The sequence below is a fragment of the Miniopterus natalensis genome, chromosome 20 (genome assembly GCF_054644295.1).
Source record: "Miniopterus natalensis isolate mMinNat1 chromosome 20, mMinNat1.hap1, whole genome shotgun sequence".
NCBI lineage: Eukaryota > Metazoa > Chordata > Mammalia > Chiroptera > Miniopteridae > Miniopterus > Miniopterus natalensis.
The window spans coordinates 18,153,031-18,213,978 of record NC_142100.1 but is presented as its reverse complement, the minus strand read 5'-3'; the positions used below and the strand labels follow the sequence as shown (position 1 = coordinate 18,213,978).

Genomic DNA, 60,948 nt, shown 5'->3' with positions numbered 1-60,948 from the left:
CTAATGAGAGTGTCTTTGAATACTTGGGACCCTAGGCCACTCCAGGAGCTAACAAGGTGACTTATGATGGGGACCCTGGGTCAGGCTACTATGTCATTTGACTTCTAGAGGGAGTGGAAACAAAGTAACTAAGGTTAGTCACGTGGTTGCCCTATGCCCACGTGACTGCTGCCTAATAAAAAATGCTGGACACCGAGGTTCAGGTGAGCTTTCCTGGGTGGCAACACTGAATATGTGCTGTCACACAGCATTGCTGCGACAAGGATGCGCGTCCATAAGACTCCACCAGGAAAGGACAACCAGAAGCTCAGGCCTGGTCTCTCCTGGACTTTGCCTGATGTACCTTTGCTGATTTTAACCCATATCCTTTCGCTGTAATAAACCACAAACATGAGTCTAATGGGTTTTCTGAGTTCTGTAAGCCCTGCTAGCAAATCACCAAACCGGAAGGTGCCCTGGGGGGGGGCACAGACACAGGTGGGGCTGTGCCTGGCATGGACCCATTCTCCAGCCTTGCTGGCCATCAGTCCACCCAACAAAACGCAAAATGCAAAACCACAGACAAGTGAGTCCCTGTTCACTTTATTCAAATAATATATATTTTTTCTTTGTCAAATTGAGAGCCGAGGAGGAATCAAAGAAAACCTCATATATTAAATTTTTAAATAGATTCTCTGAATTCAAAAATAAGGGTCAATAGGAGAGGCACAGGTCGCGGGCCTTGGCCCAGCAAACAAAGCCACCAAGGCAGTCCTGCAAAGGAAGGAGGCGGCAAATCCACTTCTTAAAAAAAAGGTCTCAAGGGGAAAAATATAAAAAACCTACGTTTCAGAAGCCGGACTAAGTCCATACTCTACTCTCTACCCCAGAGTGTCCGGAGAGAGAGGGCTTCAGGGAAAGTTCTCAATGATTCGGGCTTTGCAAACATATGCAAATACATTCCTCATCAGCAGTCCCGTTTTGGCGATTAATAGCAAGCAATATGCTTGGATTAGAGGTCCGATTTCCACTTGAATGCAGTTTCTTCCCTTCCTGGCAACAGAGCCACTTGCAGAGATCTGAAAGGCAGGGAGAAAGCCACGTTAGGCCCGGAGTGACGATGCCGGAACAGAGCTTTTATATTATACGTGCGACTGCAGAACGCACGGGCTGGCTACGTGCACTGGCATAAGATGGGAGGTTATCTCCCTGCAGCCCAGACGGCCAGACACAACTGCAATTACATTTCTTGGGTTCCTCCTCACATCTCAATCTGCACCCTACCTGACCTCACAGATACACGTCTCTTATTTATGAAGAGCAGATGGCCATGACTGTCCGGAGGCAAGGGAAGGATTAGCATTGATTCAAGGCCAACCCCATACCAGGAATAAGCGAACGCACCGTGTATACAGTATTTTGTTTAAACAGTAAAGCAAGGGATCTCTCCAGCTTCTGTCAGAACGTGCAGGATTCTACTAATAAATGTGCAGAAAAGAGCAGGGGAAATAGAGTAAGAGAGAAGCTTGGAGAAACCCGTTTCCCACATGAAGGCTCTTAAATAGAACTCCAGGGTCTCAGCATGAGTTAAGGTGGGGACCCTGACAATGACAGGGGCTGAGTGTCTCTGGCCTGAGGCTGGTGCAAAATGGAATTTTTTTTAAATGAAAAAATATCCTGATTATTTAAAAATAGGACAAGGAGACTAAAAATAGAGTCTGGGCTAGAAGCTCTGTTTCCGTTTAAAAGACTAGGGGAGATACCCAAGCAAGTTCGTCCTCAAGTCCCTCAGGTTTCCTTGAGCCTTGTCAGGGGCTGGGGGACATGGGGAGTGAGCTCACTCACTGGATTCTCACCTTTACTGCCCACGTCCATGGTGAGGGTCCAGCACCACCCAGCCCCCCGTCGGCTCCCTTCCTCTCACGACCACCCTCGGAGGCGAACACTGATGAACGTCCATTCTCCAGATGTGGAAAATGGAGGCTGGGATGAGTCAAACCTGAAGCAAGTTCTTAAATCTTTGACTTAAGTTCAAACCCAAGATCGGAACCTGTTCCACTACTGTTCCAAAATATGGATGGATAAATATACGCTTAAAATCGTTCATTAAAATCAACTCTCGGGGAGATGACTTTGGGGGTAATTTTGCCATGTGGTGATTGTTTGCCTTGGGCAAGTCAAAGCCCTTCTCTGGGCCTTGGTTTTCTCTTCCATAAAATGGGACCATCGTGTCACCTGCCTCCCAGGGATGCTGAGGGTTAAACGAGTAACACAGGGGGAGCACTTGGCCCAGTACTATAGAGGTTATTCTTAGACCAGACTGCTGGTGGGTATTATTAGAACATTAATTGCTTTGGGCCAAACCTGATGCTGTTTATAGAAGCTGGACTAGCAGACGGCATTCTAAGCAACAACGGTTCTAGGATCCCCCATCACACTGGTCCTCGGGGCCCCTGCCTAACACCAGACAGACCTTTTCTCTTGCTGGCTCAGCGCTGGTCCCTGCCCCCACCCCTGTCCAGGGCTAGAGACTAAGCCTTGATTCTATAAATAGCTCCCCAGCCCGTCACCATGGAAACCTCCCAGAGGGCTGGGTCAGCCCACCTTGGGGGGCACTCCACCCCAGGGAGGCTCTGAAAGCACAAGCTTTTCACAAAAGTGACTCCTGGGCCCAGAATGGGCGGGAGTCCCCAGTGAAGTCCGCAGGCCTACCTGGAAATCATGAGCTTCCCAAGTGGGAGGAGGTACTGTTCTGGTTCACCTGCAGGAAGACGACACAGAGGAAGGGGTCAGGGCCAGGTGCCGGGCAAGGGGCTCACGGCCCTGAGGTTCAGCCCTCAGCATCACAGCCACACACACTCGCCCAGCCAATATTTACTGCACACCTACTATGTGCCAGGTGCTAGGGACACGTGGACCTGACAGGACCAGTCCCATGCTCAGGTAGCTTATATTCTAAGGCGGGGAGGGACAGTGAAACACACAGGCAAGGTAATGCCAACAGCAGGCAACACACTGCGCCCACAGGAGTGACTGATGTTGGGGTGATTCACACGGTGATTAAAGGCCACTGCGACGTGATGTTTAAGCTGCACTGTGATGAAAAACCACCGTCTGATCTTTGTCCTGGGATCCTAGCACACAGCTCCTAAAACCCTTAGGATCAACAAGCATCTTCTGCATGCTAATGAGATGACCAGTGGCTGGGGGACCCAAGAGAGCTTCAGGGTGGGGGGCTGGTCCCCAGAAAGACCAAGGCACGATTAAGGGGTGGAACTTTCAGCCCCACCCCACCCCCAACCTTTTGGGGAGAGAGAGGCTGGAGATTGAGTTAATAACCAATGGCCAATGATTGAATCAACCATGCCTACTTCATAAAACCTCCACAGAAATCCCTAGCTTCTGGGTTGGTGAGCACCCCAAGGTGCCGGGAGGGTCGTGCTCCCAGAGAGGGCGTGGAAGCTCCGCCCCTTCCCTAATACCTTGCCCTGTGCATCTCTTCCATCTGGTTGTTTCTAAATTGTGTCCTTTATAAGAAACTGATAATGTGGGAAGTAAAGTATTTTCCTGACTCCTGTGAGTTGTTCTAGAGAATTATCCATCCTGAGGGGTGGGGGTCGTGGGAAACCCCCAAATGTGTAGTTGTCTGGGCAGAAATAGGGCATCCTGGGCACCCCACTGCAGCTGGCATCTGAAGTGGGAAAGTCTCATGGGATTGGGTCCTCGACCTGCGGGGCCCAATGCCATCTCTGGGAGTCAGTGTCAGAATCTAACTGAGTTATTCAATACCCAGCTGGTCCAGGGAATCAGAGAATTGGCTGTTAGTGTTTAAAAACACCCTAAGCAAAGATGAAAGTGAGCCCAGCCACGCAAAGATCGGGGTGAAAAAGCATTCCCAGCAGAGGAAACAGCAAAAACCTGGAAGAGGAGGGTGTTTGGAGCCCAGGGAGTGAGGATACATCCTTGTATTAGCTGCAATTCTAATGTGTGAGCTCCTTTGTTCTGCTGGCTTAATATTTTTCTGTTCTTTTGGCTTCAGGATGACCACTTTGGATGGCTACATATGATTCTGTCGAACAATTATGCCATCATTCACTTAACTGTTGCTCTATGGCCATTTCCAATTTTTGCAATATCCTGAATGAAGTCATGTGCACGGGGGGGGCAGTGAGGAAAGGGGGCGGAAAGCAACGTGCAGGGCAGCTCTCCTGAGGGTGGGAGTGCCCACGATGACAGGGCACATGCCACTCCTTCGGATTTTGTTCCTTGCAGAGCAAAACACAGCCCAGGCCAGCTGAGCGTCTTGAGCATGCCCTACACTGCAGGGGACTGCAAACCGGTCCAACTCTTTTTGAAACAAGTTTAGCCTTGTAGTTTGAGAGTCCTAAAGAGATCTGGACCCTTCCACCCACTGACTGTACTCCTTAAAAATGTATTCTAAGGGGATGATTCAATAGAGCCCCCCCCACACACCCTTTGCTCCTCAGAGAGGCAAAATCAGGGTGCTACACACATGACATCAGTCCAGATAGTTCCAAAAAGTGTACGGGATCTTAGGGCAACAGTGAAGTCATTGGTGGCCCACAAAAATAATGTATTCCGAAGAGTACTGTGTAGCAAATGTGAAACCCACTAGACAGAAAACATTAAGAAAGTAAAACAAAGCAGCTCACAGCAAAAATGCACATTCGGGCAGCTAAGAAAGGCAGTATGCAAAAATGAACAGAGTTTCTGATTGTGGCTAATTCTCCTCACCCAGCTTCTGTTTGTTGTTCTTATTACACAGTCTTCTTGGTTAAAACAGATAAGAAACAAGGGCAGACTAATTCTGGCAACATTTTGTTTTCACAGTGGCAAGGGATGGGTCTCTGACTCCCACTAAGGGAGTGTGGACACCTCCCCGAAGAAGGGAGATGTGCACAGCAGCTGTGTCCCCCAGGCAATCAGACTCCTTGAATTTGATAATTAAATTAGGGCCTGGCCCAGGGTGGTCCACCCTTTATTTGCCAAATTACACACAAATTGAAAGTACTACTTTTAGCACCAACACTTCACTTACAAGGGAATGCTTTAGCACCAAAAGGAGGGCCGCTATAGTGTCGGTCAGGGGGAGTGCTTGACATGATCCATGGACTGCCTCCCAGGGACCAGGGACACCGATGCATGAGCCGCACAGCCACGGGGACGTGCATGCGGATGCAGGAGCAGGTGCGTGTCTACTCTGCATATACGCCCACATCACATGACCCTTGTCTCTCATTTTTTAGTAGACTGATGAAAATTTAGAGCTGGGTCATGTTTGGGAACCGCCTGCTGCTTTAAATAAAACTGAATCTAAGGTTAAAGACAGAAAGTTGTCACCAAGTCCCTCCAACTGCTTTCAAGCCAGGAGACCAGTGAAGGGAGGGGCTCAGGCAGAAGGGCGGCTGAGACCTGGCCCCTGCTGGTCAGACACTCAGCCTCAGGCCCGACCCTCACCCCCACCCAATTTTCTGATGGGGAAACCATCACCCAGCAGAGAAGTGAAGTGTCCAAAGGCAGGCTGCAGCTGGATGAACAGAATTCAGAGTTCCCCTTGGGGTTCCTAACCTGAAAATATCCTTTCAGATTGGCTGGTGTTTTATAGTCCCCTTTCAAGACCTACAAAAGAGAAGAGAAATATCATTTTCATGGATATGATCAAAATATAAAGGGCTCTTCCTCAGGCCTGAGTCCCATTTCCAAGTATTTCCTCTAACTTAGTGCCTCTACGGAAGTCAGAACACAACACCCAAAGTAACCCAGAGGAGGGACAGTAGCATGTAAATAAGACCATGGACTTGGGAACCCTTCCTTTGTCCAGAATTAGCCGACTTTTTTTACACTTTCAAAACACCTTGTCAAAGTCATTTTTCTTGACCACCTTAACTAAGGAGAACTGAAGAAGGAATTTAAACTGTCCTCAACTCATACTTGTCTGAGAAATCGACATTAAAACCTTCTGGGGGCAAAAAAGGGACCAATAGTGTATTTATGCCCAGTCTCAATAAAGACTTGTAATTTATAAACAAACAGCTAGGGAAGGAAGGGGAAAAGGGTAAGTAAGAGTAGAGAAATACAGTGAAATTAGTGCACAGATGGGCCTGCGGGTTAGATGCTATAGAGTGTGAGAGACAGTTGGCTTTGAGCTTCCTTGTGGCCCAAGCAAAAACGAAAATACACTCATACAATTCACCACGGCCATAGCTCAGGAATCAAGAGCCTGCCTTCCCAGATAGCTGGGGCTTGCACTCCGCCACAGCCCAAGAGCCCACCCCCATGTGTGCACATGCACTCACCCGGTGTGTGTTGTTGATGACGATGGGGTCGGGGTTGCCATAGTTGGGAGGGTTTGCATATGGGTCATAGCCGAGCCGAGCCAGCATGGGGGCGATCTGGGCCATGTCCCTCACCACATCTCCGGGGATGTGGCCAGTCCACTTGGAGAGTGCTTCCAGGTTCACAGGCTTGATGACCTGGTCTGTGGATCGCTCGATCCTGGGGAGAGAGGACAGGCTGGAGGGTGACCGCGAAGACCCAGGCCTGGGCAGACTCTCTGCTCAGTCACTCTGGGGCAGTAGGAAAGACTGGGGGGACCTGGTCCCCAGGCAGCTCTTCCTCCATCCACTGTGAGACTGTGGATGAGTCATTTGACCTCATCACACCTCCTCCGTACAATGGGGATGATAGCATGAGACGGGAAGTCAGAAGGAAGTACTAGGCAGTGACCACTGCTGGTGCTTAAAAATTCTGCTTCCCTGATGTCTCTGACTTTTTAAATATAACTTTTTTTATGGGACCGAGATGGATATTTTGTTCTTGGGAAATAATTATAAAACACTAATGGTAAGGCTAAGAGTCCCTGTGGTCGCCACTCCCAGTCCATCAGCTCCCTATTGGGCCTCTGTCTTGGCATTTTGGAGCACATCCTTCCAATCCTTTTTCTGTGCTTTAAATAAGAGAGTGGCCAAGAGCTGGCCCAGGAGCCAGACCATCTGGGTTCAAGTGCCAGCTGTACCAACACCAGCTGTGTGGCCTTGAGAGAGCTACTGAACCTCTCTGATCCTCAATTTCCTCATCTATAAATGGAAATGATAGCACCCACCTCACAGGCTGTTCTGGGAAGTAAATGAGTTAATGCAAGTAAATGAGTTAATAATAGAAGAGAATATGGTGCATTGTAAGGTCTCAATAAGTGTTAGCTTCTCTCTCCCCTTCCCTCCCCAACCCCCACACAGAAAATCTATGATTTTGTCTGTAGTTTCTAAAACAAAATTATATGCTGTATGTATTGGTGACTTTTTCTATTCATTGCATTCTTTTTTCCAGCTGTGTAGCATTCCTCCAGAGTTATCTGTCCATTCCCCTAAAGATGGACAGTCGGGTTGTTTTCAGCTTTTTGCTATAACAACGGAACCACCATTGCCTTACGTGAGCTTCCCTGCTCACCCCTGTATCTGGCTTACCCAGCCTCTGAATCACAGAGATCCTGCCGGGTATAGTTCAGGGGCCTGACAGGATGGAGGGTGGAGAACTCCCAGGATAAAGGGCCTGTTTCTAGATTCTTCCATCCCAACTAAGAGATAACTTGGGGGGAAAGAACAGAAACAAAAAGATGTAGCAAAAGGAAGACAGGACAGGGAGTGAGGACTGGGGAGGGTAAAGGGGTGTGGACAGGTGGGAAGAGCATGGATCTGGAGTCTGTAACACCTGGATTTAAATCTCAACTCTAGCCAATATGTCAAAATCTCAAATCTATGGCCCTAACTGGTTTGGCTCAGTGGTTAGAGTGTTGGCCCTTAAACTGAAGGGTCTTGGGTGTGATTCCAGTCAAGGGCACATACCTCGGTTGCAGGCTTGATCCCCAGCCCCAGTTGGGGCACATGCAAGAAGCAACCAATGGATCTGTCTCTCTCACATCGACGTTTCTCTCTCTCTCTCCCCCTTCCACTCTCTCTGGAGCCTGGCAGGAAGCGGCCATGAAAGCAGCAGGGAGGTGGGTCCCGGGAAGGGCCGCCCTTTCACGGGGTTCTCCAGGATGCTCCGCCGGATCAGGATGGAGACACGGAGCTGGCTCCTCTCATCCTGCACTGTTCCAGTGCTCTGGGGCTCAGGAGAGGGCTGGCCTCCCGGACGAGGGAGGCAGAACACAAGGGACGGAAGGAGGGGTCCCAGGTAGGGGGAGCTTCAAATTGAAAGCACACACTCTGGAGTCCAACAGACCTGGGCTCAAATCCAAGCACCACACTTTGCTAGCTGTGTGCCCTTAGGCCAGTCACTTCTCCTCTCTCAGATCCAGTTTCTTCATCTGTAAAAACGAGATAAGTGAAGTTCCTATGTCTTCTAGCTGCTACGGCGATTAAAGGAATCAGGTTTGTTGGGGGCTTAACTCAGGGCTTGCCAGAGAGCAGGCACTTATTGAACGGTCGTGATGGTGAGGATGAGTATTCCAATAAGAGCAGTATCAACACTAAGAATGATAAAAATAAGAGTAGCCCCTAACATGGATCACCCTATTTGACACTCACAGGTATCTATCCATAAGGTAGCTAGATTATAGCCCCACGCTACAGATGAGGGAATGGAAGCACAGAGAGGTTGAGTCACTTGTTCAAGGTCACACAGCTAGGAAGTGGCGGGAGCTGGGATTCAAACCCAGACAGCCTGGTTGCAGAATCTGTGTTCTTAACCTTTACCCCCTGCAGCCCGACTACAAAGCGCATTTGAAGTTTGCTGATTCTACTGGAAAAGAAAACAGCAATTGCCCCACTTTTTTTGGATAATGAAGCTGAGCCTCAGAGAGACACAGTGACTTGCCCAAGGCCACACAGCTCGGAGATGCAGAGCCCATCTTTCCATCAAGTGGCCCGATCTCAGGCCCAGGGATCTGGGCGGACTGTCAGGGGGTCCACTCACTTGGACAGGGAGACGCCACCAGGCTTGCCAATGAGGTCCTCGTGGTGCAGAACGGTGTCGCTCCAGGCGATGCCGAGGAAGTCGAGGATGAGCTTGAGGGAGCGCCGGGGGTGCAGCACCAGCTGCTCGTAGTACACGGGCAGGCACTTGTCCTTGCCCACCTCCAGGCACTGGGCGTACATCACCTCGATGGCCTTGTTCCACTTGCTGAGGCAGTCGCGGTAGCTGCTGAGGTCGAAGCCGGCGATGGTGACCTTGCGAGTGATCATGGAGTGCACGGAGGCCCGGCCGTCCCGCACCATCAGCAGGAACTTGGAGTTGGGGAACAGGCGCGACAGGTAGACGGAGGACTTGAGCGTGAAGGGGTCCTTGTTGCACAGCACGCGGGCCGGCTCGCCGTGCTTGGCGATCACCTCCAGGATGAAGGCCTGCATGGCCGCGTCCAGCACCTCGTCCGTCACGCCGGCCTCGTCCAGCCGCAGCTTCTCCCGGCCTGACTTGGACCAGGCCTGGCGCATGGCCAGCACGCGGGGGATGATGCGGGTCTCCTCGCCGCAGCGCACCTCGGGGTGGGCGTCCAGCATGGCGCGCATCAGCGTGGTGCCGCTGCGGGGCACGCCGCCCACGAAGATGAGCGGCATGGCCTTGCTGTAGCGGTACTCCACGCGGTCCGTGCCCACCATCACCAGGTCCTCCTGCTCCGGCCGCATGGCGCGCCGCGGGCCCCGCCGGCCGTCCAGCACCGCCCGGCACTCCAGCACCTGCTGCCCCAGCTGCAGCGCCAGGACCAGGGCCAGGGCGCAGCTGGCCGCCAGCAGCGCCCTCCGCACCGACAGGCGCATGCTGGGCCTGGGGTGGGGGGCCTGCTTCAGCGACAGGTCAGCAGGGGGCCCACGGGGCTCACATCTAGGGAGAGAGGGAACCGTGGTCAGAGAGGCCTGCGAGCTGCGCCCTTTGCCACGCACACTCCGCCGACGGCAAACGTGCGGATGCTGACAGTCCCTGCAGAGCACTGGCTCCGTGAGCTGGGCACTTCATCTTTCTCAGCTCAGGAGGTCCTCCAACCACCCTAAGGGTAGGTGCTATCACCACCCCAAGGGGCTCTGCCCCTTTGCCAGGAACACCCCTCTCTCTTCTCTACCTGGCTGTTCAGAACTCACCTGCCCACTGTTCAGAACTCAGCACAAGGGCCGCCTCCTCTCCCCTCCCAGGCACTGCTAATGAAGATGATCGGACTTCAGTGGCAACTCTTTAGATGGGATTGTTTGAAAAGCAGGGCCCATCCAGCCCAGCCACCCCCTTCTCTGGTCACCTCAAATGACAGATCTGCCCAACTCCCCAGTTCGCCCTCAAGGCAGGCCCTTCAATTTTGCAACCGATGCCAATACAGAAGATGCAGACTCTGACGCTGGACACAGCCAGCCTCCGTCCACACCAGCCCTTTTCCGCCTTGCCCCTGCTGTGTTTCTGAGACTTCATTTCCTTTCCCATCTCCTTCCAGAATCCAAGTCAGGACTTGAGGTCTCTGGGCATTCAGGGAGTCAGGAAGACCTGGGTTCAAATCCCAGCTCTGCTACTTCCTGTGTGACTGTGTGAGCTTGGGAAACAGACTCTACTTCTCTGAGCCTCATCTGTAAAATAGGTCTAAGAATGTCAACATCAAAGATTAATCATGAACATTAAATAACCCCCTAAGAACTTAGGAATGTGCCCAGTACATAGGAAGCATTCAAATATGAGTGGTTTGTACCATAATGGGTTATTCATTTATTCTAACATTTCATGAGCACCTACTGTGTGCCAGGAATTGGGCTATGGAGCTAAGTAAGCCTCAGCCCCCTAGTCCACGCACACCATGGACCCACACCTGGGAAGGGGTGATGGGCTCTACTGAGTAGGGGAGGGAAGGCTTCCTGCAGGAGGCAGCCCTCATGCTGAGTTCTGAACAATGAGCAGGTGCAGTCTGAGCAGCCAGGTAGAGAAGAGAGGGAACACTGTCCCTGGCAAAGGGAACAGCCAGTGCAAAGTCACAGGCAGGAAAGAACCCACATGCCTGGGAGCTGCCAGCAACTTGGGAAACGCTGAAGAGTCTAGAGGGAAGGGAGCGGGGAGACAGCATTCCTCTTTGGACACCAGATTCGGCCAAAACCACCAAAGGACCTGGTTTGCAGCTGAACCAATCTATTCACAAGAGGCTGGTCTGCCTGGGGCCCTTCAGTCCACTGCAAGTGGAAAATAGACACCAAAGCCAAGGGAACACACAGTCCCGGGGTCGAGACTGCTGAGGCCCTGGCGTTTCCTGACCATGTGCTTTGGGAGAGTCACTTCCTCCACCTAAGCCACAGTTTCCTCTGCTGCAAAGGGATGGGTCTGCTGACCTCAGAGATGCTGGGAGGGCTCTAGAAATGACTGACAAAGCAAAGATGAGTCTACTCCTGAGATCACTGGGCTCTGAATATTGAGAAGTAGCTGGGGAAACCTCTCTCCAGGAACTCGGCTGCTGACAATGTTGGGGGTTCATGGGTACCCTGAATTCAGGATCTGGGATGGGGAAATCTAATTCCAGGGATACTTTCAGGGGTAAGAGGAGGCCGGACGGGACATAAAGCCACTCAGAAATCCCCCCAAGGGGCCCCTCAGCTTCTTCAGGTGCTCACTGAAATTCTCCACTTACACAGGAGACTAGAATTCTGCCCAATTATTAAAATTTCGGTGTCAATACCCTGGGGAACTGTCAGCCACACTTTAGCTTGAATTAGCATAATCACCTTTTTTCCTGACACTAGGTGGGGAATAAGAGAATGGAGCTTTGAGGGAACAGACGGCAATGGGGATGCAGAGAAAGGGAGAAAAGGGGAAAATCTGGGAAAGCTCTTTCGGAAAGGAAAGGTATAGTGCGCATGTTACTATGTGTGTACGTGCATGTGCATACAGCAGTCCCCTTATCCTGAGGGGACTACATTCCAAAACCCCCAGCGGATACCAGAAACCGCGGAAAGTACCAAACCCTATATATACTATGTGTTTTCCTTTACACACATACCTGTGATCAAGTTTAAACTACTTTTGCACCTTGGGGCCGTTATTAAAATAAGGGTTCCGTGAACAGAAGCACTGTGACACCACGACGGTCGATCTCTGAGAACTACGATGACTACTAACAGGCAGGGAGCGCATACAGCATGGAGACGCCGGACAAAGGACTGATTCCATCCCAAGTGGGACCGTGAGAGGTTTCATCACACTACTCAGAACGGCGCATAATTGAAAACTTATGAATTGTTTATTCTGGAACTTTCTAATAATTTTGGGCCATGGGTAAATGAAGTCACAAAAGGTGAAACCACAGGTTGGGGGGCACTACTGTCCTTCCAAGCTTCTTTGGGGTCAGAAGTGATTTGGATACTAAAGGCCAGGGGGAAACCCCCCAGGAGGGACAGACAGAATGAGAAAAACATTAGCAACCCACCAGTTTTGCTTAATACTGACCATTCGTCAACAGCACTTTAAAACACAGCCCCTGAGTTTTGTGTTTTTACACTTATTGAGCACATACTGTGCTAAAGCTTCACCCACGTGGCTTCTAACAGGATCCCCGCTAACCTCTGAGGTGGGAATGCCCCATCCCAGCAGCTCAGCGAGAAGCAGCAACTTGCCCCAGCAAGAGGCCCATCTCTGCCACCAGAGGGAAACAGCTCAAAGCAGGCAGGTCAGACATGAGCAGAAGACAGCAAATTCCTGGAGGGTGGCCTGAGAACCAAAAGCAGGTGACTTGGCAACTGGCAACCCACAAAGCAGAGGCAGCTTCCTGAGTACCCAGAGCTGGGGCCCCAGAGCCAGGAGGGGCCAGTGGGTACAGCCCAGGAACCCGGGCCTGTTCCGTACCCAAGTACCCCACTGGATTCAGTCAAGGGAGGTGTCCCCGCATCCTGGCAGTGAGGGGGGTGGGTAAAAGCCTCAGACTTCAAATCCTACTTCTGCATCTTGCCAGCTGGTGACTGGACAAGGGCAATTGAGGCCCACAAGGGGAAATCACTTCACAGAATCCCATGCTAAATCTGAGTCTCAACTTCCCTCCTCTGGTCCCATTCCAGGAGGTGGGGGTGGTTAAGAAAGCAGCTCTGGAGTTGGATGACTGCCTGTCTACATAGACTGTCACTTCCCTGAGCCTTGGTTTTCCCCTTCTATAAAATGGGCTGCTGGGGGGTTTCAATAAGATAACAGCAAGCACTCAGAAATCTCAGCTATTGTTTTATTTGCACCATGATGCAAATAAACTGGGTGTAGGCTGTTACCACGCTTCTCTGTTCTCTCTCCCTCCCTAGTCCCTGATTCCTTGCTTCTATACAATTTTTTAAAATACCAGCCCAATTAGTACATCTAAACCCAGATGGTGAAGGGCTCCCAGGTGTAACCACAGCAACCAGCCCCCCAGCCTCCAAGCTACAGAATACACAGGCCTGGCACTCCTGGGGCATGGGTGGCCAATAATGGGAGGCCTGCCTCTTGGAACAAATAAAAACAATGAGGGAGAAGGTGCTTGAAGCCCTTCCGGAGGGAGGAGGCGGGAGGGAGGCGAGATGGCTCAGGCCCAGCTGTGCTCAGGCAGCCCTTGAAATGCCAGAGAGCCGGAGTGGCCCGCCAGCCAGGCAGCTCCCACGGCCTGAAGGGCCCTTTCAGGGCCGAGGGACAGGGCTGGCAGAGCCACATGTCCAAAGTGGAGTACTACCCACACAGATATTTGAATTCAGCTCCTGCTCTGTGCTGGCCACATTGCAAGTGTCCAGTATCCATCTGGTGGCCAGTGGCTACTGCATGGGGCAGTGGGGACCTAGAATGGGACAGGCAAATGTGGCCCTCGGGCCAAATCCACCCCTGGGCCTGTTTTAGTATGGCCTACGAGCTAAGAATGGTTTTTAATTTCAAGGGAAAGAAGAGAACAGGAGGAGGGAGGGAGAAAGGGAAGGGAGGGAAGAAAGAGAGGCAGCAACAAAAACTCTATGTGCTGCACAAAACCTGAAATATTTACCATCTACATTTATAGAAAATGTCTGGGGACCCCGGGTCTAGGACAGTCCCACCATTTGCACACATTTCTGTTGGACAGCCCTGATTTGGAAGACAAATGAGAGGCATGCGGAGGGGTCAAGGAGCCCTTTTTCTCATAGAAGAAACATCAGCATTCATTGTGCTCACTGTATATTTAACACCGGGCCAAGTGCTTGCCATGCCCTTCCTGGTTTTATCCCCATAATAGCCCAGTGTTGGGCGGGTGAGGGCCCCAGTTCTCCAATTCACAGGTCACAAAGGCCCAGGGGAGTGCTAGGCGAGCAAGACTTTGCCAAAACGAGAGTGCCAAATCGACCTAACTAACCAGTAAGTATAAACCACAGGGTAAAGAGAAGAAAAGCACAAAGACAAGACGGAAATAGATTCAAAATGCCACCGGGGTGGTGTTCCACTGGTAGGCGATGGTATTTTCCTCCTAAAAACAAACGTTCATGGCATTGTCATCTTTCTACATAATAATAAAATGACTAGTATTTTTTAAAATTATAGTAGGGGCTCCAATCCCAGCTCCAACAACCAATGGCTGTGTGAGCTTAGCAAGTCACTTACCGGCTATGAGCCTCAGTCTCCTCATCTGTAAAATGGGGATGGTAACAATGCACACATGGCCCCTGGGACCTTGAAATGCGGCCACTGCGAACGAGGAACTAGCCTCAGAGAAGCGCTGGGAGGTGTAAATAAGTTAGAACATGTTAGAACAGCACCTGGCACAGTGAGTGCTATTTACATGCTGGCTTTCATTTTCTAATTTCGCCCTCTGTGGAAACTTGTTTATTAATCCTCACTCGAGGATATGTTTTTATTGATTTGAGAGAGAGAGGAAGGGGGAGAGAGAGGGGAAGAGAGAGAGAGAAATATTGATGAGAGAAATATTGATGGGCTGCCTCATGTGCCCCAACTGGGGACTGAACCAGCGACCCAGGCATGTGCCCTGACTGGGAACGGAACCAGCGACTTTTCGGTGCACAGGATGACACCCAGCCAACTGAGCCACTCCAGCCAGGGCTGCAGAAACTTTTAAGGTGGGGATTTTTATTCCTATCTGATAGGTGGGGAGACTGAAGGTGGAGTGGTTAGAAGCCCCCCGACTAGTGAGAAACCAGTTTCCACATTCATTCATTCCACAAATGTTTACTGAGCACATACTATGTGGGAGGCACTGCTGAAGACGCTAGGACACATCAAGAGCAGCAGACAAAGGCCCCTGCTCTCCTGGAGCTCACATTCTTGTGGGAAGCAAAAAACCCAGCATGTGAGACAGAATTACGCCTGTGACAGATGTTTAGAAGGAAATGACCAGGGTAGTCATGCCACAGGAGGTCATAGAATGAGGTGACGTTTACACTGATCCCACACTGATTGGGATTCAAACTCCTTTCAACTTTCTAACTCAGCATGGTTTCTCCAAACTCAGCAGATCCAGGGGAGGGGGCTGGAGCACACGCTACCAACTAAGGTGGCAGGTCACTGCACTTACAGAGTGGCCCTGGAGGGGTGCCGGGTGCCCATGTACCCGAGCTCAGCTACCCTTCCTGCAAGCTCTCCCCCTGGGAACCAGCTCCCAAACATTCCATCGCCATGGCTACCACCTACGCCACTGAGCCCGCTGACACCATCCCAAGCCCCGACGCGCGGGTGCAGAGTTGGGGAGACCAGGGCCCTCTCCGGCAGTGTCCCTGGGAATCAGAGACCTCTGCCCACTCTGGAGGGAAGCCAGCCAGGAAAAGCCTGCCAGATGCCACAGGCCAGAGGGAGAGAAAAACAGTAATTCTAAGGTTCTGGACACAGCTTAGCATGAAAGCACTAGGAGCGGCTCGAGAGGAGCGAAGAGGCTGGCGCGCTGCCCTAGAAATACGCTCCGACTTCTCGAGCACTGTTGTACGTGAGGCACTGCGCTCAGGACTTACATAACATCACTGAATTCTGTCCTCACAGGCACCTCCCAATCACCCCATTTCACCTTCCCTTATTAACCATCCATTTACTGGGGATCGGAGAGGTGGGGCCACCTGCCCAAAGCCACAGAGCTGGGGAACGCGGGAGCCGGTAAGGAAATCTGAGTCTTTCTCCCCTCTCCCTCTATAGCCCATGCTCCTCCATCCAGGACCTCTCTTTCCTGACTTGCTTTGCATTTTGTACCTAAAACGATTACAGCAGGACCACCCCCCGCCCCATGCTGCCTACCTCCCCCTCAGAGGCCCAGTTCAGCACAAGCCCCCACTTGTACTGGTGATGAGGCCAGTGGTCACATTCCAGGTCCCCCACTCAGAAGCTGGGTATCCTGGGTTACCCTGGGGTGGCTCTCCAATCCTCAGTGTTCTCATCTGAGAAATGGGAATAACACCTGGAGGAAAGAGGCAGGAAGAATTCCGTAACTCCCATCAGGCCTGGCACAGAGTCAACAAGCAAAGCTGTGAGCACTGAATATTCTGATCCTGTCATCACACCACAGGGACAGAGCCTGGAAGGGAGGGACATACAACGTGAGATAACAGTGGCCTGGTGAAGTGGGTCAGCACACCTGTGTACAGAGCCAGAAAACCAGTGACTTCGACCCTGTGGACAATAGACTCTGTTGCAGACTCCACTCTGGTCTGTAGCATGAGAGCAGCCCCAGGCAACACACGCATAAACGCACATGGCTGCATCCCAGGAAGGACTACTTAGGAAATCAGGCTGCGGGCTAGCTCTGCCCTATGGCCACAGTTTGCCAGTCCCCCTTCCAGTTCTGGCGGAACTTAAAGACAAGCCCGAGAAATGCAAATGCAGTGAGTTTTGGTGAAACCAGCATGTATTTTGGCTCTGGGCCCCATCTCAGAAGGGCAAGTAGGACTCACGGCCAGCCTTTAGTGGCTGACAGAAAAATTTATAACTTTGAAAAACAAATGATTGATTTTTTTTAAAAAAGCACACACATGTACACAGAGTCATCCAGTATCTGGCCTGCCATCAAGGAAAGACAAGGAAAGAGACTTGTGTGCACCTGGCACTTTTATATACGTCCTGCCTCTAACAACCACCCTGGGCGGTAGGCATTATTGTTAGTCATTTGACAGAGGGGGAAACGAAGCTCAGAGACAGGAAGTGCTTCGCCTGAGGTCACACAGCTGGGAACTGACTGAGCCTGAACTGGAACCTAGGTGTTTCTGATGCCAGAAGCCAAGCTCTTAAACAGCCCCCCTAATCCCTACCCTGCCCAATACACAGATGGGGAAGCTATCTGTCCAGGGTCACGGAGCTGCTCAGGGCAGTGACCAGCTCCAACTCCTGGCCCTGTCTCCCAGCTTTGCCCCGAGCACCTGGCACAGCCCTTGTTCTAGGCTTCCTGCCTGGTAACACATGGGACCTCTACCTGGTAAACAGAGCAAACAGGAAAGGCCAGAATGACCTCTTGGGGCCAAGGCTTCCTGCACACAACCCCCCCACACACAGCCCTGTGTCCATTCTTCTGCCAAGCTGCCAGACGTGGGGGAATGAGCACTGGAGTAGGAGTCCACACATCTGGCTTTGAGTCCTAATTCTGCTGATTACTAGCAATGATGCCCTGGGGGGAGAGGGGAGAGGAAGGTGTTAACCTCATTTCTCTGTGCCTCGCTTTCCCCCAGGGGTTGTGTTCCAGTGGTAGGTAATGATATTTTTCTACTAAAAACAAACTTTGAAATGGGGATGCTAACAGTAGTAGCGAGGATTAAATCAGTGAACTGATATACAGCTCTCAGACCAGAACTTTTATACCAGTGTTACGTCTTTCCTTTAAGGTTTTTTCAAACTTACAAGTGCATCATAATCTCCTGAAATTATTAAAAGACCCACCCCCAAATATTCTGATTTGGAAGTTATGAGATGGGGCCCAGGGATCTGTCACCAAGTATGGTCCCTCCCCCTGCCCTATGAAACATATGACCTTGAATTCGGCATTCAAGGGCTACTGCCTGGGCACCCACCCAGGCCAGGCCCAGGGAATGCAATATTCAGAGAGTACGGGGGTCAAGAGTTGGACAGGCCAGGTGTCATCTGGGCTCGGCCACTGGCCAGCTGGTGTGACCTCGTGCTGGCAACTTCTCTCTGGACCTCACTCGCCTCACCTCCATAGTAAGGGTGAAAACAGCACCCACCTGGCTGGCTGTCACGAGGCTGGCACAGGGCATGAGCTCAGTGACACTGGCAGTGATTATGTACTATTATTTCTTAGGGGAGACAAGCCTGCTGTAAGGAGTGTCACAGCAGCAGTCACAGGAGAGGCAGACAAGCCGCACAGAGAGGGGTGGATGCCAGGATGGAGGACATGCAGGTGGCTGTGGGAGCATCTGCCCAGTGCCACACCCAATGGACAGACAGATGGACACCACCGCAGAACTGCATCCAGCACCACTGCTGACCTCCCAAAACACCCACGAGGGGGAAAGCTCCCCTCTGACCAGGCCACAAATGAGACCCGCAGGTGGGGAGGCGGCTGGCCACACTCACCGCGGTGCAGGTGATCAGGACTCAAACACAGGTCTAATCAGTTGTTTGACTCTCTTTGCGCCCTGGACCCCTTTGGCCACCTGGTGAAACCTATGGGCCCCTTCCCAGAAGTGTTTGAAAATGGAATAAAATACAGAAGGTGAAAAGGACACCCCTTATAGTAAAATCTGGCTAAGAACACAGATAGAAAATGCTGTGGTGTACTGTCCTTCGCTGGAGCAATATATAACAGGAAGAGGGCTAATTTGCATGTATCTGTAGCAACCGAAACGCGGTATCAAGATATATGTGGTTTCTCTTGGTAATCGGGCCCCAGCTGCAGCGATCTGTCACCTACACCTGGAGGAAGTGTTAAGCTGAGTCAATAAAGATGTCATTCCCCCCCCATCCCCATTCCTGGGCCCCTAGGGGGCCATCCACAGACCCAAGGAGCTGCACTCCTGCCTGGGGAGGGGCCTGGGCCCCCATTCCTGCCTGTCTCCCCTCTGCCATCAAACATAAGAGCAGCAGCGGTTTGTAGCAGGAAGAGCTTGATGGCATGTTCTGGGTGTGATTTAAGTGTTTTGATTTTATTTAAAAATAAAAGTAGGAGAAAACAGAACTATAATGAAAGCAGCAAAGCGCGCACCCATGCTGGCATCACAGGCCAGCACGTGACCTTGGATATTAAGTCAGAAGTAGGTGGGAGGACACTAGGGACTGGAGTGGGGTGACCTTGGCCCCAGATGCTGTGCACACGGCCCAGAGGGAAGCAGAACAGGACTCTGCATCTCAGTCCCCAGCACCGGATGAGACAAGGCTCAGAGAGGTGGACAGGACCACGGGTGTGCGGCCAGCCAACCTGGATGTGCACCTGCCTCTGCTCCAGACCCCTAACAGTGTCTTCTCCTCTGCCTGGGTCTCAGTTTCCTCATCTGTCAAATGGGGCCAGTAATTCTTACCAGCAAGGCTGCTGAGATCACTGAGAAGGCGGCTTAACCGTGAGGAAAAGCAGTGGCTGTGGCTGGCGCATTGCAGGGATCTGAGAAATAACGTGCTAGGTACAAGTCAGTGATGATGGGAAAGAGGGCCGGGAAAGGAGGTCAGCAGGGGCCACACGGTGCCGGGCCTTGAACGCCAAGTACGGAGTCTGGGGGAACTGGGGGCAGTGGGAAATCGTGAATGCTGGTCAGGCTGGGCTCTGGGAGGGAACATGGGCTGGCCCTGGTGCGGGACAGCTTAGAAGATGAGGGCTGGGGGCCAGGTGAGAGCTGCTGGGGGATCCAGGGAGCCACTTCAAGGCGGAGGCGGTGGCAGGGGAGAAGGGAGAAAGAGGCAAAGGAGCCATGTGCTCTGGGCCCGAGGGGAAGGCGACATGGAGGGGGACTCTCACTCTAGCCTTGTGCCCGGTGATCAACTCACAGCCGTTCTTGGGCAGGCCTCGCTCCCCTCATCTGTCGGAAGGGAGGGAGAGGCAGGAGGCATGGCCGCCTTCTGGAGAGCAAGTGGTTTGTCTGGCAGGACCAAGGGGAGCAACTGAGGCCTCACCCCCAAGTGCAAAACTTAAGGGGGCACCCCAAAACACAATCATCAGGATCAATGTTTTAATGCAATATTTTTTCAATGAATGCCAAAAGACTATGATGAACAAAAACTTAAATTTTTAAATAGATACGATAAATAATGGTTCTGCGCTGAGCCATACCGGGCTGAGGCAGAAGGAAAAATTGGTAATACCAAGCCTGTCTTTATCCAAACCACGCATCCCTTCCGCATCAGGTGTTGTCACCAAGCGGCCTGTGGGGGAAGGGAGGGCCAGCCAGGGTGGAAAGGTGGAGCAGCAAGAGGAGCCCAGGCCTAGGACAAGGAGAGAGTGAGTTTGGATCCTAGCTGCGCTGCCCAAACGCCCTGCAACCAAGGCACGCCTCTTCCCTCTCTGGGACTCAGTTTACCTGCCACTGACTTATAGGGGGAAGCTGAACTACTGTCTCCCTCCCATACCCCATACACCAATTTCAATAGCTAGAACCTTCTTGAGTCGGTGCCTGGCTGGGCACTGTAAGATTTCACCTGAAAAGGGATTCACGATTGACATTTACAAAAGTATGAAGGTGCCAGTTTCCTCTTCTGTATGACAGGGACAATGACAGTGCCCACCTCCCTGGGCTGCTGAAAGGGAGCCAGGTAATACCTCTGGAACATTTAGATGAGCCCCTGACACACGCTAAGCCTCCAATACACGTGGCCCAGGAGATGCCCCACTACTCCCAACTCTCAGACGCGAACTGTGAAGTGACCTTGGACAAGGCTCTTAACGTTCCAGAACCTTAGTGGCCCCACCTGAAGAGGGAATCTACTTTATGGGCTGTGGAGAGGGTTCAGCAGCTCAGGGTGACCACAGCAGGAAGCCTGGCACCTGGCACCCTAAAACTCTTAAGGGATAGAAACTAGTATATCTGAGGTTGCCAGAATCCACAGGGAGAGACCTCGGTCACCTACACTCTCCAGGCTTGGGGACCCATCCAGCCAAGCCAGGATGGATTTCACCGCAGGTGGCTCTGGCAGATTCCCGCAGGCAGGTGCCTCTCCTGCCCAGGAGCACTCACCATTCTTTTTTGGCCAAGGCTACATATCCAGCTACAGCTGACCACAGTGGCTTCTCCTCATTGGTCTTCCTTGGCTAGTACCCAGCTTGCTCACCGACCTCAAAGACACAGGGCATCATGAGAACATGAGAGGGGAGGCACATGGCCAGGTTGCCCAATGGTTAAAGCCCTTGGAGAAGGGCTCAGCTGCCTTTGCCAAGGACTGGCCATAAGACCTGGGGCCGGTTAATCTCAATAACCTGTTTTCTCATCTGTAAAATGGGGCTGAACTGCCTGCCCCAGAGGGTTGCTGGGATGACTGTTAGGTCAAGTGCTCGGGGCAGGATCCAGCAGGAGGAGGATTTCAGTAAACACCAGCTATTAATTTAGCATCATCTCTAATTAGATATTCTAATGAAATATTCATGGTACACCATTAACAGACCTGGATCTGTCTGTAAAAAAGGATTCACTCCCCTGAGGGACATCTGGGATAAGATGTTAGGTGATAAATAGGTTATCTGATCCCATTCTGGTAAATATTTATGTTGGAAAAAATGCTCCAGAAAGGTACACCTTGAAGGCCATCCGGCGCTTCATTTATTTCCTCCCTTTTCCATGAATTCTGTAACTTTTCTACAGTAGATATATATCAAAGGTATGATGCAAAAGAAAGGAATGGAAAAATGAAATCAGGGCGATTTCTAGGTTTGTTACATAATTTTAGGACCTTGAGTCCTGGAATACAGAGCCAGCCTTGGTGAAAGCCTGATAACCATGGAGAAAATGTTACAAGCCCAAAGAGGAGCGTCCAGCCAAGGTTACACAGCAAGGCCATGGAACGGCAGGCTTGGCCCGGCTCTCCAGACACCCAGGCCTGGGTTCCTCTCTGCGGGCATCATGCTGGTTCATTCTTCCAACAAGATCAGGTAGGCTGGCCTCCTGGGTAAAAGTCTGGCTCTGGAGTCAGGCTGCAGATTCTGGCTGGGCCATGGCTCTGTGACCTTGGGCAAGACACTTAACCTCTGTGGGCATCAGTCCCCTCATTTGTAAAATGAGAATCAGATTTGCAGCACATGCATAAGGCTTTTGTAAAAATAAGTAGAAAATGTATGTAAAGCACTTAGGACCATACCTGGCAAACAGCAGGTACTCTAATTTTATTATTACTATTATTAGTATTTGGAATCTAGCTATGTCATGGAGAAGCTTCTGTAGGCCATGGAAAACTAAATTTCCTTTCTGTAGGCAAATTTAGTCTTGGGTACTAGGGAGCCATGGCAGGTGTTTGAGCAGGAGCAATACAGTATGATTCCAAAGCTGTGCAGGGCTGGCAGCCAGTGCCCACCTACAGAGGCTGTCTCTGCCAAGGTCCTCCATCACAGGCTCCACATCCTTGGCAGTCCTCCCATTGCGGCTGGGCAAAAACACAGCACAGCTCCCACATGCTATACTCCTGCCACTTCCAGCCTTGCCCACTTCCTTGGTGCCAGCCAGGTTGGTGAACTTTAAGTGATCAACAAGCTGGGAGACTTGAAGCAGACCACAGGTATGATGGCCTCAGACCACTGGTTCGTGATGATGACTGGAGGCCCAGATGACCTACTTCAGAGCCATGAAGACTGGTTGCCTCCTACTTTGCTGTGTGAACTTGGGAAAGTCCCTCCCCCTCTCTGAGCTCCCACTGGCCGATATGCAAAGAGGGTCTTAACTGCGTCCGTAGGTAGGCTTAGGGCTGCCAGGGGGATATAACACAATAAAACAATGTTTTTCTTTGGCTTCACTCCCATATGTGCCAGGCACCATGCCCAACACTTCAGGTATGTGCTTTCATTAAATCCTCACAACTTAGAAGCGGGTCCTTATACCTTTCTTATTTTTTAAATTTACTTAAATACTCAAGTTATAGGTACAATCTTCATATTTAAAAAAAAATAGAGAAGGCTTAAGTCTCTTTGGAGGAAAGTCTCCAATCCCATCCCTGTCCCTCATTTCTAAGAGGTAACTACTACTGATCAGTTTGGGGAGAAGGACCCTCCCCTGCTTTCTGAGGTTACAGCCAAATACCTACCTGAATGGAAATCACTTAGGGCCTCTCTCCCACCCTCCCAAACAAGCATCCTTCCCTCCCTCCAGCCACATGCTGGCATATCACACCAGTGGTCCTCAATCAAAGCTGGTTTTCCCCTTAGGGGACAACTGGCAATGTCTGGACACAGTTTTGGTTGTCACAACAAGGGATCATCCAATAGGCAGAGGCCAGGAATGTTGCTCAACATCCTACAATGCCCAGGTCAGCCCCACCACAAAGGATTTGTCCCAAAATGTCAGTAATGCCAAGACTGAGAGGCACCAGGTCACGCGTATCGGTTCCCTCTAACTAGGCCATGGAGATCTCTCCAACCAGTGTATTTGTTCCAACATTCAGTAAACATTACTGAGCACTTACTGTGTGCCAAGCCCTGTCCCAGCACAGGGCCACGTCAGTTAACGACACATACAAAGCCCCAGTACTCAGAGGGCCACTCCATCCTCATGGAAGACAAAACATCAGTTTGCAAGACCCCAATGGATCTCCCCGCTCCTTCTAATTGCTCTGGAGCATCCCTGGCAGAGATGGCCCCCCGTGCATCTGGCCAAGGCTCTCCTGATGGACACTTAAGCTGCTGTCATCTTTGATGTGTGCACTCCGTCACAGAGGAACATGTGTAAGAGGCACCCTAGGGCCTTGCTAACTGCATCAGGAGGGTCCCCTGGAAGCGGGCTAGTCCCATCCCAGAGGTACTGACCCAGACTGCATTTTAACCGGACCCGGGCCTTCTCATGCACATCAAAGCATGAGAGCACAGCTCCAGGTAGGTACCTAAAAGGAGTGAGCTGGCTCGGGGCCATGCACCCTTTCCACAGTAGCAGAAACTGCCCACCGCCTCCCAAAGCCCCTCCCACCAGCAGCCTGCGCCTTCCTGGTCTGCACCACCTAGGCACTGTTCCCAATGTTCCACGCCTCAGTTTACCCAGAGCTGATGACTCCTCGCATTTTCCAGATGCGGAGACGGAGGTCCAACAAGGCATCTAGACAACCAGAGCTGACGAACTCAAAGGCCTCTCTCAGCTCTGGCTTCTTGGATCTGGCCACCTCCTGGGGACGCCCCGGGCCAGCTTCCTGCCCAACCACTCTGGCTGTTAGAAAGCAGCAGAGTGGGAGGGCGGAGAGGTTACAGGCTCACCTAGTAAAGGAAGGCGCATTCCCAAGGGAGGGAAAGGGCTCTGTGGGCTGGGCATCCGTGAGCACTGCCACCGCAGAGGCTGCCCTGTGCCCTTTCATGTCCAGTCATCCAGGACAGAGGACCAGGTGGGAGCATGGGCAAGCCCACCTTTCTCCAGCACAACAGGAAATGCCAGGTCTTTGGGGTGAGGGTGAGGATGGGGGCAGTGCAGTGGAGGGAAAGGGCTCCAAAGCAAAGGGCTGGTTGAGGCCCCAGCTTTGCTCTTACCAGCTACACATCTCAGCCTCAGTCTTCTCCCCTGAAAAATGGGCTCATGCCACTCACTGCAGAGAGCTGCTGGGGGTCTTTTGTGCACAAGTCAACAAACAGGAGCCGTCATTTGGAACCCTGCCCTGGGCTGGCACTGGGCTGCTTTACTCAGCTCACAGCAACCGGCTGTGGTCAGCCCTGCTCCCCTCCTACTTGACAGACGAGGAAACTGAGGTTCAGAAAGGTGCAATGCCCTGCCCTCCATCTCACACTGAGATACGGTCATGAGAGCGGCTGCCTCGGACCTAAAAGGTCAGCACTCCTCATCTGAATTCCGCCTGTCAAGCTGTGTGACCCTGGAGAAGCCGCCTCACCTCTCTGAGTCTCAACTTTCTCAGCAATGAAATGGGGACACCACGCAGTTTGGAGATGGGAGGCCACCCTGCAAAAAGGAGAGTAACATGCACCCCCTCCCTCTTGGCTCTACACTGTCACCACCAAAAGACCAGCCCAGGAAGACCTGTTCTCCACAGGCATCTCTAATCTCTCCTGCACTCTAGGTGCGACATGGGTGAGGCCATGCAAAAGTGGCAGTCCCCAGAAAGGGGAAGCCACTTGCTCAAGGGCACACAACTGATAAGCAATGGCAAGCAGGGCCAGGCGGCAAGAGGTAGGATAGCAAACCTGAGTGGGATGCAGGCAGCAGCCAGGGTGGGGGTGAGGGCCAGGCTGGGGTTGGCAGGTATCTGGAGTGATGACTAACTACCAGGAATAGGCAGGCCTGCAGCGGCTGAGCTCTCTCCTGCTGGCTCTTAGCTGGGAGGACTTTTAAGGGATCGGCCAGTCCAGGATGTGTCCACCTCTCCCCAGAGGCTCCTCCTCACTCTGGGCCCACGCCGGTTACCTGCTCAGGGGTTGACAGCCGGGCACTATCTGGGGATCAGGGCTTCTCTCTGTGGCTGTCGCACAGGCCTCCTAGGCTATGCAGTCTCCCTTTGGCCGGACTTGCCTGTCTTCTGGAATCTTTTATCACCACTGTGGCCAGAGGGCATAGCTACCAGACACCTACCTGACCACGTCACCTTCCCCTAAACCCTTCCATGACCCTTAGCCTCAGCGTGACATTCCAGCTCTTCCCCAAGGTTTACAACAGCGACATTGGATAAACATCCAATGTGATCATGTGGAATTCAATTTTCCAGTAGACACATTAAAAAGGTAGTGAAAAATGTGAAATGAAACCACAGTGAGGTATCACCTCACACCTGTCAGAATGGCCATCATCAATAAATCAACAAACGAGCGTTAGTGAGAATGTGGGAAAAGGGGGACCTTCATGCACTGCTGGGGGGAATGTAAATTGGTGAAGCCACTGTGAAAAACAGTAGGGAGGTTCCTCAAAAAATTAAATAGAGCTGTCGTACGACCCAACAATTCTACTTCTGGGTATTTATCTAAAAACAAACAAATGCTAACTCGAAAAGACATATGCATCCCTATGTTTACTGCGGCATTATTTACAATAATAAAGATATGGAAGCGTCCTAAGTGTCCACCAACAGATGACTGGTAAAGATGTGGTGCTTATGCACAATGGAATATCTCTCAGTCATAAAAAAGAGTGAAATCTTGGGGTGGGGGGAATGCTGGTATGTGCTTTGAAAATTCATCAAGCTGCTCACTTGCAATGTTTGCACCTTTCTCGAGGTATGATAGATTTCAATAAAAATAGTCTAAAGAACCACACTTTGTCAAATACCGAGGAATGATGTTGCTGGCTGGGTGTCCTCTGTCCCCCCCACACACACCTTTCCCCTCTGCTTACAGAGAAACACAAGGGACTCCATTCATTCATTCAATCAACACTCACTGGCAGGAGCTCTCCCAGGACCAGGCATGGTGCCGGGCGCCAGGAACATAAAGGTAAATTGAGCCACCGCCTCCGATCGTGCCACCCACACCCCAGCTCTTGGCACAAATTCACCCCCAAACCCACATACAACTGATGTGCAGCCAGGCTGAGGTGGCTTTTGATCAGAGGCCAAGGAGGTGATGTCTGCTTGTCTTCCTCTCTCCCTCCCGACCACCCCTTGGCGTGTGACAATTTCAGGCTTTTTCCTTAGGCTGGGCCAGGCTGCTCCGGCCCAGACAGCAGGAGCTCTGTCTGCCACCATCTCTGCCACCATCTCCCCTCCCTCCCGCTAGGCTTTTCTCTTGTCCTGAAGGCTGATGACTCCTGGATTGTCATCTGCAGCCCAAATCTCTTTCCTCAAAACCAGACTCGGGTGTCCACTGTCTCCCTGTTGCCTCTGCTTGGGCACTAAGCTGGTTCCTCAAACTTAATGCATCCCAAGCTGATCTCCTGGGGGTTTTCCCCCACAACCTTCCACCCGCAGTTGGTGGCAGCTCATTCTGATTCGGCAAGAGCCTCGGAGGCAGCCGAAAGCCTGACTCCTCTCTCTTTCAATCCCACCCCAATCCGCCCCAGCAGCAAACCCTGTCACTTGGGCCTTTAAAACAGAGCCAGGCACTGATTTCTTGGAAATGGCTCTAAAGGCACAGGTGACCAGAGGAAAAACAGCAGTACCCTAGGTAATACACGTTTGGACTTTCCACTTACCTGAGCCAGTACATTCCTTCACTTGCTACTATTTGCAAATAGGATTCTCCCACTCACAGCCAACTGATACAGACACTAACACCGCTGCATCCTTTCTACTCATGCCGTCTTCTCCCAGGCCCCAGCATGATTTAAAAAATGTAAAAAAAAAAAAAAGTTTTCACAAAACTAAGCAAACCGATGTCCACAGGCATATTTCAAGCCTCAGGATGGTGGCTGAAGCCAGCTAACCGCTCTCACTTCTGCCCCAAGGTTACCAACTGGAGTTCCCCACTTGGCAAGCCGACTGTAGAATATCCTATATTAAGGTCGGAGGGTGGCTCTGATCCATTCTGCTGAGAAAATTCTTGGCTAACCTCCCCCTTCCCCTGCCCCCAGTTGTAGTTTATGGGTTTTCTGATTCCATGGCCTTCCACTTTGTTGTGGGGCTTTTGAAATGGCTGGTGGACGGCCAAGAGATAGAGAAGCTTGACCAAGCACAAAGCAAGCAAGTAGTAACTGGTTGCTGGATGCAATGTTCCCTGGATGTGATGTTCCCAGATAAGACGGTGGAAACCTCCTTTTGTGGTTCACCCAAGAAGCATTAGGCTTACATCCTGATGGTCTTTTGGGCATAAGTGGCGGGTACGGGTGGGATCTGGGTTTTTTTTAATAGATTTTTTCAAATATATATTTTTTTAGAGAGGATGGGAGAGGAAGAGAGAAACATCGATGAGAGAGAAGCATCAATTGGCTGCCTCCTGCATGCCCCCTACTGGGGATCAAACCCACAACCAGGGCCCTGACCAGAAATCAAACAGGCAACCTCTAGGCGCATCGGGCGATGCTCAACCAACTGAGCCACACGGGCCAGGGCTGGGGTGGGGCGGTGTTAAGAGCACAGTTTGCAGGCCTGGTTCTGAGGCAGCACATAGCAGGAAATCCAGTGTCCCAGGGCACTGACCTTCCCCTCTGTCTCCCTCTCAGAAAAACACAGCCCAGGACTGGGAGACCCTCCTCCCTCTCTCCTGCTCCTGGTACAGACAGGAAGAATTTCAGAGGCTTCAAGAGCTGCTCAGAACAAAAACAATGGGGGGGAAAAACAACAAAAAACAAAGAGAGGGACCAATGAGGGAGAAGGGGCATCTCCTTATGGTTCACTGTCTTCAGGGCCTGATTTAGAGAGAGTGAATGGCTTTTCCCTAAAGAAAAATGGTTTGGGACTCCGAGGGGGCATGGGGCCTTGTTGGAAAGTATTTCCATCTGCAGACTTGCCTAGACATTGCCAGGAGCAAGGTGAGAGCGCAAAATGCTGTGTGAGAGTCCCTGAACTTCTCAGAGCCTCAGTGTCCCCATCTGTAACATGGGTAAATACTGTCCAGGAGGTATGAAAATGCACTGGAAATTAGGGGAATGGCAAAGGATCCAGTCAGTGTAAACAGGACAGTTTTGAGGGAGCAGGTAAATAACAATAGTAATAAAATAGCAACAATAACAGTAACAGAAAACACACATACAGTGCTTACTCCAACCTCAGGCATTACTCTGCAGAAGATGGGGGACTCGCATCCCATTTTGTACTCCAAAGCTTTATGCGTTATCCTGAGCAAATCACCCCAACTCTCTAGACCCCTTTCCCCATCTGTGAAAAGCAGAGGCTGGGCTCAGTTTCTAATCTGCTCTTCTCCCCTAAACTCTTAGCCAACAGATAAGCACTGCTGGCCTATGGTGTCTCCAGAGGGGCAACGAACACTGTGTGGGGCCAGAAGGGGAGCAGAGGGGGTGTGGGTGGGGCCACGCCAAGGCAATGAAAGCGGGGCAGTGCACCTACTATGTGCAGGCCCCCGGGGGTAGGGTAATCAACTCCCCACCCCAAGTGATGAGCCCTGCTGAGTGTCCCAAACCAAATCAAACCCAGAGTTGTATCCAGCCCTCTTGCTACCTACCCAGGCTTCCCCTTCCTCTTCCTCCCCCACAGCCCTGGGGACAGCGGGGCGTGGCCTGGTGAAGGGTGGGTGGGCGGTTGGGGGTGGGACTCAGAAGCTCCTCATGTCCCTTGAGCCCCCACCTCTGCACAGGGAAGTGGCCTACCACTATCTCCCACGCCAGCAGGCTCTGCAAGGGTTCCGATGGTTCCCAGGCAGGATGTCTCTCACAGTGAAAGGAAGTGGGACACAGTTTTTCATAAGAGAAAGGAAGAGAGCTGTGCTTGCTGGCCTGTGCAAGGAAGGGAAGGCGGGGAGACAGTGCAGGAGGAGGGAGAGGAAGACAGACAGAGAGGAGAGAGCCAGCCAGACATGGACAGAGATGGCGGGAGACAGAAACAATGACAGACAAGGAGGGAAGGATGGGAAGGAGACAGGGAAAGACAAGAACAGAGACCAAGACAGACCCAGGGAGCAGGAGCAGCCTGGAACAGGACCTCAGCTACAACCAGCACCCACTGTAGCTAACAGTCATCCCCAGCCCCTCAGTCCAAGCTCCTGAAGCTCAGGGGAGCAGAACATGAAGTGCAAGGTCACTGCTGGACTGACCCCCTCCAAGCCTCCCACCTCCTGTCACCGGGCTCCCCACAGCACCACCTGCTGAGAGCCACCTTCTTGATGTCGGCTACATCCAGAACCCCCTCAACTCTCACTTAATATTTGTTAAATGGATTCAGTATTTTCAAAGGAAACTATAACCCACTGGCTTAAATTAAGAGCATGCCATAATTAAAAGGTAACTGCAAAAATAAATGCAAAGGAAGCAATCCTCAGGCCTCCTAGCCGGAGAATGCAGCCTGTCCAAATGGCCCGGGGGGAGGGAGGAGCAGCAGAAGTCTGTCTTAGTTAAATGACAGAAGTCTGGAGAGAAGCATTAAGTTAGCACCAAGTAGAGGCTTTCTCCTGGAAGTCATCAGAGAATGGAGGGGACTTGGAGAGGAAAACTCTTTCCTTCTCCAGGGTGAAATGTAGTTCTCTGGCCAGCACTTGGGGCTGTGTTGTAACTTGACTCCTATTGACCTCCAATTTTAGCCCCTGACCTCTCACCTCCCCTGCCCCCGCCCCCTCTCTCTCTCTCTCTCACTCAAGTCTCTGTGCCATGAACCAAACCTGAGAGGCCACAGCATCTCACACTTCCAAACTTGCACCGTTGGTTCCCTCTCCCTAGAAAACCTTTCCGGCCTCCTCTACTCAGCTAATTCCTACTGGTACAATTTGTACTCCCTCCTCCAGGAAGCCTTCCCAGACTGTTCCCCACCCCTGTACCAGTGTCTCCCAAAGCATTTAGCGTCCTGTGTGACCTCTCTGGAATGTGTAGGGGTGTGAATTGCCCACATCATCTTCTTAGGACTCAGCATAGGCTGCACGGTTGTTGACTAAATGGGAAAACAAAGAAATAAAGAAAAGAAGGCACCTAACACCCCTGGGTGGGTCGAAATCAAAACACAACCCTCCATGTGCTCCATGGGAAGGTTCTAGGCAGAAGCTCCTATAAAAGAAGAATGGGACAACCTGGCTCCAATGGGTCTCGCCCACTCCTCAGCCCACAGACTGTGGGCCAGTGACCTGGCCCCTGTGAGCCTCAGTTTTCTCATCTATAAAATGGAGACAATAGTGTTCCCTATGAGAGAGTTGGAACTACTCAGCTCTGCCACTGAAGCAGCCATAGAGAAAAAGAGCAACTAAATGTAAATAAATGAACATGGCTGTGTTCCAACAAAACTATACTTATAAAAGCAAGCAGTGGGCCAGATTTGGCCCGCAGGCTGCAGTTTGCTGACCTCTGCTATATGCTCCCACTGCTCCAAGTGAGGTCTTCAGAGGACAGCACTGGAGTCCCGTGGGAACTGGTTAGACATGCAGTCACAGGCAAGGCCCCAAACCTGCTGAATCAAATCTGCACTTTAACAAGGTCCCAGGGAGGTGGTGCAAGCATTAAAGTTTGAGAGGTGCTGTACCCAGCTTCCTAGCTCAGTACTCAGATCAGAGATGTGGGTCACTCTTTTGCTCATCTGATGCCTCCACCAGAAGGTACACACTAGGAAAACAGAGACCTGGTGGCCTCTTCAATCCCATAACTCATAGGTCCCTATTCTTCAGGTAGGTATCAAGTGCCTAGTATGAGCCAGGCCCGGTGCCAGGAGCTGGGGACACACAGTGACCGTAGACACCAGCAGAAGGCGTCACTCAATGGGTGCCTGTGCTGTGCAGTGACCAGTGGGTAGCCTCTGGAGTTGGGCACATCTGGGTTTAAATCCTGGTGCTGTCCCATCAGGACCACATAACCTCGAGACAGTGTCTCTGAGCTTCAGTTTCCAGGAAATGGGATACCTGGTATCTTGTGAGAACAGAGAGAGGGTATGAGGTGGGGTCCCAGCAGCTGTGCAGATGGCGCAGATGTGTTGGGACACAGGCACACACTCACCAGTGCTCTCAGTAAAGGGACTGAGGCTGGAACGGATATCTCACTGCAGGTGAGTTGGGGGCCTGAACCCAGTACAGAGGGACCCTGGGGCCCAGAGACAGGCTCCTCATCCAGGGAGTGTGGAATGGGGACAGCTTCGGTGTACTAAAAGCCATGAGTAGCAGAAAAGGCAGCAGGAGGCCTCAGAGAGCCTCCGATGTCCTAGAAACAGAGCTAGAAGGGCTCTTGGAGAGCATAGAAATCAGTACTGGGCAACAGTTAAAAAAGCTGTTCTCCAAGCAATGGAAGCGCTTGTTCAAGTGACAGCGGGCAGGTCTGTGGTGTCTTCAGAGCCCTGAAGGCTGCACTGGGCCAGAGGGCCCTTGGGGTCAGGCAGGGCACCCATATGACTAGGGGGAGCGGTGAGGACTGTGACGACCAGGGGAACCCAGGCCATCTAAGCGGCAGCCTCAGGCCAGTTCAGTTTGGCTCAAGCTCCTGAGTTTCCAAGAGAAGTGAGAAATTGGAATTACTCTCTAAAAATATTTGACTGTTGGCTCGATTGAAAATAAAACACCACGGGTGCCAGGCAAAAGCTACCCTGTGGGTCGAAGCCATCTGCTGGCAGCTTCTGCTACATCCAAACACACCCATTTCATAGCAGGGGAAACTGAGTCTTGAAGAGGGGAAGCAGCTTGCCCAAGGTGACACAGTGATTTGGAAGGAGAGTTGGGACTCAGCTGCCTCCAAGCTCTTACCCACCCCCAAGGGCTTATGAGTGTGGGAGGTGGGAGGGAGTAGTGGGGAGTGGGAGGCAGGAATCTAGACTCGGAGCCAAGAGCCTGCTCGTTCTGTCCACCCAGGAAGGAGCATGGAAAACGGGACAGGATAAACATTTATTATTAATATATGATACTTTTATAACATAACATAATAATAATTTATAATAATGGAATAATAGCTGACATTTCCTGAGTGTTTTCCATGCGCTGGGCATTAAAATAGGGTATCGACAGGGAAGAAGATGGAAACGAAGCATGTAGACTCTGGATTTCAATCCTGTCTCTCCCACTTCCCAGCTGGTGACTTTGTGCAAATTACTTCACCTCTCTGTGCCTCAGCTTGTTCATCTCTTGGGGCAGCTGGGAGAATTGAAAGAGTTCAAGTACATGAAATGCATTTGTAATCACTGCCTTTGGACAGATGGCTCACAAAGGGACACACTCAACGGTTCAAGGAGCCTGTCTAAACTGGGGTACCACATTTGGCCTGGTGGCAGGGTAGGTACTTTACCCCCATCCCCTCCTGCCCAACAAGCCCAGGCGCTGGGTCCTATTCGTGCCTCTATGCTGCAGATGAGAAAGCTGACACAGAGACAAGGCGGTCAACGGCCCCAGGCACACAAACCCTAAGCAGAGCAGCGGGATTCTAATACAGACCTAAGCCTCTGAGCATGCTACCCCGAGCCCGCCTTCTGTCCGCCTCTCTGCCCTCTGGCCACAGCAGTCTGAGTCAAAGTGTGGCTGATTCGAGAACTCACTTGGCAAAGGGCCAGATACCCTCCCTTGCTGCCTGCCATCTGGATAACATGAAGCTCCTCCCCAGGCGACAGCCCCAGACGCTCCCCAGGGTGACAGGCACTCCCCTCTATAGTCCTTCCCTGCAATTTCTGGGGCTTGGCCCAGCTCCAGGGCTGCTCTGAATGAACCATTCCATTTCCCATGAATCCTTAGGCCACAGCCTTGGGGTGGAAGATACCTGAGAAGGGAAATGTCAGGGGGAGGGCATCCCAGAACCTTCTCTGGCTGGAGTGGCCTCAGACAGGGCGGATGTGTTCACAGAAAGCAAGGGGCCTTGCACGCAGTAGGAAGAGGTGGGAAGTGGGGAGACGGGAAGCTGGGGCTCCTCAGGCAAGCTTCTACAATGCCACATGGCCAATCCCAACCATCAGGACCCCTCCCTCCCCACTGGGGTATGAAAGTCCAAGCAGTTTACACTTTGCCTTCATATTGCCCACAAGTTCCTAACAGGCGTGTGCAGGTCCTGCGTAGGTCCTAGGGTGGGCGCTGCAAGCCCCTGGGTTCCTCACTGCCTCTTGTCTCATACAGGGCCCTGTAGAAAACCCTCGGGAAGTACTCGTCGCTGTACAGGAGGAACAAAGTGTGCACACCTTGGGTTAAGCGCTCGACAGGCTTGACCTTCGAAATGCTGCTGGTGCCCTGCAGGACACTCCTTAGTCTGCTAATGAGTCGCTTAATTTCATGCATATTAGGAAATAATTCATAACCAGCACATCAAAGCCAGCAATTTCAAAGATCAGAACTGCTTAAGATGTAAATTTATATAGGATTATCAGAACCCTCGTACACTGCTGGTAGGAATGTAAAATGGTGCAGCTGCTTTGGAAAACAGTTTAGCGGTTGCTCAAAAGGTTAAACAAAGAATTCCCATATGACCCAGCAATTCCACTCCCACGGATATACCCTGGAGATTGAAAACACATGTCCTTACAAAGACTTATATGTGAGCCCTTAGCCAAGGTTTGGCTCAGTGGTTAAGGCGTCAGCCTGTAGACTGAAGGGTCCTGGATTCTATTCCGGCCAAGGGCATGTACCTCAGTTGCAGGCTCAATCTCCGGCCCTGGTTGGGGTGCGTGCGGGAGGCAACCAATTGATGTGTTTCTCTCACATCAATGTTTCTCTCTGTCTCCCTCCCACTCTCTCTAAAAAGCAATGGAAAAACATCTTTGGAGTGAGGGTAAAAAAAAAAAGGCTTATACTTGAATGTTCATAGCAACACTATTCATAACAGCTAAAAAGTGGAAATAACCCAGATGTCCACTGCCCTGATACATGATAAATAAGATGTGGTACAGCCATACAATGGAGCATTATTCAGCTATAAAAAAAGTAATGAAATACTAAAAGGGAAGTCCTAAAGCTACGTGGATGAACAAAAGGCCACACAATGCATGATTCCATTTACATGAAATGTAAGTGGGCAAATAGAGACAGAAAGTAGATTTGTGGTTGTCAGGGGCTGAGGAAGGAGGGGTTGAGGAGTGACTGCTGACAGTTCCAGGGTTTCTTTTTGAGTGATGAAAACGTTCTAGAACTAGATGACATGTTCTAGAATTAGATGGCTGCACAACTCTGTGAATAACTCAATAACCACGAAATTGAATCCTTTAAAAAGGGTGAAATGTATGGGATATGAATTATATCTCAATAAAACTGCTATCAAATAAATTACATGAGGTTTTAAAAATCAAGCTGATATAAATATACATATTAGGTAAATAATAGTACAATTGGGGTTTGATGGGATAAAACGGTTCATAAATGATCCCAATATTACAGTCAGTGAAACTGAGGCTGGATGAAGAGGAATGACTTGCCCAGGCCACGCCACTATTGAACCAGAGTGAACAAGCCCTGAATCTGTCCAAATCCAGAAGCTTGGCCTAAGCACCAGGCAACCAGCTAGAATGAAAACTATGAGATGGGATATACAAGAGGTGTCCACAGCCCAGTGTGGGAGGCAGACCTGCTACCTCTGTGGGGTTCAAAACAGGAAGCACCCAACAATGCCTAGGGAGTGCCAGAGAAGGCTTCCAGGAGGGGGCGCTACCCCCAAAAAGCTTCTGGAGGATGAGGAGCCTGTGGGCAGCCGGGGGGCCAGCATCCCTATAGCACCCGAAGGCAGGAGGTGTGAGCGCCGGTAAGTTTAAACCCTGCCACATCCTAGGGTAACTAAGGGACCAGTGACCCCTGTGAGTTTCAGTTTCCCCATCTGTAGAAGGGGAAGGGTCAAGGTGATAAAACACACTGTTTCATAAGGACTGCTGAGTCAAAGGGTTCTCACCCTTCCCCCAGAGGGGACAGGCCTTTGGGTGGGATAGCCAGACCTTGACCTCTGTCCCACACAATAATAAAGACCCTATAGTGTCTCCACAGAATATCTTCAGATATCCACAGAATCAGCAGCCTGAGGGTCCTATCGGACCCAGCAGGAACCTGCAGACTTGTTCCAGAGCTGTGGCCAGGGGCGGTTCTGACAAGCTGGTGTCCCAGCCTTGCTGATTGTTACCTATTTTAATATTACCCTTGGCTGTGGTGATAACGTACCAGCAGCACCATTCGCCGGGACACCAGAGAAATGGTGGTTTTTATAAGCCTTCTACTTCACAGCGTTGGGCTCCTCAAGTCTTTTTCCCCCAGTTGAAGCCCAGCTAAAAGTTATCTTTGTTCCTGCTTTCACAACCACCCCTTGCTTCCTCCACAGAGAGCTGAGACATTGCGGGGGGTGCCTTGTTTGTATGCTGCGCTTTAAATACTCTTAGGTCTCCACGTGGTTTTCTAAGTCCTCTGTGGGCTGATTTCAGAGCAGATAAGTTTCAAAGAGGTGAACCCCATTTTGGAAAGAGTAACGTGAGACAGGAGGGGCTCTTCTTAGCCATTTGTCTGCAGTGGCACAGGCACGGGGCTGGAGCTCAGCTCACAGGGCTTGTTCAGCAGCCAAAGCTGGTTGGCCCATTGCACAGAAGCCCACCCTGAGGACCTGGAGAATCCGTCTGACTCGTGGCCCAGCACACACTTTTCAAGCAACATAACTGCATGCTTCTGGGTGCCTGTAGCTGGATGAAGGGTTCCCCCACCCCACCTTCCAAAAGATGTCTAACCTCTGTTTCTACCTGTGAGGCTACACACTACACGGGGGCAGGTATCTCTGTCTCGCCCATTCACTGATGCAAAATCCCAAGTGCATAGAAGAGTGCCAGCACACGGTAGATGCTCAATAAATATTTTTTGACCAAAAAAAAAAAAAAAGACACTGCCAGGTCAGGCGTGCCCAGCCTCGGTGACCGTGCCCCCTTTCTCCCGCTGCTGCTCCTAGTCCCAGCTTTACGGGGCACCTTCCGTCCAGCTCCTCCTGAGCGGGGGAGGTTGCCGGGCGGCGCGGGGATCCTCCGGCCCCATTTCGCCCCCTCACACTCCTCACGCGTGACCCCCCAAGTTCACGAGGGTTTCCTCTACCCCGCGCTCTCGGCGCGCCGCTCCCCAGCCGGCGATTTCCGCCTCCCGGTGCCTGCGCTTCTCCGACGCCTGGTAACTGCACGGCGGCGGCAAGTTAACTTCCCCGCGCCCCCCGCCCGTCCCGGCGCCCGCCCGGGGGACCCCGCGCGCCGGGGAGGGGCCGGGGACTCGTTTGGGGGTGACCCGCCGCGCTCCCCCAACTCCCCGCCCCCCCCCCCCCCGCCACACACACGGACACTGAGAGCCTCCCGGGCTCACGGTCCGAGCGGGAACCTCGGGGCTGCGGCCGGGTCTCCGCCGCACCCAGGGGAAGGCGCACCGAGCGCCGGGCGGCTGGGGAGCCTCGAACCGCGCGCCCGCCCGCGCTGCCTCCCCGTCGCCTCTCAGCCCCGGAGCCCAGGCAGCCGCGCCGGGCCCGGGAGGAAACGGCGAGGGCTCCCCGGGGCCCCAGGCCGACCCGCAGGCGCCCCTGCGCCGGCGGCTGCCGCCCAGACAGCCCCGCGCCACCCCAGGGCCACCTACCGTGCGGAGGCGCGGCGAAGCGGCCCGCGCGACCAGCGAGCGACTCCCGGCTCGCCAGCCGCCCCGGCCCGGGGAGGGAGGGAGCGGAGGCACCCGCGGGGGCGGGGCCGCGGGCTGTGACGTCGCGGGGCGGGGCCGGGGGCGGGGCCTCCCCCGGCTCCTCCCCCGCCCCCGCGGGCCCGCCTCGGGGCGGAGCGGAGCGGAGCGGAGCTGCGGGGAGGGGCGGCCCCGGGAGCCGACCCCCCGCCCCGGAAGCCTCGCTGTGACCGCTGGCTTACCCCCGAGACAGCTCGGTTCAAGAGCAGTTCCCTTCCGTCTAGAAGCACCGGGGGAGGGGATACGATCGCCAGAAAAGTCGCGTAAGAGAAGCGAGCGACCTAGACTGGACCCTGAGCTGGGGGCGTTTGCACTCCACTGTTCGTGTAAAACAAAGACAAACGAGGGAGGGGATTTTCATGGATGTTCCGATATCCTCGTGGCTCTTAAGGAAGGGGCGATGCTGCCCTGCCCTCGCACCCCCCCCCCCCGCAGGGACATTTGGCAATGGCTGGAAACATTTTTTGAGTTGTCGTCATTGGGGTGGGGTGGGGGGTCATACTGGCATCTAGTGGGCCTCAGAGGCTTGGGATGCTGCTAATTGTCCTACAAGGAACAGGACAATAAATAGTGCCTGTCGTGCAGGAAGGTCTGGAACTGACGAAAAGGAATTCCCCTGCCTTCATGGAGCCGCTGTTCTGGTCTGGAATCAATAGAACAATGTGATGTAGTGTTAATTGTGCACATATGACAGGTTTTGTACGACTGGCTGCATAGTAGCCCCGCTGGGTGTTTTATAATGTTCATTTGTGGGTGGAGAAATAGAGCTCGAGGGAAGAGGCATTTCCTGGGTACCTCATGCTGGGCACTGGGGGCCAGCAGGTAACAGGAAGCCTAGGGCCCTGTGTTCAAGTCGGGGAAGCTGAACCCTCCAGCAAGCCTTGGGGAGTTGGGAACAGGGGGGATTTACCTGGTCCGGGAGGGAAGGCCAGGGGTGTTTACAACCGTGTCTTTACACTGAGGCCTGAAACATAGGTGAGGGTTCATAGAAGAGTACAAGGGTCCAGCAGGAAGGCCCTTCGATTCCCGGCCTTGCATACATTGAAGGGTGGTCAGGATGCGGGGGGAGGGGGGAGAGGAGGTCAGAGGAGTCTACAGGGGTTGGATGCTGCAAGGGTTGGATGCTGCAGGGCTTCATGGGCTATGGGAAGGAGTCAGGACTTTATCTTTAAGCTCTGAAATTGTGCCCCAGGCAATGAGAGGCTCACATTTCCAGAAGCGTGTTAGAACTGGGACTCACCGAAGGAAGAACGAATTTATAACTCTTATGTGTGGCTCCCTCCTGACTTTTTTACATGTGAATTTCTTTTACTTGGTTCTTTTTATCTTTGGTGTTTATTTTTGCTTATAATTTTAATCACTTCTCTGTTTTTATTACATGTTTTGTTTATTCATAAATTTGCTAACAAATGTTTAATGTATTGATAAAACAATAAATATAAAGTAATTACTTTGTTACTTTCTTCCAGTTTTTCTTTGTGTTGCCAAGTGTGTGTATCATGTTTCAGCGATGCTAATATGCACATTTTTCATATAACACCCGTGAGAAAATGATATCGACAACTATGAGTTGAAAGCCATCCGGATCTAGACTATGAATGAATGCAAAGAAGTATTAGGACTAACTTAACCGACAAATTCCTATTATGTTTTTCTTTTATATGACTCAAAAGATGGATACACTGGAAAAAAACTGTTATGTCTCCATAAGTCCAATATAGTTTTCCGATATGCATGGAATACAAAGTTTAAGTGCTCGGAAAGCAGTTGTGTTTTGTTTGAATGGATAGTATGTCTCTTGGTCTTTCTTGGGTCATAAAATCATGGCGTGTCTTGCCATCATGAGGTCTTAGCGATGAGGGAATATGGAAGTTGGGTTTGTGTGGCTCATGATTCTAAGGCTTGGCTCCACCACAGAATTTCAGAGCTGCACTCACAGGCCCTAGGAGCTGACAATGGGAATCTCTGTAGCTTGACTTTGGAATTAAAGACTCATGGATGCCTAGAGATAGATTACAGAATCTTGGCGAATCATAGGATCCCAGGGTCAGAATCACGGGGCTGGATGCTCATTGGAGCCATCATCTCACAGATTGAAGAATGCATCCCGGGGACAGAAGTGGTTTTGCCAACACTGCAGCTTCTAACAGTAGAGCAGGGCTGAGACAGGGATCCCCTGGTTCCTGCCCAGGAATCCCACCTTCTGGGCCAAGACAAGACTCCTTCTAACACAAGACTCCGAGCGAATTGGAAGGTGGAGGTTGGGAGAGCTAGCGTGGGAGGGAGAGGGGAAATGTGAGCTGTACAGGGAAAGACCTTCTATGTCAGAGAGTGCCTCAACTTTGACGCTCAGCAAAACCACAGAGTGGTGTCATGAGGCCCCACGTTTCTTTCCAGCTTCATCTCCTGTCACACCCGGCATCCCCTTCCCACGCCCTCCTTTTGCCTGCACGCCACCGAGCTCCCGCTTCCACCTTGGTGAGCTTCGTGTGGGTCCACCGCGAGCACCCCTTTGCCCGTGGTGCTCCAGGGGTGCCGGGTGCAGCTGTGCAAGTTGAGCCCAGCACAAGGGTCCCACATTCACGTTGTAGACATTGCAGATTCATACCAATCATTTCTGGCAGGTGGCAGTCAAATGTCTTGAGGAAAAGGCATCTTTTTAATCATTAGCAGGGAGCCTGCTGTTTGCTCTGCCTGGAATGTCCTCCCCACCCTCTTCTCCACTAAGCAAGCTCCTGCTCCATCCTTCAAGGCCTCCTTCAAATATCCTCTCCTCCACGAAGATAGCCATGGCAACACCTCCCCCAGGCTTCCTGCATGGATTAAAGGTAAATAATGCCAATCAATGCCAACTGATGATAGGAGAGGCAATATTGCCTGGTGCAGATTTCCAAAAAGCAGGACATGTAGCATTTGCAGTAGGAGAGACGATTCCAGGTGGAATTTGGACCCAGGGTTAAATACAAGAAAACAATGCTCTTTTCAATCTCCTTTGATAAAATCAGGGAGGAAAAAAAATTCTGTTTCATGCAAGCATGTCCTTTCATTCCTCTTGACACTTGTTAATCGCCCATTTTGTCAAAGAGGGAGCAGGTTGCAGGCTTAGAGCCCTCCGCAGGCAGTGGTGTCTGTTGAGAGCTCTATACGTGGCCGCCTTTGAATTGTATTTATTTATAAAATCACTTTCTATCTGTGGCATATGATATCAGCTGGATGCTGACTTTCCACTTCCCGTAGAGTTATAAAGTCTTATTTACAAATCAGTGCATTTAAGCCCAAAATAGTACGTCTATTTAAATAAAAACATTAAGTAAATAATGAAGCAGGTGGTAAGTAGAGAGGGCAAAAATGTCATGAGACTGGTGCATGAAGGGATAGAGTTTGCAAACACAGATTTGTTTGGGAGTGCAGCTCTGGAGCCAGATTGTCTGGGCTCCAGTCTCCGCGTGCTAGCTGTGTGGCCTTGCGTAAGTCACGCTCCCTCTCTGAGCCTCAATCTCCTTACCTGTTAAATAGGAATAATTATAATGTCAGCCTCCCAGAGTAGTTCAAAAGATATGCCAAGAGAACGCATGTAGAGAACTTTGTTTTTAATTATTAAGATTGAGAAAGTCACATGCCAGCAATGATGGGGGACCTCAAGGCACACGTTGTCTGTTCACATACCCAGCAGACATTTGGCTTTAGGCATTTTTATTTGCATGAGAAAGATGGAGAAATGGAGTCTGAGGAACAGGGGAGAGCAAAAAAGTAGAGTGTGGACTCATTTGGGAGGCTCGGGGGCCGGGGCTGGGAAGCAGCCCTCGCGACGCCACTGCCTGTCACGCAGACGGCACACGGCCTGCACCTGGGGCTGGAAGGCTCCCCACTCGGTCCAGTGCGGGAAGTCACCAGGCTCCAGGAGGTACCGGTACCCGCGGTAGCCGGGATACTGATAGCCTACCCAGCTGGGGGGGAAGCAAGCAGGACAGCCTCACTGCCTGCCATCCAGCCCCTTGCCTGACCGGCCAGTTCTCCATTTGTCCCTGTAGTCTCCTCTAGAAAGTAGGGATGGTCACCTTGTAAAGTCTGGTTTAAGTTCCAGCCTCCTCAGATAAGCCTCTGACCTGTCCTCCACTCCAGCACCCCCCACCCCAAAACCATCCTCCCTCCCCTGACCTCCTGTGTGGACCATCTCTGACTTAGTATTGGTGGACATCATCTCACAGATATACTTGGGGCTCCCTGCTAGGCTGAGTGATCTCCCTGAAGACAGGAACTAAGCCTTCGTCATCTCTGACTCCCTAGCGTGCCTGGCCCCAAGGCACTGCTTAGTACATTTCCGATGGTTTGAATGCAGGCTGCTGGTTTCAGGGAAGAAGCAAGAAGCAAGAAAAAGGCCAGGGCCCTGACGGTATTACGGGAGCTCAGCAAGCGTCTGTGGTAGAGAGGTAGAAGCCTCACACTTGCCCAGAGTAGACCAGGGGTGTCTGGCATGGTTGTTTGGAGGTGGGGGGATGGATAAAACTACCTCCTTTGGGCATCCAGTCGTCCCCTGTTTTCTCACAGACATGGGATCACGGGGCTCTGTTTCGACCTTTCAAATCCTGAGAGTTCAGAGCAGAAACAGCCCTTCTGTATCAAGGAGTTTGGTATACCCATTATATAGACGACAACACTGAGGTGGAGAGAGGGGCGTGAGGCTCACCCGGCTTTCACAGCTCATCGGTGACAAAGTCAAGGCCTTTTCGTTACACAGTCTTGTTCGTCAGAAGTCATTCTGCTCATTTCCCCGGAGTCTCTGGATTTCTCTGAATATTCTCTTTCCCTAGACCCATCCAGACTCATCTATCCGCATCAACTGTGCTTCCCAACTTAGTTACTTTTTCAATCCCAATATGGGTTTAGAAGCCCCTATTCTCTCCATCTTCCAGCCTTTTAGGCCCAGTTGTCAAATTTGTTTACACTGACACGTAATTCATCAAAGAATGACACCATTTCCCAGAGGAACAGAGCTCTGTGGGTGGAATTCCAGCCACCGGCATTGGAAGAATTGGGGAGGGAGGGGCTGTGGCCTTTCCTATGCATCTGATGTTATATCCTCTGAGGGGTAGAGACTCCAGGTCTGGCTGAGGGCCTGGCATGAAGATGCTTACATTCCACTGGAGACCCTCACACTGCCCACACGATCACAGAAGCCATAGGCCCAGAGACTGGGGATGTCGTCCTCTTGGATCTCCATGGTGCTGCCCTTGAAGTTGGCTTCTTCAAACAGGTAGATCTTGTGCTCTTGGGAGTCCTGGGGAAGGAGAGACTGAGTCTTGCATGGGAAATATGAACAAAGCAAAGAGCAATAACTTAGTGGGGGCTCCTAGATGTGAAGAGAGAGAGCTGAGTCTGCTCAGACCACTGTGGGACCCTCAAAGGGTCGCTGCTGTCCAGCCTGGAAGGGCCCTCTTCCCCTGTAAAAATAAACTATCAGCCTCTACTGCATGGAGTTGTTGTGAGGGTTAAATGAGTTAATCCACATAGAGCACTTAGCACTTTGGCATAGACTCAAAAAGTTAGGATGCAGAGGCTCAGAGAGGTAGATTCTTGATTAGTGTCACACAGCCAGCAAGGGGCAGAACCTTTCAAAGAAGCATTTTATTTCTCCCACCCCACTTGGTACCCCTCTCGCCTCCACTCCCTCTGCCATAGCCACACTGGCCAATTTTTAGTTCCTTATTGGCACCCAGTCCTCCCAGCTTCAGAAACTTTGCACTCACTGTTCCCTGGAAAGGCTCCTCCACCACTCTTCCCAGGGCTGACTCGGTTCCCATCTTTCAGGAGCTGTCTTCCCTGGTCGCCCCCTGACCACTCCTTCCCCCCACATCAGAGCCCCAGCTCCTCTCTTCCGCTCTCTTAGCACACTGCAGGCTCCCCATGCAGCACAGACCACAGTGGTTTGCCTGAACAGATTGATTTCCACGATTAGGTTTCAATCACCGCCTCCCGTGAGGTCAGGGGCCTTGCCCATCTCAGGCAGAGTTGCACCCAGAGCCGACCGCAGAGCCTAACAGAACAGATCTACCAACAGTGTTCAAAGGCTTGACTGTAAGTGGAAGACGGTTAGGTTGGAGATCCTTCTAACAACCCAGGAGAGGAGGCTGGAAAGGAGTGAGGGAGCCCAGTGAGGGGGAAGCTGGAGCTGTCCAGGATGGAGGCAGGGGACAGGGGACAGATTAAGCCAGACAAGCGGCTCTCAAGCCTGGCTGCACAGTCTACCTGGAGGCATGAACAAGACAGAAGCGCCCCTGCCCCAGATTTCATTGGTCTGGGGAAGGGTTCAAGCATTGGGATATTTTTCCTAATAATATATTTGATTTTAAGGAAATACATCCAAAATATGATAATCTCAATTTATAACCAATATAACAGTGTTAATGAGATAGTTTACATTCTTATTTTGCTTTTTTACTCTGTATTCAAAGTCTGGTACGCTATCTTACTCTTACAGCACAGTTTAGTTGGACTAGCCCAAATTCAAGTTCAACGGTCATATGTGGCTGGATCGGACAGCAAAGCTGTAGAAGCTACTGTGAAATGCCCTGGCTGATGGCTCTCCAAACAAGCTCCCTTGGCTTGGATTGCCATTCAGAGACCCTTCAATGATAGAAAGATAAATCTATGAACTCTTACCAAGGGTCCATTATAAAGGCTGATCATTCAGCCTCAAATTCTGGAAAAAACGTTGAGAATGACCTGGTTGGATAATCCATTAAGGTAAGTCTGGAGGTGCCCAAAGAGCTGGCTGTTGGTACCTGCTGACCACAAGTGGCCATCCGTGAAAATTCTTCAGGAAAATCCCATCCAGGAAGGCAAAAGTTGGTTACCATGGGAATCTGACATTGACCAGTGAAGATGCGGCTGGTTCTTGAGCCACACACTTCTGGAGAAACTGAGTTGCTCAGGGATAGCTCCACCAGTCTTGGCTTTGCATCTTCTTTAAATCATACTATTTAACTGAGTTAAATATTATAAAGGGGCTGATTCAGTATATTGCCTTATCATTGAGGAGTTCAGGTGGCTTTCCACAGCACCCCTTTTCTCAGACACTGCATGCTTTTTGGCCTGCATGTTGGTTGTTTTGAATGGACACTGGGATTTTCAAAGCTGCCCAGGAGGGCCTATTGTGCAGCCAGGAATTAGAAATATCCTATGAATAGACTCAAGGAAGGTGCTGAAGTTTCCAGCTCTGACAACTGGGAGGTTGAGTTCACTCTTGATAGCAGCAGGGAAGGAAATAAATGGGTTTTATGTTTCTCATTTGCCCGGGGCTCCTATCTGGGGCCGGACACATCAGAGCCGACTTGTGAATCTATGAGCTCAAGAGCCCACTGTCCTTGGACAACTCAGAGGTCGCCACGCTCCCCTGCCCACCATTCCCTCCTTCTTTCCCTTGCTCACCCCCATTTCTTTGCTTGCTGTCAGACTCTTGCCCAGCCCTCTCCCTACTGACCCCCCAGACCCCATCCAGGAGCCATTCCCCATCCTGATGGGTCGGAAGGACATGAGCCGGTAGCTGCTGGGCCAGGTGTCCCAGCGCAGACACTTGCCCTTCTCCAGGACAAACATCTCCCCTCGGGAGTTGGACTGTTCAAAGGCAGCCCAGCTGGATATGAGAGAGATGGGGGCATGGGGCGGGGGGGGGGGGAGTGTCGAGGGACAGGAGGGGCCAAGCCGAAAGGAGAGAAGTTGTTAGCAGAAGCCCCTCACCCCCTTGCAAGGTAGCCCCAAGGCCAGTGGTTTGATTCTAGTCTGTGCCACTTACTGTCTGTGTGACCTTCGGCAAGGGGCTTCACCTCTCTGAGCCTCAGTTTCCTCATCTAATACACCTATTTTCCTGGAGTTAGTGAAGGATTAAAGGAGACAATACGTGTAATTAAGTGGGCAAAAATGTCCTCAGATGTAGGATTCACACATGATCTAAGTACTAGGAGGACCTGGAGTAAAATGACACAAAAGAAGACACTTTCTTTTAAACTTGTTCACAGCCCAGAGAAAGTCTCCATTGTATGCTAATGCGTCCTTAACACTAATCTCTTTTTGTAACAAAGGAAGAACAGGCCGCTAGCAAGGAGCCTTGAGCCGGGAACGGTGCAATAGCACTGCTCTGTGTTCTTTGCATTAATTTTTTATGGTTACTTTTTACTTACTGCACGTGATACCAGCTTTCCATCTGTAAAAATGACGTAAAGGTTCTTTGAAAATATATTTATTGCTGTTAAAAAGCGTCATTTTAAGTGAAATATATTAAATAAAAGTAGTCCTCAAGGGAAGGGAAAGATTGATACAGGTGATTGGAGCATAGGTTTGGCAAAGACCGGCCTGGCCCATGGAAGACACTCAGGACTTGGTGTGAGAGCAGTAGGAGGGAAATGACAATACACCCACCTCTCAGATACCCTGAGAATTCAATGCGATCGCGAGGATGAAGGTGTTCAGTCCTCAGCAAGGCTGAAGTTAAACGGGGGCTTAGCCTGCCTTCTCCCCTGCAGCCTGATTAAGGATGGGAAGTGAGGTTGTGTTAGAAGGAGCAGGGATTCTGGGGGAGATGCGATGATCCCCATTTCATTGATGGGAAGGCTGAGGCTAAGGGACCCCTTGACCTTTGCTCTCTATGTGCTCTCAGGAACCAAAGGGGACACTGATACTAGTATCATCTCCCTGAGGGCTGCTGGGCCCTTCCTCTACCCAGAAGGAGATAGGGAGACAGGGTTGGGCTGCCACCGTGGACTGAAACAGAATGTGTCCCCGGAGCCTCAGGTCTTGTCTGAGTAGTGAGCCAACCCATACGGGTGTGACAGAATTGAAGATGCAGACGTATCCTCCCAGAATAGAGTTGAATCTGCCTCAGCCCTGCCTTGTCTGGAGTAGATGAAAAAAGGACCGATGGAGGGAGGGAGGGAGGGAGGGAGGGAGGGAGGGAGGGAGGGAGGGAGGGAGGGAGGGAGGGAGGGAGGGAGGGAGGGAGGGAGGGATCTATGGATGAATGTATTGATGGATGGATGGATGGATGGATGGATGGATGCATGGTGAAGAATGGATGGATGGAAGGAGAGGTAAGCAGATGGATGCATAAATGGATGGAAATAATTTACAAATATAGAAACTGAGGCTCAAAGGGGTTAAGTCACCTCTTTAAGGTCACAGGATGGTGGCAGGTGGCAGGTCAAAGTCACCTAGGTTCCAGGCAGCCATGCCTCTGTCTGAGGCCACACCACTCCTCCCCTCCCCCTGCCAACCTGGTCCTCCCCTTCCTTTCCCCCACCATCATTTCTCCCACATCCCTGCTGGTCCTGACACAGACCAAGGGCTCTGGAGCACAGGTTCTTCTCTCTCCCCATCGGGTACAACCCAGAACACACACCGAAGACCAGCTGCATCTTTGTTTGAGGAGAGATGCTTTGGGTTTGAGTCACTGGCACTGAAAAAAACTAAAAAACCCCAACTGGCCACATCCGGAGGCTTCTGCTCCCAGCTGGGCTTTGGAAATGGGGGTGAGGCCACACTGGTGGTGGGGGTGGTTGCAGGATATAGAAATGTGTCCATCCCCCTACCCTCAACCACGGTGACTCAGCTAAACTCACAGGGCAACAGGGAAGCTAATAATCACCTGTCACCTGCCATGTCTGGGTGTCCACCAAATGCCTGACCCAAGCTGCATTATCTCCTTCAGGGCTCAGAATAACTCAGTGGAGAGTAGTAGAGACGTTAATCTCCCCATTTCAGAGAAGAGAAAACAGGCTTGGAGACTAAGCAAGGTCTGGGGGAGCTGGGACTCAAACCCAGGTCTGTCTGAGCTCAAAGCCCATCTCTGCTCTTTGTATTGAAAAGAGCCTCAGAATGCTGGGCATACAGCTGACCATGCCCCATGGGGACTTTCGGGCTGGAGAGACAAGCAGCAAAGGGGCCACATGGCCCTTGTCGTGTGCCTTGACTTCAGTTCACAGGGACTAGAGCTGGTGCAGACACTATGTCCAAGGGACAATGATTCCTGCTTCATATGGGGGTCACTAAGGCCCGGAGAAGCCCAGAGAGTCGGAGTAGGCCATGGAGCAGGTGATAAAAGCATTGTGGATGAACCTGATCAACCAGAGTTGAACCCAGGCTCTGTCATTTGCCAGTAGGTGACTTTGGCCGAGGAATATAACTCCTTAAGCCTCAGTTTGCCCATCTGTAAAATGGGTTTGACATGAAGACTAGAAATAATATATATGTCTCCGCCAGCATGCTGGCCGGTGCAGAGCGGGCGCTCAGGACATGGCAGCTCCTGCTGTTTTATTGTTATTTTACTCGAGCAGCAAGAGTTCCTCCCCTGCCTGACGCTCAGGGTCCAGAGGTGTCGATGAGGCTGCGCGCTCGGGGAAGCCACGGGCGCCCAGGTTCAAGCACTCCCCGGAGAATTCCGCCCGAACGGCGGCCCTGGAAGTTCTCCTGCTCGAAGACCACCAGCTGGAGGAGAGAAGCCCCCAGCCGGGGAGGGGGGTGGGGGTGGGGGTGGGGGTGGGGGCAGAATGAGTGGGGAGGAGTGTCTCCAAACTGGAGAGGCTAAGGTCAAAAAGTCATGGAGTCCCCATATAAGGGAAGGCAGGTCACGGGCAGATGGCATGAGAGTGTGCCAGGAGCGGAGACCTGTGAAATGACTCAGTCGTCTCTCCCTCCACTTCTGAACTTGGTGTCTGCACCATTGTTAGGAACTGATGGGTATTACTTCCTGTGCTGTTCCTTCTGCCTGGAACGCCCTCTCCACCACACATCCCCATCCTGGAGTTCATGTTCCTTGACTTGTTTTAGGCTGAGACACCACCTCCTCCAGGAAGCCTTCCCTGATGCCCTCTCCTTAGATGGTCTTGGTGGAGTGCCCCCTACTGTGCTCACTCCATCAACGGAACAAGGAACACCCGACACAGTCCCACTGCTTTCCTTCTGGATCTCTCTCTGTGCACCCCACCCCCTCCTTACCCCCCCCACCCCCACCCCGAAGACCAAGGGCTGGCTCCAGGGCAGGCAATGGGGTTGGTTCATTTCTGTATCTCCAGCCCCAGCTCAGCACCTGCCACAGGGCTGATGCTCAGGGGACACTTGCCCGTCTACCTGCCACCGTGTAGGGGCCCCTGTATGAACATCGGCTACTCCCCCCCCCCCCATTAGCACTCAGTTTTGTTTATCATGCCCTTGTCCCAAGCTGGGAAAACTTGGCCGTTCACTTGAACGAAGACAAGTGTCTTTTTCCTCCGAGCCTCAGTTTCCCCAGCTGTCAATGGAGGAGGTTCCCAGACCCCTGACTTAGCACTTGTCCACCTGAGAGAAAGTCCTGTCCTGCTGTTTCCCAGGGCAGGGCCAGCAGCCACCCAGGGGGCCCCAAGAGCGCCAGTCACTCTCTGAAACACCACACAGCGGCCAAAACAAACGACCTGCGAGTGGGCGAAAAGCAAAGAGAAAAACCCAGGACTATTAGACAGGGCATATTGCAATAAGTTAAAAACACATAAACAACAAATAAATACTTTCAAAGGGTAAGACCTAAAGATACATTAAAAATCAAGCAAGCAGGTGATGGACAGGGGCGAGGCGAGGAGGGCAGTGGGGGACACCTTAGTTAGAGGATTTTTACCAAGTCCTGGGTTTGTAGGTGCGCGTTGAAAATGAAATAAAAATGTACGATTCAGTCAATAACTTCGTAACAACAGCCGGCCACGCGCGGACCACGTGAGAGCGGGTGGTGAACCGTGACCCGAGGGCGCTGGCCCCATTCTGCGCACCTGACATTGAAACCAAAGCAGCCCCACCCCAGGGGACCGGATGCCTCTGCTCTCCAGGAGCCCTGGCAGCCTGGCCAACTGCTTGGGCCACTTCTCAGGAGGGTCTGAGGCCATCCTGCCGTCCTAGAGGAGCTCCGGGCAGGTGGTTCCTGCGGCTCAGCCAGCCCACTGGCTTCCTTCCCTTTTGTTTCTCACTTTCACGGTCGCTAAACATGTGCTTGTGCAGGAAGCGCCCAGACAACCCACCCCCAGGTCCTTACCCTGTAGCTCCCAGGGGGCAGGTCCCCCACTTTGGCGGTGGGGCCAGGGCCTGGCGCAGGGCCTGCAGGCGGGGCCCCCTTCCCCTTGCTATCGGGCGCTGGCTTCCCTGCAGCTGCGGTGGCCACCTGCAAACGTCTGCAAAGAAATCTCCGGGGATGGCACCCCCAAGCTGCCTCCCCACTCTCCCACCCCCTGACCCTGTGTTTTCAGGCTCCTTTCAATTCATTTCTTCTTTTTTTCCTTCTAGGGCATAAGCTTGGAAGGGATCTGGCCTGACCTCCCTGCCCAGGCTAGACTTTCCTGACTGGACACCACGCATCTGCCATATGCCTTCCTCCAGGCCTGCAGCCAGGCCAGTCCCCTGGGCAGTCGGGCCCTTCCGTCTACCCTGATTCCCCGCCATGCTCTTCCCCCACACCCTGTCGCTTTCCACACCTCTGCTTCTGCAGCCTCGGGCTGCCTCACAGGTTAATAACAGGAAGCCACGTCGGGGAGTACGGCAGAGATGCCAGGCCCTGCGGCCTGGGTGACAACTCATCTGCTCTCACCTTCACCCCCAGCAGAAGGTGCCTGTCATATCCCCTCTGAGCAATCCGAGGCCCAGAGAGGGGAGGTGACCTGCCCAAGCCCACACAGCACTAAGTGGCAGGACTCCAGCGTCAGCTCAGGCAGATGGACCCAGCGACAGGGCTCTGAAACACTCTGTGCTGCTGGCTTTTTCTGATTTACTCACCCTCTGTCCCCAGCACCTGGTTGAGCCCCGGCACATGGGAGGTTCTTATCTAACATCTGTTGAGGAAATGAATGAATGCTCGTTCCCACCTCATTTCCCCGTGTAACTGCTGCCTGGGGCAGTCCCTGGGAATGAGTGTGGGGTGCAGACTCAGGCCTGGGCCTGGGGAAGAGAGGAGGTTCCTGGAGAACATCTTTAGTGCCTGCCCCGGAGCTTCTAAAATGAGGATTGTGGCTGTGTAGGCGTTGGGTGGAGAGGGCTCTGGTCAACTTTAGTGGTTCCTTGTTGTTTTGGGGTCAGGGACTCCTTTGAGTGTTTGACGAATGCCTTGTCCCCAGGGGGGGAAAGCACCCCATTTTATTTTAGAGACAATTTCCAGGGATTTGAGGACCCTCTGACAACACAGACTAAGACCCTGTGGTCCTGTGGATTGCAGATCCCCACCCTCCAAGGCTGAGAAAGCCTGTTGTTACCCTGGGGTGCGCTGCCCACCGGGGGCAGGCCAGACATCTGAGCCACATCTGTGGCTTCTAGGCTCTTGCTTACCCCCTGTGACATCTGTGAACCAACACTCCCCTGGGCTGGTAGTTGGACTCATTCCTTCCTGGAGATATATTCCTGTTTATTTTCTACCCCCCGCCCCCGTTTCTCCCTCCTCCAGTATTTTGCTTTCCTTGTGTCTCTGCCCAGCCGTCTGTCTGTTCTTTATTACCGTGTTTCTTCTCTCTTCCCCTCCCTCCCCCTCCCTGCCCTCAAATGCTCTGTCTCTCTCTCCTCTGTAACCCCCCTTCTGCTCTCAGCACTGTGGGGGGTTCCCTCTTACTTGCTGAAGCCCCATTTTATAGTCTGGCAGACAGCAGACCCTATGGTCTGGGGCACAAAGAGGAGGCTGGCTCAGCAGGTCCCAGGCATGGAGTTGGTGGCCCCAGGCTGTGACCTCGCCTGGGTTACTGCAGAGAGAAGCACTTTCCATTGTGAGCCCAGCACAGGCCGGAGAACCCTGATCAGCAAGGACTTCACCAGCTTCTGCCCTGATGCCTTGTTCTAAAACCCCGGCCGGGTGGGCCCATGGGATCCCCGCTGGCTGCCAATCCTGGGGCAGGGAAAAGGGGAGCCCCTGGGAGGTGGAAGACCTGGTTTGAATCCTGGCTCGGCCACTATGTGTCGTGTGGCTGTGTGGCTTTCAGCAGGTCTCTGTTCTTCAGAGACAGCAGTTATGAGCCGGCACAGCATCCCTGGTGGATGCTGGACGGGAAAGATGGTGGCGATGAGCCTAGGAGATGGGGAAATGCTTTGTGAAGGCAGCTGGGGGTACAATATCCACAGCACCACTTACTGGATGCTTACTGGGTGCTAAGCACAGCACCAAGTGCCTTACCCATGCCATCTTGGTCAACCCCCAGGACAAGCCTCCTTATTTGGTCCTTTCATTATACCCATTTCACAGATGAGCATAGCGAGGGCACAGCGAGGTCAGAGCCAAGAACCGATATCATTCTCATATCAGACCTTGGCCCTGGTTTGATTTCCTGCTTCTAGATACAGGGATAGGACTGGGGGCAGGGGGAATCTCACCTGTGCTCAGTGGGTTGGATATTTAAAGTCTGAGTCCTGGTCCTCTGCTCACATTGGTCCCAGATTCCTCCCCCCACTTTTCCCTGATCTACCTACAGACCCTCTCTCCCCTCATTTGACTCCAGGTCAGAGCTAGTGGCCAGGAATCTGACTGCCCATCTCAGAGCTTCCTCCAGGAGGCCCTCAACTCCACCACACCTTGTCCACCCCTGGGCCCCAGCACCCAGCACAGGGTGGGCCCTTGATCAATTTTGGGGGCTATATGGTCACAGTGGACCATAATGGAAGGTGAGGAACAGGGGGAGAGAGGGAGACTGAGATGGGGAGAGAGAATTGGGGACACTGATTGGAAGAACTGGAAAATGACAGAGAAATATGATGCAGACAGAAATACAGAGGGGGTAGGGAGGGGACCAAACAGTGAAGGAGAGAGAGGTGGGGAGACAGAGAGACAGACACGAAAGAGCAATAGACTCAGAACAATGGACCAGGTACCAGAAGTCCTGGCATCCAGTTCCCTCATTTAACGAATGGAGAAACCAAGCCCAGGTAGAACAAGTGACTTCAACAAGGTCGCATGGTGTGAACTCACAGTACAGCCAGGGCTGAAGGGGCCCAGAGGAACTGCTTAGCCGGTCGGCCTGTGACCTGACCCCCAGCCCCAGGTGGGCTTGGGGGAGAGGGGCATTTGCCCAGGTTCCTGCCTCTTCGGCAGAGGTCCAGGGACCCCAATTCCCCTTGGAGGCCAGCTCTGCCTTGAGATCACTGTGGCCTTGGGCCAGCTCTGTTGCCTTGGGCCAGCTCTGTTTTCCGCCCCTTCCCACCCCTCAGTTCCCAGGTGCTCCCTCAGTCTTTCATCCTGGGCCAAGGCCTGGGAGGCAGGAGGGAACAAGAGGATGGGACAGCCACTGGAGCTGGGCCAAGACACAGAGGTGGTGGGGGGCCACCCACAGGTCTGGGCTTTAAGGCCAGGCTGTCTGGGGCAGCTCCCTCCTCTTGTGGCAATGGGGCTGCCCGCCAAACGGTGGGCACAGAGGTGGAGGATGCCACCCCCCACGCTCTGCAGCTCCACTCTGAGCACTTTTAGAGCCCTCACTGTGACGTTGGGGTCTCTGGGATCAATCCTGTTTGCAGATGAGGAAACCGAGGCAGCCCCTTTCCCCTCCCTCAGCCTGTGCGCTCATCTGTGAAATGGAACTGGGAAGTCACATCTTTCTAACTCTTGGATCAAAGCTCTTAAAACGACGCACTCCTGGTTTTCTATGAGCAATTATTTAATCATAGTTGTGTTTATTATTTGCAAGGATGTTGACAGTGATGCTGGAGGCACAGAATGCCTTTCATGTTCCAGGTGCGGTTCACGTGTAATTCACTTTCCCCTCACTGCACCCTTATCTCTTAGGCTAAACCAAGTTACTTTCTTGTACGCATTTTACACATGAGGAAACTGAGGCTGGGAGAAATTAAGTAACAAGCTCAGGTTATCCAGCCAGCAAGAGTGGGATGCAGACCCAGGGGAAGTCATGTGTTTGCTGGGGCTGCTTTTAATTTAACCAGCCCAGAGGGACAAACGTTGCCTCTTTGCAGGCCACGGGCTGAGATCAGACATCTTCCATGTCACCCAGCTGTTCGGAGGCAGGACTGGGCTCCCCCAGAGTGGCCTGGTCTCTTCCATGCTCTTTCCTACGCTCTGAGAGGTCCCCTTTAGGTCCAATCGGAAGGTGGGAGTGTGGGATGAAGTACACAAAGCAAATGCGACAAGCTCTGGCTACTCGGCAGGTGCGCTGCAGTTTGCAAAGTGTGTTTGCACTTACCAGCTCCTTTTTTCTGCCCACACAGCCATCTGAACTTCTCTTTGGGCTTTGTGGGCTCTAGAGGCCCTGGCCCAGACCACCTTTCCTGCCTGGCTCCCTTTGCTCCCCTCCGGGGGCCCTGAGCTCCAGCCTAGGCTACCGGCTCTTTCCCATACACACGTCCCAAGTTCCCACCTCCGCACTTTTGCTTAGAGAAGCATTTCATTCTGTTTCACTTTGTACAGATCCTCCTCACCCCTCAGAATCTAGTTTAAATGCCGCCTCCAACAGGAAGCCTGCCCTGATTGCCCCTGCTGGAAGGAGTGTAGGAAAGGGGGAGGGTGTGGGCATTTGTTGAATGTTTATTCTGTGCCAGGCATGTGACATAACATCACAACTCCCCAGTGATGTAGTTTATTGTTGTCCAATTTTATAGGCAGAAACTGAGGAGGAATGAGCTGCTGCAGGTCACAGTGCTAGGAAGGACCAGACTTTTGGACTCCCTGTCCAGTGCTCATTCTCCTGTCCCAGTCAGGGGTCCCATGCAGCTGCTTAAGGCTGACCTCTTGCCTTCTTTGTGCCTGATCCCTGACAGAGGCCACCTGTCCCTATCCCTCCCAGTTGAAGCCAATGGTGCTGACACCCCTGTTAGGCATAAATCTACAAGCAACATCACTTGGCCAAAATAGAAGGTAACTGTAAAAATAGAGTAAAAAAATGCTATTAATCTTTAGTTGAGCATTGTTGCTTGACTGCGGCTCCGAGCATGAGCTATGTTGTGTGTTTTTTTAAGAGAGATGGATGAGATGTGCAAAGGTGTTAAGGACACGCCAATACTGTACTGAGACTGTTTAGATGTGGAATGTTCTCCAGTGATAAAAATACGTTACACCTGCGGTAGGTTTTGGAACCACGGGACACCGATGAGCACGGAGGGCTTCAGGTGTAGCCGGTGTGACTAAAGGCCTGACGTTCTGATTTGATTAAATTTAAATGTATTTTAAGTTTAAATTTAACTGGCAACATGCGGCTAATGGCTACCATATTGGTCAGAAGTTTCTAGAAGGTTGGAAAGTAGATTGAAAGGAGCACTGGGGCTCCCGTGGGGACAGTGGCCTGTCCCGGGATATGTCCAGCTGGCCAACAGATCGGGTCAGAAAGGAGACAACGAGCTCAGGTAGACTCAGACGATGTATGACTCATAGAGACAGCAAGCGCAGCACGGTGTCAGCCTCCTGTGTCCCTCGTCCCATAGGACGGCACCAAAGCAACAGGGGCCATGCGACAGCCGGAACTGTGGGCACCCTGCTGCTGGGAGGCCAGTCCATGCATCCCCTACGGCCCGAGCGGGCTGAGCCCTCCAGGGTGGCGAGGTGGAAAGTCCCTTATCTCAAGGGAACCAGAGAGGCAGACGGGCACCCCCATGGAAGCCTTCCTCGGGAGAGGGAGGTGGGGGGGACACGGCCTGTGGCAGCTCCTTGCAAGACTGTCGTCCATTGCTCCTGGGATCCCAGGGAATCCCATCAAGGCTCAGGTCAGCCTGGGGTGGAGCCTCGCCTCCAAGGCCGAGAGGGACCATGCCAGGGTGTCAGCTGCTTGGAGCGGTCTCCTTACCCGTGGGACACACAGCCAGTCAGGGGGCTGCTAGGTCTCCACTTCAGGGTGACTGACAGCTGGAGCTGGATAATTCTTCCTTTTGACGGGGCCTGTCCTGTGCCTTGCAGGATGTTTAGGAATCTCTCCATCCACTAGGGGTGTTAGCAACGCCTCTAGCCACTAAATCGCCAGTGGCAAACACCCTCTCTTCCCTCCTCCCAGGAGCACAACTGTGAATGTCTCCAGACTGGGTTGAATGCCTCCCTGGGGGGCAGAGTCACCCCTGCAAGATAGCCATTGGCCTAGAAGTCAGGGGGAGGGGTGTCTTATCTCTTGCACTCTCCCCTCTGTCGGCAGGTCCTGCTACTCCTCCTCCCAGCGGAGGGGGGCTTGGGAACCGGGTGGCCCAGAGTTGCAGTTTCTCACGTCGCTTCTTCAGGCCGTGGGGACGCTCTGAGCCTGTGTTTTCCCTCTTGCAGCGGGGCCCTTGTACTTCTCTTGTGGGGAAGGATATTTAGCATCTGGCCAGAAGCCGCCACAAGCTTTCCACCCGTCACCGCTTTGGTTACGATCTGAGCGGAGCCTTGGGTGCTTTGTGTCTCCTCTTTATGACCCAGGGATACCGGGGGACGCTGGGTGCCAGAGAGGCAGGGCCAGGTGGGGAGGGAGGGTTCTATTCCTTGCCCAGATTCATGATCGGTGCCCCTGCTTTTATATTTTACCTGCTGTTTGCGGAGCATGGGTGGAGGTGGGCATTACTAGCCCCATCTTCCAGATGGAAAAACTGAGGCTCGGAAGGGTGGAATTTTTTTCCTTCCAAAGCAACTTTTATTGACTTAAAGGCACTCATATTTATCATCTAAAATTCAGGAAAAACCCGGAGATGGCAGAGTAAGAAAATAAAAATCACTCACACGCACACCTCTGAGGTAGAAGCCCACTGTTCACAGCGCTAGATGTTTCAGTATCTGTATATCTATCCACACGTATCATCTTGTTGTAAAAATGAAATCTTAAACCAAAGGCTTGGAAACCAGCTTTTCTCACTGGGCAGATATATCGCAGTGATCCTCCTGGGTGATTAAATCTAATTTATAACATTCTCCATAGCTCCCGAGAACTCTTACTTTGTGATTAGGGTCACTTGTTTTGCGAAGGGCCCAGGCCTTGTGCCAATACGGGGACCCACGGTGGGCTCTGACAGGTGCAAGCCGCGCTTTTACAACTTCAGGGTTCATTTACTCCCCAAAAACAATCCTGAAGAGCAGATGCGGTGAGTTTCACTTTATGGATTCGGAAACGGGTTCAGAAATGCTGCGTGACATGTCTAAGCTCAGCTGGCAAGTGGGGATCAGGATTCGAACCCAGATCTCTGCGCCCTTTCTAAATCATAGCGCAATACTCCAGTTTACCTCCTGATCCCTACTTTGGATATTCAAGTTTTCTTCTCTTTTCTTTTTTCTTTCCTTCCCTCCCTCCCTCCCTCCCTCCCTCCCTCCCTCCCTCCCTCCCTCCCTCCCTCCCTCCCTCCCTTCCTTCCTTCCTCACCAGGGCTTATTTGTTCCATGATTACTTTTGTGCCCATTTCTGGAAAGGCAAATGGAATGCCTCTGGTAAGGTTTCTGGTGCCTGTCGCCTCACTGCCCTTTCGAAAGACTGATTTGGGAGACGGGGCGGGGGCAGGGTGGGCCGCAGAGGCTCCTGGTTTCCAACTGTGCACCTGAAGGTCTGACCTCGTCCCCTGTGCCTGCAGGACCACCGGGACTCCAGGGTGACCATCTTTGAGCAAGAGGCCTTCCTGGGCAGGAAAGGAGCGCTGAGCGACGACTGTCCCTCCCTCCAGGCCGGGGGATGGGATGGCAAAGAAGGGGGCTCCTTCCGCGCCCAGTGAGGAGCGTAAGTGGCCCCCAAGCTCCGCCTGCCAGGGAAAGAGAGTGTGTTGGGAGGGTTGGGGACACCTCCTGTGACGACTACGTGCTGGGGACTTCTAGGCTCCCATGCCCACGTTCCAGAGGAGGACACTGAAACACAAGGAGGTATCAGGCAGACTTTCTGGGGTTGCAAACAAGGGACCCCCAGATTACATGGGGATGCTGTTCCTGGAAGAGGGAACAGCAAGAGAAGGGCACAGTGCTGGGAAGAGCAGGGCACATCCTGGGCGCTGAAGGAGGGCCGTGATGGCTGGAATGTGTTTGCAGCGTCGGTCCCTTCGTCCCTGTCACGATCACCACGCTGACGGCTCTCTCGGTAACAGTCTGTCCCTTCCCTTCCCCAGCTGGGTTTGTTCCCAGTCCCCTGGCTACCGAGGTTCTCAGGACGTGCTGGAGTGCGGTCACCACTCGGGCGACGACAGGCAGTCCCGGGAGTGGGCCACTCATGCCCACCCTCCCAGGTGCAGGGGATGGGAGGACCCAGCGGTGACAGGAGCGCAGCGCTGAGGGGGCGCCCGGCCTGTCCCGTGCTTTCTACGCAGCCTCCCCGCACCCCTGAGCGAGCCCGCAGTCGGCACGCAAACTGAAAGTAATAAAGAGGAATCAGAGAGGCCCAGGGTTGGCTTGTGCTCTTCAATTTCATTAATCCTTTGAAAGAACCCATTTTTTAGCTTTGTTAATTCCCTCTCTCGTTTGTCTTTTATTTTACTGAGTTTTGCTCTTTAGTATTTTTTTTTCCCCTACTATTTACTCTGGGTTTACTTTATGGTTTGTTTCCACCAGTTTATTATTTTTTTAAATTTTATTTATTGATTTTTAGAGTGAGAGGAAGGGAGAGAGAGAGGAAAAAGTCAATCGTGCATACCCCTTCCTGGGGACCAAGCCCCCAACCCAGGCACGTGCCCGGACCAGGAATCGAACTGGCAGCCTTTTGGTGCAGAGTGAGGCCCAACCAACTGAGCCACCCCGGCCGGGGCTATAGATTACCCTTAACAACCGGGAGCCATCTGGCGTTTTCCTCACTACCTTCCTCTGCATGAGTGAGTCCCGCAGACACAGGAAGGGGTGGGGTTCTGGACAGCCCGAGGGAAAAGATAACATTGTCTGGCTCAGGAAAGGGAGGGACATTTGCACTTAATTTTTAAGGGCTCCGATCATCTCATTGTTCAAACGGGCATCTGCCTGGGATGCCCTGGGCACCAGGCCCTGGGACAGGGTCAGCAAGACGCAGCAAGTCCTTTCCCCCCTCCGCTGGATGGGAAAGGCCGACGTGCCTGCAGTGAAGGGCGATATCCTGGGATAGAGCCGGGGAGGGGAGCGTGGGGGCTGCGAAGAAGAAGAATGGGCCTGGGCCCGGCCCGTGTGGTTCAGGGGTTGAGCGTCGGCCCACGCACCAGGAGGTAGCTGGTTCGATTCCCGGTCAGGGCACATGCCTGGGTTTCGGGGTCCATCCCCAGTAGGGGGCTTGCAGGAGGCAGCCGATTGATGTTTATATTTCTTTCTCATCGATGTTTTCTCTCTGTCTCCCTCTCCCTTCCTCTCTGAAATCAATAAAGATATATTAAAAAAAATAAAATAAAAATTTAAAAAAACTGCTCTGAGCCCTGGCTGGTGTCTCAGTGGTTAGAGCGTCAGCCTGGGCACCAAAGGGTCACGGGTTCGATTCCTGGTCAAGGGCATGTACCTGGGTTTTGGTTTGCTCCCCACCCCTGGTCAGGACATGTGTGGGAGGCAACCGGTAGATGTGTCTCTCTCACATTAATGTTTCTCTCTCTCTCTCCCCCTCCCTCCCTTCCACTCTCCCAAAAGCAATGGAAAAAAATATCCTCTGGTGAGAATTAACAAAAAAAAAAGAAAGAAAAACTGCTCTGACATTTCATTTTAAACAAACTCTTATATAGGGTGAGTGGGTGGGGGAAAAATCTAAAGTTAGAGAGTAACTAGGGAGAGTCTCGTCTATCATAGGAAAGCCTTGGGTCCCTGGGAACCAAGCAGGCAATATTTTATGAATGAGTGAATGAATGAATGAGGGAGCCTCACTGGAATTTGATGGCAGCCTTATTAAGGGCCAGCTGCAGTCAGAGCCAAGAGTGAGGCCGGCAACCGTGAAAAATGGGACCCCAGATGTGTGATGATGGCTGGAGTGATGGGCAATAAAAAGATGATTTGTCAGGGGCGACTTCGGGAGGGGAGGAAAGAGAGTGTGAAATGATTTTTTATATCTTTCCAGGAGACTAATCTTTCTAGGTTATAAAGGTAAGGGGACTTGAATTACTGATGGGATTTGTTCAGAAGCAAGAGGTAAGCTCGGAACACCCATCATCCGGAACTACCCACTCAGCCAATAGGACCGATCACAGGGCCCGGGCCTACGAATCCCAAACCTGTGCCTTCTTGGCCCAGAGAGGGAAAGGCACCTGTTCAAGACCACACAGCAAACACGACCCATGTTGCTGCTGCTTCTAGCCTCGCTGCTCAGCTACTCACACTTGGAGTGGGCAGTGTGGCACAGGAGGGGACAGCGATTTCGAGCTGCACAGACCTGGGTCTCCAGGATCGCGAGTTTCCCGGACAGGGTGAACTTCGGGGCCCACTGTGCCTCAGCTTCCTCGCGTCTTCGAGCGGCGGGGTCACGGAGATGGGTGCCTGAAAATGCCCTGTGAAAATTACGATGCGATGTCATGTGAGGCTCCTTTTTCTCCTTCACTTGCCCCCCATCCGGCCCTCTCCACCTGTCTGTCCAGGCCTGTCTCTCGTCCACATGCTCCCCGCACAACTGCCTCGCCGAGTCCCTCTCCCAGCAGCAAAGGAGCTGTGACAGTGACGTTGGTGGACACGGGCCAATAAAAGGAAAGCCCGGCCAGTGTGGCTCAGAGGTAGAGTGTTGGCCCGTGAACCTGGAGGTCACAGTTCGATTCCGGGTCAGGGCACATGCCCGGGTTGCGGGTTCAATCCCCAGCCGGGGGCGTGCAGGAGGCAGCCGATCAATGACTCTCTCATCATTGATGTTTCTCTCTCTCTCCCCATCTCCCTTCCTCTCTTTGAAATCAATCAAGATTTAAAAAAATAAATAAAAGGAAAGAAACCACGCAGAGTGAAAGGGGGTGAGAAGTTGAAGATCTTATGACATCCTGGGTGTATTTATGAGGGGGAGGAAGGGGGGGGGAGGAATAAAGGAGAGAAGAGAGCAGAGAGAGGGGGGGGGGAGAATTTTTTCCTGCACGCCCTTGGAGAAGCAGCTGAATGGGACACCTGTTATTACTAACAAGGACCAAAGCACTGGTGATAACTACCGTAATCACGGCTCATCGCCACAGCCCTTTGTAGGAAAGAAAGAAACAGCATCGGCTGAGTGTCTGCTCTGCGCTGGGCACGGGGCCAGGCACTCACACATCCATTATGTCTGAGCCTTCAGCCGGCGGGGGGAAGGCCCGTGTCCCCCACCTCGCTGCTGCCTAACAGGGAAATGAGAGAGGGGGGCCCCACCTGCTGGAGGGGGGCAGAGGGGAAGGGGGATGAGCCTTGCACAAGCATAAGCTGTGGGTGGTGAGTCCCCACCCACCCCTGCTTCCTGGGGCCTCTGTTTACAGTTGCCATAATTACAAGATTAATGGAGAGGAAATATCTCCCAGGTGGGGAGGCCCTGCCTTTCCCCGCCAGATGCTCCTGAGTCTCCTCTTGACGCAAAATGTCAGGGAGGCAGGCCTGTGGGTCAGGACAGTTTCTTGCCAGAGTGGGCAGTCTGCTGTTTTTAGCCTCTGGGGACCTTCAGCAGCTTGGGGAGGAGTCACGGTTTTAGTTTAAAGAATCACCTTGCGCCTCTCTTTGAGTCAGCGTGTCCAAAGGGGTGGACCTGCCCTGATTCCGGAGGCTAGGACGTGACCCAGGTCTGGCTGAGAACAGTCACCACGACTGGGCCAGGGATGGGCGCAGGACCCAATTTAAGCCAATGAGAGTCAGCTCTGAGGTTTTGGTTGGAAGCTTTGTGCTGGGCTTGTGAAGTGATGGGGTGTAAGCTTGGAACTTGCCGCCAGAGGCAGCCTGGAAACGAAACCCATGGAGAGGAAAGCGGGGAGGGGCCTAACCTTCCTAACATGTAGACACACCCACGTGCTTTTTATCACACGGACCAAAATACACC

The 60,948-nt window shown here is 52.2% G+C and overlaps 2 protein-coding genes across 4 annotated transcripts; both read right to left on the bottom strand.

Annotated features, from left to right (window-relative positions):
• Positions 1–566: 566 nt before the first annotated feature.
• Positions 567–37,084, bottom strand: TPST2 (tyrosylprotein sulfotransferase 2). Of its 3 annotated transcripts, XM_087828383.1 has the most exons (6): positions 37,037–37,084; positions 8,914–9,819; positions 6,297–6,495; positions 5,569–5,619; positions 2,692–2,740; positions 567–1,058 (listed from the first exon to the last, which is right to left on the bottom strand). In XM_087828383.1, the coding sequence occupies exons 2-5, from the start codon at positions 9,753–9,755 to the stop codon at positions 2,699–2,701; spliced, it is 1,134 nt and encodes a 377-aa protein (XP_087684509.1). In that variant the 5' UTR covers positions 9,756–9,819; positions 37,037–37,084; the 3' UTR covers positions 567–1,058; positions 2,692–2,698. The 3 variants fall into 3 exon arrangements, with proteins under 3 accessions (XP_087684509.1, XP_087684510.1, XP_087684508.1); XM_087828384.1 differs by lacking the exon at positions 5,569–5,619; XM_087828382.1 differs by lacking the exons at positions 567–1,058; positions 2,692–2,740 and having other exon boundaries at positions 5,062–5,619.
• Positions 37,085–40,895: 3,811 nt separating this feature from the next.
• CRYBB1 (crystallin beta B1) lies at positions 40,896–51,299 on the bottom strand. Its single transcript, XM_087828790.1, is given in 8 exon segments — positions 40,896–41,079; positions 42,268–42,411; positions 44,643–44,765; positions 47,481–47,520; positions 47,523–47,571; positions 47,573–47,608; positions 49,179–49,304; positions 51,291–51,299. Coding segments are annotated over 8 exon segments (711 nt in total).
• Positions 51,300–60,948: the final 9,649 nt, after the last annotated feature.

Excerpts from the sequence above, each read along its gene's own strand:
- TPST2 (XM_087828382.1), bottom strand. The coding sequence starts at position 9,755 with ATGCGCCTGTCGGTGCGGAGGGCGCTGCTGGCGGCCAGCTGCGCCCTG. Across the intron at positions 6,496-8,913 it reads GGTGGCGTCTCCCTGTCCAA|GATCGAGCGATCCACAGACC; the intron begins GTGAGTGGACCC and ends CTCTCTCCCCAG. Across the intron at positions 5,620-6,296 it reads TCATCAACAACACACACCGG|GTCTTGAAAGGGGACTATAA; the intron begins GTGAGTGCATGT and ends TCTCTTTTGTAG.